Genomic DNA, 72,089 nt, shown 5'->3' with positions numbered 1-72,089 from the left:
AATGTGGATGGGCCTTATCCAATCAATTGAAGGCCTTAAGAGAACAAAGGCTGAACTCTTCCCAGCAAGAAGGAATTCTCTCAGAAGACTGCCTTTGGACTTCAACTGAACTTTTTCCCTGAGTCTGAAGACTGCCAGCCTACTCCATTAGATTTTGGACTCACCAAAACACACAATAGTGGGAACCAATTCCTTAAAATAAATCTCTCTCTCTTACACACACACACACACACATCCTGTTGCTTCTATTTCTGGAGAAGCCTGACTAATACAGCTTATTTTGTAAGAGGTAGCTGAAACCTCCAAGGATTTCCACAAAATGACAGATTATTCAAATAAATTTGGATTACTAATAGGAAGGGATAGGCTCAATAAGGAGCAGTCAAAAATCAAGAAATGTCCATTACACATAATAATATATGAAAGTAGTGTCTAAGTTGAGGGAAAGGACCTCAGAGATATAGAATTAATCTGGAAATAAGTCACAGGAGAATGTTTTCCAAAGGAAGAGAGAGACATGAATTGGAGAAGCAGAAGGAGGAAGGTGTTCTAAGACATGATCTCCCATTGAGGTGGCAATATGAAAGCATATTGAGGAAGTGATGCTGTGCCAGACCTTTGAATAGCCTGGAAGCCTCTACGTTCTGCTTCTTGGAAGCCAGCTGCCATGTAAGCACAACTACCTGGACACCACCGTGCTCTGAGAAGTCCAAGCTACAGGGGAGGCCCTGAAGAGAAGGAGAGAGAGAGAGAATACACACAAGGGGCACCTGGGTGCAAAGCACGTGAACAAAGCTTTTTAGGAAGTGTATTCTCCACCTACCCTAGCTGTCCAAGCTGATGTCAAAAAGATCAAAGATGAAACATCAAGCTGAGCCCTTCTCGGCCACCTTAGCTCCAAACCATAAGCCCTATAAAATGTTTTTTTTATGCCATTTTGTAGTTGTGGGGTGGTTTGTCAGTGAAGTACTAGATTCCTGTCACATGTATTTGATGTGATCGTCTAAAAGATTGGAGGCATAGAGTCAGGTGAACAAATGAGGTTCCTGAGGGTGAAGTTTAGACATTACAAAGGGCAAGGACTGAGGTTGAGAGGTACCAGTAGTAATGGTCAGGGGAAAATACTGAAGATGTTAGTGAAGGAAACAGAATATCAGAGATCAGAATCAAGCTAACACATTGCCACTGAAGTCCAAGATATGGAAAGGAGCAGTGGGGAGCAATATATGCAGCAGAGAGAACAAGGACTCAGTGAAGACAATGCATTTTGTTAAGGTCAATATTGATCTTGTATAGAGCAATTTTATTAGAGTGAATAGTGAAACTAAAATGGAGCATGAAGGAGATTTGGTCTTGGTAAATGTTTAATAGGATTATTGTACTTTAGGCTATGAACAACTATAAGCAAGTTCTCTTAAAAGCAAAAGAAAAAAGAATCTAATGTGTGCTTAAATAGTATAAATTTATTTTATAAATGATAAAATTTGAAAATAAAACAAATTTATTTTATGTCATAAAATATGTGTATAAATTTAATTTATAAATTTAAATGTATAGAACTTATAAAGAACATATACAAAAAGAATAAGGCTATTTAAAAAAAATAAAAATTTGAAATTTGGACTTATGGTCCAAATTAATGGTTACTGTCTTGAATCAAGTCAGCAGCCCATTTGTTTGAATAATTTGTTTTGGTTGCACAGTATTGAGATGCTCTGTGGTGCTCCCTTCACTCGTCCAATGTTACAGAAGTGGACATGCATAGGTCTGAACACTTAAAAAGACCAGGGCAGAAAGTTGTAAGCTTCCTAGTGAGTATCATGTTTGCAAGAAGTTCAAAATATACATAGAGAGGGCAGAAGAAGCTTTATACTCAAATCTGCATAAAAGCAATTTAACCTAGGCGTTGAGATGAGTATCACGGGGTTCTCCAGTGTGTTGAAATATACAATATATTGTGTTATGCATTTTTCTAGTTGTTAAAATAGTCAAAATATGTTTCAAAATTATGTTTCTGTCAACATTTGTGTGACTATTGAATCTTCTCCATAGACTTCAATGAAAACTATTGGTTTAGATTAAACAAAGGGAAATCTTCAAGGCACTTTGCTTTCAGCAAAACTTTTTTGGCTATAAAGCAATTTCCTTTGAGTATAAAAATTATATTCTCCATGATGTAGTCTGTGCTTATTTTATCTTTAATTACTTGTAGTTTCCCCAAATTTCAAATAAATGTGTTTAATTTTTTATAAAACTTATCATGAAAACTGGGTAATTTCTTTCTGTATTATCTGCTTTCCAGAATTTTTTGTCCTTTTTTGGAAAAAGACCTTGATGGTCAGCTGTATGGCTCACTAAATTCTGCTCAATACCATGCAAGGACAATAGGATAGTCTTTCAGTTGGCTTATATTATTAGCTATTATGTCAGTATTAAAGATATCAGAAGGCATTTTAGCCTCATAGATGAAGCAGACAGTAACTAAATAAGTGCTGTGACACCTGTTAGTCTCAATCAAGACTTTGGGTATCATTAGCAAAGAAGCATGTTGGGGCTTCTGTGGAGGTGCGGTCATTTCTACTTCAAGGTTGGAATTGTCCTAACTCTGCTAATAGCTGTGTAATATGGACACCTCTGTTTTGGATACAAGAGGAAGAGAACTGTTCTGATGTGACAGTTTGTGAAATGTAACACCATTGTCTGATTCTGTTATTAAGTGCAGTTGTTCACACCTAACCACATATTTATCATCTTGCATTATTATCTCAAGATATTTATTCTCTAATGGGACGGTAATAGCTTTATGCGGGAGTCCTGATCTCCCCTATTTAACTGTAAACTCTTTGAAGAGAATGGGCAATATCTCATAATTTTAGCTACCGCTCTGTACAGTGTAGTTTCAGGCACAGACTAGGAAGGCAATAGAATTTAATTAACTAATTAATATCATGTTTATTGAGCTCCTGTGTCATGCCAGTGGCTATCCTAAGTGCTATGGGCACAATAGTGATATGCACAGGTTCTACCTACTTAATGAATTGCAAAAGTAAAAAGTGTGTACACACACACACTCCTCTTTCTCTCTCTATTACTACTGTTATTCATCTTTCTTTTTCTGTCTCTGAATAAAAATAGTGAGCTTTAGAACTTACTTGAATTTCAAAATTGTAATAGTATTGATTTTATTGTAGATAACCCAGTGTTTTTTGTTAATTTACCAAAGAACATTCAGCATTAATAATATGTTCCATTAATAATAATCCTCCATAAAAATATGGAGTCCTTTTTATTAAGAAGAAGATTTTTATTTATCTCTATTTTTATTATTATTTTTTAATATAGGAGTAATAACTTAGCCAGACATTTGTGAAAACTCTTTGTGTCTTGGTTCTTACCTATATTCTCAGTGTATGGAAGCCCGAAGTTTTGTGCTTTCTAAGAAAACCAGTTAGGAAATGGTTCATTTTGGGGATCTCTCTTCATTATGCTTTTTAAGTGGAAAGTAATTTAAAGTAAACCTTAATGCTACTGAAGGCTCCTGTTCCAAGTTGAAACTTACTTTAAAATCTGGAAGATCTCGAATCCCTTTAACTCTGAGCCTTCTCTTAGGCCTCCACATCAGGAGTATCCCTTCTTAGCCCAAGCACTAGATTTCCCATTAGTCACATGGACCAAAGATCATTGGTTAAGGCTGGATGGAAAATAAAGGAAGAGAAAATTAAAACCTGGGAGGTATGGGGCGAGCCCTGTGGCACAGCAGTTAAGTTTGGCATGCTCCACTTCAGCTGCCAGAGTTCAGTTCCCAGGCATGGACCTACACCACTCATCAAACCATGCTGTGGCGGTGACCCACATACAAAATAGAGGAAGATTGGCACAGATGTTAGCTCAGGGCTAATCTTCCTCAAGCAAAACTAAAAACAAAAACAAAATAAAAAAACCTGGGCAGTACGGTAAAATAAAGTTAGAGTATGTGGTGAACCTTATGTTTCATCCTTCCCTTTATCTCCCAGGACCTCTCAGCTTCTTGCACGAAGCAGAGGGTTTTCCAGGGTTTAAGCTCTGAACTTCTAATAAATGATATATCCCCTTTAGGATGAAACCAACTGGAGAATTCTTGATGGAGTTCTCAAAATATCTGAAACACAGACTATTTGGAAAGAAAGGCAATTTAATCTCTCATAGTGATACACTTGAAGATACTGTATGGTCAAACACATAGATAAATGCCTTACTGTTGGCAACTGCTATTTCCCAGGCAGGACTTAGACCTGTCCTGGAAGTCCTCCAACTATTCAGAAGGTGCCATAAGCTTCAGAGAGCTATGGTAAGGTGCAGGGTGGCTTACTGTGAATTCTAGCTGCTGGCATCTGAATTGCTGCAGCTCTTGGTTCTTTGCTCTAGAACCCTGAAATAAACCCAGAATCTGAAGGATATGTGAATGTCAAGATAAAGAAAAGAAGGAAAGGAGATAATTATTACATGCATTTTCACTAGTGAATATTAACTTACTGAAGAATATTGATATTTTATGGAAATTTTTGCTTATAGTGAAATATATATGAATTAGCTGTGATTTAGATATGTAAGAAGTTGTGTGAGGTTTCTAGTGGAACTTAAACTTCATGATACAAAAGAGATAGCATTTTATAAAAGCTGACATAAATAATTAGTCTTATAAGGGATACTGAATAAAGAGAAAACATTGAGAAAAATTTATTTTAAACAGAGAATCAGAAACAATTGGGGAATGCCAACTTAATAAACTAATTTTTTTCTATCCTCAAATTCCTGGACAGCTGCAAATACAGCTCTTGGCTTGGGTTAATTGAACTATGATATCCTAGTGAAAAGTGATTCAACATTTAGCATCTATATTTTTTGTGAACTTACTGATTGATTTTTTTCTTTTCTTCTCGATTTTTTACAATAATATACATATAGTCATTGTATTTACAAAAAAGGGAAATACAATAAAATTGACCCTAACTATTCTACCTGGATCCAAACTTGTAAGTCAATAGGACAAATGACAAAAATATTCCTTTTTCTATAAGAAAGATCAAGATTAAGTTTACAAACAGACAAACGTTTCACTGTTTTGGAGTTGTCTTTCCCTGGTCAAAAGATCTTTTTCATGCTTAGAAATGCTGGCTCCATTTTTAAGATGAGGATTTTGTGCTTCAAACTTTAAGTCAATAAATTCTCACATAAGGTAAGAGTCTTTGTATGGAAAATTGAAGAGAAGTTGGTGATTATGCCATCGTTATTAGTAATACATATTTAGTCATGAGGAAATGTGATGTTTTCAAAATTTTGATACCCAAATGGAACTTATCAAATGCTGTTTCTTTCACACCATCTCTCTAAAATGTCTGTTTTAAAGATAATCTCCATCTGAATCAGAGACCAACAAAACTTGCAGACATTGTCCTAGAAAAGGCAGTTTGGTGAAGAAAGTTACATTTCCAGAATGTTTTAATCATTGCTTCTTCCTTCCTCATGTCTTTTATTTTCTTCCTTTCATCCTGAATAGGGAGCAGTTGAGTTTCTCCTTAAACACAATATGGCACAGATGGTCATCATCACTTTTGTCTTTTCCTCTGCCTTTACCCTATTTCTGTAGTAACTTGAACTTAAATATACCACTAACGATTGACAGTAAAAGGCTAATCAGATCTCAGAATTCGGTGTGGTGGTTTGCAAGGATCAATTCAAACACTTAACAATACGTAGAGCTCACAGAGAAGCTTGGTGTCACTTACGTGAGTGTCTAAGAAGACGTGTCCATCCTGCCCTCCATTCCAAGTTTTGGTTATTGTTGTCAAGGAATTAGCCCTGTTCCCAGTCCAGCAGGACTGATGAGAAAAATCTCTTCTTAGCATCAAAGTCTGCCTTGCTTCTCCTCACCCTTAAGAAGCCTTAAGAGCATGATGGATAAATTGGATAGGCCACTGGGCAATGGTGCGTGAGACACCTCTGCCCCACCCAATGCAGGGGCGTGCTTACGTAGCGGCGGTTGACAGTCCTTGAACTACCTTCTGTGTGTCTAGCTATTGTTTGTTCAGTGGGATATTCAAACTGAGGTGATTCTCTTGCTTGGGGGCTAGTGAGGAAGGAGAGAGAGATGAAACGCCTGGTTTTGGGGAAGGGACTTTTAGAGAAAGAAAAGCCTAAGGAGGATTTTATGCAATTTCACAAGGTAAATATTCTTCTGTATCATTCCCTGAATTCTTCAAAAAAAAATCTCTCTCTGTGCTGACTCATTATAAGTGAGGTAGGTTTCTGGGGTGGGCAGGGTGCCAGCACTGACTTACATTGAAGCAAGGGCAAAGGCTGCTCCACAGGAGGCCACCACATCTGGGCAAAGAGCTACAGCCCACAATGGACATGGCTGCTTCTCTCTTCTCAGTCTCGTTGCTAAGACTCCCAATCTTCCTGAAAATGTGTTGCTTTTAAGCAACACATTTAAATTTGGAGGAAGAATCATTTTGAAAACCGAACCTCTCTAAGCCTCATTTTCCTCATCTGTGAAGTGGGGATAGTAAAAACACTTGTCTCATAAGATGATTGTGCGTATGAATGCAAATATCCTTATAGAAAACCACTTAGTGTCTGTTAGACATTTCTCTGTTATTATCATTTTATTAAAGGCTAACGTTGCCTCAACAGAGAAGTGAAGTCAGCAGATCTGGATGCCTTCCTCCCAATTTGATAAAACAACTGGCTTAAATTAGTCCAGGGATACCAGTTATAATGAGACCACATAAACGATCAGAATGTTCCTGAAAAGGGAAAAAGCCTGGGCTAAAGCACCATATATGTCCCTACATATAAATGGATGATATTGAAAACTACAGGGAATAAAAGAGGAAGATTAATAGTAAAGTCAATTTTCAGACACCTAGAAAAGAAAGGAGTTTATATTTATGAAGAATAAATCCATTCAGATTACTCTCATCCAAGTTACTGAAACACTGAGGAGCTAATAGATTCATAGTTCAGTTAAAAAAAGAGAACTACATCATGATTCTATAACATCTTTAAAATTTTTCTAGCTTGATATTCAAATTCCAGATTCTTCGAGTTCTTATTGTAGGCCAGGTATAGCTAATACTCAACATTTTTTATTTCGTTTAATTTTCACAACATCTCCATGTTAGTAGATATTATTAGCTCCACTTTGCAGATTAGAAAACTAAGCAAGTGAAACAAATATCCTTTTGTTAATGTATATTTTGAATTTTTTCTTCTCTATGTCCATTTAAACAGAATTTTGAACCCACATAGTTCTCTCTCACTTTCCATCAAAACAAAATAAAATTTAAAAATACTACTTAAACTCTATACCTTTCTTTAGCTACTATCCTATTTCCTATCCTTTTCATTATAAAGGTAATTAGAGTTGGATTTTGCCTAGACAAAACAACAGATGTCGAATTTCAGAGGAGATAGTGGATCATATGTAAAATTTCAAAGAATGTAACTTAAAGTGCCTTGCTTGAATTTGTATGTGTGTGTGTGTGTGGGTGTGTGTGAGGAAGATTGGCCCTGAGCTAACATCTGTTCCCATCTTCCTCTATTTTATGTGGGATGCTGCCACAGCATGGCTTGACAAGCGGTGTTAGGTCCACGCCAGGGATCTGAACCTGCAAACCTTGTGCTGCTGAAGCGGAGCGCATGAACTTAACCACTACGCCACTGGGCCATCCTCTCATTTAGTGATTTTTGAACCTCTCACATATTAAGAACATAAAATTATTCAAGGTTAGAAATAAAGGAGAATTTTTTTGAGACAAGTATTTGAGGAGAACTTTGGGTGTGCTGTGAGTCTATCATCTCCTTCTCCCCTCTGCCCACGGAAATAAGTGCAACTTCTTAACTCTGCATCTTGTAAGAGGGGCTTCAAGGGGGCTCTTAAAGAAGACGATATATATATATGTATATATGAATGTATATATATGTGTATAAATCAATGATACACATACACACACATATGTAATATAAATGCATGTTTTTGCGTATATACATTAATATTCTCTGCAGTTGGAGGAAATTGTGGGCTTGTGCTTGATTCACACCAGAGAAAGAGTACGGTCTGATAGTGGTGGTGTCCAGGAACTAGAGACTGTGAATTGTATCACTGGAGACAGTAGTAGGGAAATTGAATAAGCAGCCAAAGGAGACGCACTGCTGGGTCGAGGGAGCTGTTGTCAGAGAGGCCACCCAAGAGTCCCCACAAAGTGCCCAGGAAAAGAACAGGGAATAGAGCATGCTATAACAGTGCTAGTCAAGTCCTGCTCTCAAGAGGTTAGAGAAAATTGCTGTCTAGCGGGAAGAAAGAGAAAAGGAGACAACCACCTCTGTCTTGGCCTGGGTTCCCTAAGAAAGAAAACCCTACTAAAAATTTATATGCTAAGACTATAATGGGAGGTACACTATATATATAGCAACTTCAAGGAAAAAGGGAAGTGAGGCAGGGAAAGAGGGCGTGCATATACCAGGCGGTACATTACTGAACATGCTACAGCTTCACACGAACACATAGCCGGTTGCTTGTTCCCCAGACATGATTTCCAGACAGGCTTTGTGGAACCACGGTGCCATAGAATATTCCCTCAATGGAAGTAGCAGAGAGGCACTCACCTGCCAGCTTTTTCTCATTTCTAGTGTGTCTTTGGTCCAAGTTCAACTCATGAGGCATTAACTTCTCTACCCTTGACCCATCCAGGTTGTGTTCCCAGACCCCTCCAGGCAGCCGCCAAGAAAGCCAGACCTTGTGCCTTGCAGTGCATGGCTTCCTCATGAATGTGGAAACGGGTTAAGAGCCAGAGTCTCCACAGGTCCGGTTAGATGGGATTAAATGCAGAGCCTCTGTGATTGCACCATGGCGGACATGGGGAGGCTGAAAGAGCACACAGTGTCAGATGAAGCAACAACAAGGGTTGCTGAGCTGCCCTTGAGTAAATGGCTGAGGTCTGCAAGGCAGATGGGCGAGATGAGGTGCCTGCCTGAAATTCCTCTCCTCACTGAGGGAGGAGGAACAAATGTTTATCTTTGAACAAACATTGCAAACTTGTTTATTATAATGTCTGGACAATTTTACTTATTGAAATGAAACTGGAATTGTGACTTGAAGCGCGTACAAGAATTTTTACTAACTGAAAGAAGAGTCATGGAATCTGCTGAGTTTATACCCTGGGGCAGGGAAGAATTATCCCCACTAAGGATGTTTAAAGAGATAGTAAGATTACTTTTCATGAATGTATCTTAAGATTTCTGCATATTCAATTCATTGATGATGCTCCAAGCTCTTAAAATGCACCTACTTCTATTGTCTCTGCTTCTTCACTTCCTGGTAAGTCCTCCGTGCACCACCGTTATTCTTCAGCCTAAAGCACTTCACTCGAGCTGTTCTGGCCAACATTACCTCTATTGCTATAATTGTTCAAGCCAGCAGACTCTTAAAAGTCCCAATATCACTTGTTTTCCCTGCAGCATTTGTCTGTGCTCACCGTTGTTTATTCCTTAGTATTCTCCAGCCGCAGATTCTGAGATGCCATACATGCTGGTTGACTTTCCACCTCTTGGATCAGTCCTCTGAATCTCTTTCCTCTTCTATACCCACTTCCTCTTCTATAACCAACGTTTTAAAAAGTCGATGACCCTGGGAGTTTACCCTTTGGCCCATGCTCTCCTGATTGTGTGTCCTTCCCTGGGATGATTTTTCTCTTCTCTGCCAACCCTCAGCTACCGTGAACTCCAATTCCAGAAAGTTTCTTACTTACGGGACATTTCTGTTTCAAAATCAACATGTCCCCCAAACTGAACTCTTCATCTTTTACTTCCAAACTGGCTACCTCTTCTGGCATTTACTATCTTGATTTATGGGACCCTTATTTGCCACACCCCATCCTCTATGGAAGTCAGTAACCTGGGAGTGATCCCAGACTCCTCACCGACCTTCATTCCCACGTCAAAGCAGTCACCAGGCCCTGGAGATAAAACCTTCAGAAGAGCTCGTGAATCTCTCTGTTCCGTGTCATCCTCACAGCTCCTGCCTTAGCTTAAGTCTTCATTGGGTGTGAACTGGCCTATTACTTTAGCCTCCTACAGCATGTTCCTGAAGCCATTTCTATTATTTTAAATATCTGATTCACACTACCTTGAGTCATTTTCATAATTTTTTCTAAAAATAAAATTATAAAAATTATTCCAACACTCTTTGATCTATAAAAGAAATTACAAATTCCTTAGAAGTGTAGTCAAGGTGCTCAGGATCTGACCACTGTCTGTCTGTCTGCCAGTTTTGGAATAAGAGAGTAATATGATGAAGACAGGGCATGTGCCGTTACCATCCACTGGGACTGGGTTCTCATCCTGGCTCTGTAACTCACTATCTGTCTGACCATAGGCAAAACATTAATCCATCAAAACTTTGGGTTTTTATGGATAAACTGTGGGTCGGCATATATAGCCATGGTGAAGATTAGGTGAAATGGTGGAGATTTAAAGAAATGGTGGAGATTAAATGAAATGTATTTGTTGCATCCAGCACACAGACAATGCTTAATACATTTTACTTTTCTCCTTCCCTCATTTTATCCCCTTTACCCCACGTGCATGCAATACCTTGAATCTATTTTTTGGCTCCATTCATTTATACCTTTTCATATAATATTCCCTCCAAAAGTAACTCCCTCTTTCCTACTGGAAATCTTCTCATTCTAGAATACGTGGCTACTAGAGAAGGGTCACTTCTTTTGTAAAGTACCCTCTAACACCCAAGGCAAAGGTAACCACTCCACTTTCTTTCTTCTTTTTTTTTTACCGCTTTCATATCTTGTGCATTTGCCCAGTCAGCTTTGATGTATTGTGCCATAATAATCAGGCAGTTGGACATGGAAGGCACAGCATTAGTCGCATGATGCTCTTCTTAAAAGCTGGCATGCTAGGGGCCGGCCCTGTGGGTGCAGCGGTTAAGTTCGCAAGTTCCGCTTCTTGGCGGCCTGTGGTTCGCCGGTTCGGATCCCGGGTGCGGACATGGCACCGCTTGGCACACCATGCTTGTGGTAGGCGTCCCACATATAAAAGTAGAGGAAGATGGGCACGATGTTAGCTGAGGGCCAGGCTTCCTCAGCAAAAAGAGGAGGACTGGCAGTAGTTAGCTCAGGGCTAATCTTCCTCAAAAACAAAAACAAAAAAGCTGGCATGCTACCAACACAAATAAAGAAAAATGGATAAATCTTTGCATTATCTTGCAATCCTGCACTGGCCAGTCTTACTACAGGATTGTCTATCATTAAAAATGAGTATGGGAAATTTTATGGGATTCACTGAAAATTATTAAGTTTTATAAAACAAGCCCTATGAGGAAAGGCTAATTGCACTGATATTACTCAGTCTGACGAGGAGATAGAAATCAATGAATCACAACTCTCAGTCATGATGCGTTTTAACAAAGAGGAGGCAACTAGGCATTTTCCAGCATCAGTGAGTATCGAATGGTTGTGAAGAGTTTAAACTGCTGCAGGAAATGTAGGTACAGTAATAGAAACATTTCCTGAGGGTGAAAGATACTGAAGAATGAAATACTTCTTCAGGTGGCTCTGGTGCTTCCTCAACACCATCTTTCAGGGTTTGTAAAAGTGACTGTTCTCGAATGGCAGAGAATGGACCAGTTTGCTGACCAAGGTCCCCTCCACCCACAGGAGACTGTGAATGCCATCAAATAATGAAGATTTTACTCTCGTGCTAGTGTAGGCATAATACATTTTTTTCTTAAAGCTACTAAACCCTTTTTATTGTAAGCAGTACTTGCACCAGGGGAGACTAAGTTTCGCAGATGGATAGCATAAACTCATGTAATTATACACATATCTGCAAATAATTAATTTGGCTTTGTGCATGTAATTTGTGTGTCATTGCTCAAACATCTTCTTTCAAAAATGTAACTCAAAATGTGCTGAAGGGGCATCAAGCTTTTTAGTCTTCATAGTGACATATTTCAAGAGTAAGTTACAGCAGACATGAAAGTAGACAGTGGGCCTGTCTTCCGTGGGGCCTAAGAGTAGTTACTAGGTGATTGAGGAGTGATTGTAAAGACACAATGTACTGTTGGGTTCCAGACAGGCAATTGCCATGTCATGAGCCAATAGCATCTGGGAAGTTGGCAAGCAGCCAGATGGAGCCCAAACTGGATTTTACTGCTGCTCTTTTCTTCCAGAGAACTGGAGACATGCACCTCCTAATGTGTTTTCTCTTTCCTTTCCTTCCACTGATGATTATGACTCAGTATGGCAACTGACCATCTTTCCACTTCCACACATTCTGATCTGACTCCCTAGCCCTCCTCCCTTGATCTAATATAGTTTTGTCCCAGAGCAATGGCTTAGTCCAAATCTGCCTATGGCAGCACGTTATCTGCTCCTAACATTCTTGGATTAGGATCAAAATGATGTAACACTACAGGGAAAGTCCAGGACTGTTTTTTGGAGCTATAGCAACTGCCTACTGACTATAGAACATTGTAAGAATGAGCTCAGTGGTTCTTAACTCGGGAAAGTACCCCCCTGGAGGGGTTTGTATTTGTGTGGGGGCCTTTTGGCACCGTTGATATTTATTGGATAATGGCCAGGAATGCAAATGTCCTGCAGTGATTGGGATGGCTCAGCACTACAAAGTTTCATTTCACCCCAAATGCCAATAGTGACCCCGCTGAGAAGCAGGTTAGATTTAGAATTGCCCCAATGTTGGCCTGAGTGGTCAGGAAGCAACCTGAAGGCATCCGGACTCTTTGCTCAAGGAGAGTCCGTGAGGAGGAGAAATGGTTCTACATTGTTTGACTGAGACACCAGACCCTTACTATAAAAGGTAACAATTTCATCTAAGAATTTGAGATCCCAAGAAGGAATCCAGAGCAAGAGTTTGTTTAGGATTTTGAGCATTTCTAAAATTTAGGTCAAAAAGGGGGAAAAAAGAGTATGTTTAAGAGGTAACACCCATTTAGTGAAAACTGCTTGTATTATACTAGATTCAGAAAGCCCTGGTCAGCACTTATTGTCTGTGTGACCTTAGCAAGGGTACTTACTCCTGAGCCTCTGTTTACGTGTGTAGACTCCATGTATATCTGTATCTGTACATTCCTCTCTGTAGAGGGAGTAATAATGGTACTGCATGGTACTATTATTTCTCAACAACAACAACAGTTGTTGAGAAAATTAGTTTCATGCTTAGGTCCTACCATAATATCTTGGCACTTGAAAAATGCTAGCTAATAATAGTAAATAATTATTAACATTGGTAATAGTGTATTTATTCAGAGTAAGAAAAAAGAATTCTGTTACCTGAATCCAGTAGATATTCCACTCAATGTCTTCTGTAAAATAAATATAATACTTATGTCTTGGTGAGATGGTAAACAAAACCATACTCTTTGGTAATAAATGTATGCAATGTATGTGGAGAAGGAGGAAATGTGGTAAAGAGGAAATTATTTCGGTTTCTGGTACTATTTCTTCTCCTTATTAGTTGTATGGCTCCTTCCCATGCCAGCTCTGGTTGCCTTTAACTTTAAAAGCTGAGGACCTCTTCAGGGCTAAAGATTCAATTATTGAATATTATAATACTATCCATTAAAACCCCCTACTGTGAGTTTTGTTGCTGCAAGCTTTCATTTAGAAGAACTATGGTGTAATTAGCAGCATCTTGGTATAATTCAGTTCTGGAGGGTGAGAACATTGAAACCATGGGCCCTCGCTCTATTCATCCATCATGTACATCTGTGCACAAGAAAGAGCTATACTATGTTGAAATACAAATATCCTTAGGAAAAAAAATACAGTGCTCAACAAGATGACTTTTTGAATTCATATAAGACAAATAATAGTCCTATGCCATTTCTTCCTATCAATTCCAGATGCATGCAAAGATTTACCAGACTTTCCAGTAGTTGCTTTGTTGCTCATGTCTCCAGTGAATCTATGAGAAGATCTATTGTTCTCTTAAAACAATGCTCTGTTGCCCAATCTACCCTGTGCAGCTGAAATTTTCAGGTGCAGTGGTTGTTGGTGTGTTGGGAGGGGGTTGTGTTAGCCCCATTAAATGGTAATATATTTTTAAATTCTCTTTCAGAAACTTAGCAGATGCAGATTTAGTTTTTAGTTGTATCTAAAGAGATTAGCTAGAAACTTCTTTAAATAAATAAGAAGAATGCCTGAGAAAGGGCAACTTTCAATTTACATGTCTAAGAGCCTTTTCTCACTGGGGCCCTGGACTTGAGAGTTTGGCCCCTTCCACCACTGCACCATTTATAGCTTGTGTTGATTCATAGGAATAGAACATATGTCCTTTTCTCCATAAATGTGAAGTGTAGGAGCCTAATTGGTTTAATAAACCATTTATAAAGCCATGAAAAATTGAAAAATTGGAAAAAGCCTTTAGGAGAATATTGGCTGATTAAATGAATTATCCCAAAAGGTAAAATAGTACTGAAAAATATGGGATTCAATTTTATGTATATAACGTAAGTTATTAGCGTTTTAGAGTAGTTAATTGTGCATAATGTTAAACTTTATTATTATAATCATCACTTTGTGATAATGTATCTTATAATTATATATTTAAATTTAATTAATAATTAATTTTGTATAATTAATCATTTAATAATTTTAAATGAAGGGAAAAAGTTATCAGTCGACAAATGCAAGTGATCAGAAAGTAAAACTATTGTCTACATGAACATGATTCCTCTAGAAGGAGAAACATGTATTGAGACAATATTCTCAATACACTTCACTTCTGTCCCCAAAGTCGTATTTGCCTTCTGAAACATTGGGGCAGGTAGAGCCAAGGCATTGGGGGAGAGGGGTCAGCAGTCTGGTCCTTACTGTTTGTCTTTTTATGCAAGCATGAGCCCACTGTTTCATCTGGGACTCAGTGCTTGCAGACATCTCTGAGCTGTCTTCATTTCTGTCTTTTGGGTCCCTTCAGATGCAGGCACAACTGAGATGTGAGCAGGGCTGGTTAAATTGCTAAAACTCTTAACAAGTTCATTATAAGAGACTTTGTGATCGTGGTAGTATAGCTACCACTTTTGATGTTGAAGATGACTAATGACACTGTGACAGTGAGCAATAATGAAAAGGACTGATAATATTAGGTGCCAGAGCATAACATACCACCTAAGAAAACTAGAACCATTTGGGAAGAAGATTTTGAAGGCTGGATTGGGCAGAAATAGAGCCGGGACATATTAATGATTATTGTTATTACTTTATCTTACTCAGAGGCTAGTAGTCTGGGAAATATGAGTCTCACTCATCTTTCTAAAAATTCATAAGATAATAAAAATGATACATGTACAATGGGTAAGAGGAGGTTTTCATCAAACTTCCAGATCTCTACTCAATTCCTTTTTTTAAAAAAATTTAACTTAAGCAATTCTCTGCGATCCTTGTGTTTTCAATCTCCATGGACAGCTCTTCAGAAACTCATAAAGATGTAAAATGTTTCAAAAGAGAAGGAGAGCATTCAGAACATGAGCAGGGAAATTATCACTTGATAGGTGACAAGCATTGCAAGAAACAGCAGTTTGTCTTTCTTCATTCGCTTCCTGGTTATCTTTCTTGTCACACGAGGAAGAAATAAAAAACCGGAAAGAATCAGGTTATCATCATCTACACCAGTGACTGTCATTGGTAAGTATTAATTTAATAGTCCATCCTGCATATGAGAGGATGGAGCCAGACTCACCACGCACGGTGCATGCAGGTTGAGTGTTTCCCATGCATGCCACACTGCAGAAGTTTCTTAGTCACTATGGGGCCCCACTCCTCTAAAGCAGGAGTTTTCAATCTTCATTGTTCTTGTCGCAGAACCCGTTGTTTAAAAGCCCAAGATGTAAACCAGATGAAAGCAGAGCCTCTCTGTTTGAAGCAGGGGCATGAGGGGGCTCATCGTGTTGCTCTCTTGCTTCTCCAAGGGCTCTGAAGACCCTTGCTCTGTAGCAATTCTAACTTCTTTGTTAAAAGAAAATTCAGGAACACCATGGGTTTTCCCTGGAAGGAGATTCTCCTAATGGAGAGGCACAGCTAACTGAGTAGCTCTGTCTCTGCTTCCTTTAGTTTCAAAATTCATCTTAGGACTTGCACACTCTAGACGCATTCCCATCTTGGTGATGTCCTCCTACGAAGCCATTGGCCCTGGGCTCCTCATCACAGACACGATAAGGTAGTGATTTCCTACTACTAAACACCAAAGAGTTACCCTCCCGAACTGTAAGCCTGAGAAGGATAGAAACTGTGTCTGTTTGTTGAGAGTTGCAGACCCGGGGCATAATGCTGTGCCTGGCACATACTGGACATTCAATAAATATTTGTGGACTGAGTGAAGGAGGGCATGAATGAATAACCAAGGGGGAAAAGCACAAAGAGTTCAGGAAATGTAAAAAGAGTGTAATCAAAGAAGTGTATGGTTTTCTAAAGCTGTGTTAGCAGGCTTGCCCCCAGGCTCATGAACTTGTCTCATCTCATTCTCCATTTTGAATAAGATCGTGCCAAGGGGCCCTCACAACTTTCCCTTGGCTCTTACGAGTTATCTCTTAGCCTGTTTCACTTAGCCATCCACACACTTATGGGTATCCTTTGTATGCTCTTCTTCATGGTGTACCTTCGTATGCCTATGATTAAGTCAAAGGGAGACTGATGTTTTCACTCAGCTAATGGAGGGCTTTCCTTTGGCTTCTGGGTATTTTTATTTGCTTGTTTATTCTGTCTGAGAATTACTAGAAATGACCTCATCTATCATATTAGCTCCTCCCCCATATATAGTGAATGAATTTTACTCTTGCAGTCTTTGGTATATAACCATATCTCTAAATACGATTCATTTACTAAGAATGGTACATATGGAGTAATAGGAGCAAAATGATCCCCTGACATCCACAGAAAGCACTTAGAGTGGGGGGAGGGTAGTTGGAGGGTGGAGGAAGCTGAATAACAGCCCCCCAAAGAAATCATGTCCTAACCCCTGAAACCTGTAAATGTTACCTTATAAGGAAAGAAGGTCTTTGTGGCTGTGATTAAGTTGAGGATTTTGAGATAGGGAGAATACCCTTACTAGTCAGGGTGCACTCTAAATGTAATCACACATGTCCTTATAAGAGAGAGGCAGAGGGAGATCTGACACAGGCAGAAGAGAAGAAGATGCACACACAGAAAAGAAGATGATGTGAAGATAGGGGCAGAGACTGGAGTGATGAGGCTACGAGCCAAGGGATGCTGGCAGCTGCCAGAAATTGGAAGAGGCAAGGAACTGATTCTCCCCCAGAGCCTTCAGAGGGAGTGTGACCCTGGTGACACCTTGATCTTGTCCCAACGACACTGATGTGGGAGTTTTGACCCCCAGAACTGTGACAAAATAAGTTTTTTATTGCTTAAAGCCCCCAAGTTTGTGGTAATTTGTTACAGCAGCCATAGGAAACAAATAAAGAGAGAAATGCACTCTTTTAAGATTTAGTGTATGTTCTTGAAGCTGCTCATTGCCAAGTGTTTCTGGGTTTAGGAAAATTTGATATATATACAGAGAGAGAGAGGGAGAAAGAGAGAGAGTATGTGTCAGTATTGCCAGCTATTTCCTGTGGTTGAAATACACAGGGTTTTTCTAAACTTTAGAGGATGAGAGAAATTTTTGAGATGCCAGATCATAACGAGCAATTTTAGTCTGTAAATGTTGAGAGAAGAGAGAAGGAGAGTGAACTAAGGAGATCACTCTGAGGGCAAACAGTTGGGTTGAGGGCAAACAATTGGGATTGTTCAGTGGACAGACTTCTCAATAGGTTGGGCAGTTATGTGCTACTAGGGTGATAGAGAAATGGACTTGGGGATTTAGATACTAATTGAAATATGATATTCATAAATTTATGCCAGGGTCAGTGTTCCCTTGCTATGCAAGGCCTCTAGCCTTCACATGCAATGAGCCCTGATTGCCCTCACCTGGGTAAATACATGGTGAACACCTGTGAGCACTGTGACCCAGTGCACTACAGGAGGCACTTGTTAACAGAGGGGAGTAAGTAAAAGACTGCAAAGCTGGTTAACCTTGAGGCATCAGAACTTAAGGGTTCTCAGTTCGACTCAGGCCAGCTTTCTCCTCTGATGGAAGGATGAGCAATTTCCGCTGCTGGCTAAATGTGCCCAGTCAGTTTGTGAGCAGGAGCAGGTAACCCCTCTGCATCAAATCTACCCTTTTACTTGCACAAAGGCCTTTGTGGCCTCTTTATCTCGAGCTATTCCAGAAGTGTGTTCACGAAAGCATTTACTTTCTTTTCTCTTGAGTCTTTTCATGACTGGGAGCCTTCTTTCCAAGAGGCCAGGCTGAAGTAAAGCACCTGGCCATAGCCTTAAGGCAGAACAAAGATGCTGGGCTTTCTTTTAGAATTGTGTTCTAGCCAGGCTGTATAAATTATAGATGTGAGATTTCACATCTACCCTCTAAAAGTTCTGGTAGTAGAAAGTACAGAATGGCTATCTTGACATCTTAAAGCCATCTGTGCACAGGCTTTAAATTCTCATCATGTCATGTAGGAATGAGACTTTCACACATAGGCACTTATGATTTCTAACTACTCCATAGTTCTGGAATTCTGAAAAACGTGTGTAAGTTTTTGTGGTGAAAACTCATCATTGCCGTAGACTTCCTGAAAAGCTTACGTTAGTTGGTCATTCCATAGGGCGCCTCTGCGAGTGTGGTAAGATAGGGTTCTGTAGTAACTTGCTAATTTTCTCACTCAGTTGACCATAAGCTTTTCATATTTTTATAACCCAGAAAAATGACTGTGTTGTCATCACTGCTGTGCTGATGAGTGGGGCTTAGTCTTGCCATGATCGTGTAGAGTGTTTGATTTCCTCTAGCTTTTGAAGTTCATAAAATTATAGCTTCCGGCAATGTTTTAATACTTCTCTAAAGAAACAACAAAGACATAAACCTCATGTTTGTTTGATTCTGTTCTGCATTACTTCAAAGTTCAGCGTCCCCAGAACTCCAGAATCCTCACTCTAGACGATGAACGGCTAATTGGATCCTAGTACGTAAGGAAACACTTGCAAAATAGCAGTAGATACCAAATATTTCTCTTGATGATTCTACAAGCAGTCGAAATATAGATGTGCTGCTGAAACAGCTGTGGAGACAATGCATTAGATTAACAAACAGAGTCTTTCATTTGTAAATAATTGTGTTATATGCTTCTTGGAAGAGATTAAAACTGTATTTCTGGAGAAGAGAGTCAGAGACAGAATAGCACACTAGTGAAACACACTAAAGCTTTTTTATTTCCTCATTCATTCATTAAAAAAATATTTTCTTAGTGGCTACTTCGTGTTTGGCAATATGATACATTTTTGCAGAAGAATGCAGTGAAACAATATATCTGCATCAACCTCTGCTGTTAAGGAATTTATAGGATTTAAGATACTAGTATAAGTACCACAAAGATATAATTATTAATGTTTATTGGGCTCTATGTATTAGGAGGAAGATAGTAACACTAATGTATCTATTTCTTACAATAATTATCTAAGGAAGATAGTAGTTATCTGGTTTTATAGGTGAGAAAAGACTCAAGCCCAAGACTATGGTGAGTAACTTGTGGATCTGGGGTTATAACTAGATGTTTTATCTGTAGAGCCTGGCCTATGCTATATTACTATGTTAGAATGCTCCTTGTTACAGTCTATAATTAAGTACAAGTGAAAAGTATCAAGTTAATTAAGCTTAATTTTAAGAGGGAGATATCCGTTTAGATGGAATTAGTCATCAAAAGTTTTGTGGAAGAGGTCAGCCTATAGCTTGGATAAGATTGGGTTTTGAGTATGAAAGAAGGTGAGGGGGTGTTCATAGGTTAAAGGTACAGAGGTGAGAAGGAATGAGGGTGGTCAAGTAGAAGTCAACCACACTGGCTAGAGCAGAGTGTGTATCTTGGGAAGCAATGGAAAGCCAGCTCTCCTTTCCTTGCCATTTTATTGTAAAACTTTTCAAACACACAGAAATTTAAAGAGTTATACAGTGAATGGTCATATACTACTATCTAAATTCTACACTTAGTATTTTGTATATTTGCTTTATCACACGTCTGTCCATCTATGTATCCCTCTTTCTGTAAGTCACTCCATCTTATTTATTAATTCATTTCAAAGTTTCAGACATCAGTACACTTCACTCCTAAATACTTCATCATGTGTTATCAGTAAGTGGGTTCAATATCTGTTTACTTATTTTTTGCAAGTAAAATTTACATATAATGAATGCATACATCTTAAGTGTACCATTCAATGAGTTTGACAACTGCATATTCAGTCACGCGTTGCTTAACGATGTGGATATGTTCTGAGAGACGCATCATTAGGCAATTTCGTCATTGTTGGAACATCATAGAGTACATTTATATGTACCTAGATGGTATAGCCTACTACACAGCTAGGCTATATGGTACTAATCTTATGGGTCCACTGCCGTATATTGACTGACACATCATTACATGGCGTATGACTCTACCTTTATAAAACAAACCTCTATCAAGTTACAGAACATTACCATCACTCAAGAAAGTTATCTTTTTCCATTGTTGGTTAGTTTTTGTAACTATTGCCTCAGAGGCAACCAGTGTTCTGATATTTCTTGACCACAGATTAGTTTTGTCCTTTCTTTCAATTAGCATATTGTTTTTGAGATTCATTCATTTGTTGTATCAGTAGTTCATTTCTTTCTTTTTGCTGCTCAGTAGTAGTCCATTGTATGAAAACACTGTAATTTGCGTATTCTTTTGTCTATCGGTGAACACCTGGGCTGTATTGAGTTTGGGGCTCTTATGAATAAAAGATGCTATGCATAGTCTTGTATACATTTTTCCTTTCTTAGAAAAATACTGATAGTGGAATTGATGATCATAAGGTAGATGTGTTTTTAGTTTTATGAAAAATTTCCAAATCTCTTCTCAATTTCCATTAAAAATGTATGAGAGCTCTGCTTACTCCATATTTTTGCTGACATTTAGTTTGGCAGGCAGAAGCTAAGTGCCAAAAGTAAATACTGACCAGGTTGTGAAGAAACCAGGCTTTGCGGCCAAAGGCTTCATCTTACGTAGATGGGAGTCCCTGAGGAGTCTGATCTGGAAGATAACCTGGGGCATGTGGGTTTGCTAAGATTAATCTAGCAGTGGGGTACAAGATGGTTTTGAAAAGTGAGAATCTATAGGTAGAAGCTAAGAAGGTTATTGTAATGGTTTAGGCATAATGTCATGATGACTTAGACTAAATACCAGTTAGTGGGCACAGGAACTAAGAAAAAGTAAAAATTTATGAAGAAGTAATTTAAAATATTTGGTGCCAATAGAGGGGTGAGTGAAGAGGCAAAAAAAATTCTGAAGTAGGTATAGGGAAAATGGTATTATCATTAATATGTGAAGGCAAATAAAAAGAATTAGTTTTGTGATTATTTGGTTATTGTACCCCCAGAATGGTAAAATAGCAGTCTTTACTGGGAGGTTGAAGAAATAACACTGAAATTAGGTAAAGTTTAACTTTGGAGGTGATCTCTACTGCTCACATAAATTGGCTTGGAAGAAAACATTCCTGTCAATTAATGTAGAAGCCAGCAAACAAGAATTTACCTACAAAGGACCATCTGATATGAGTTTTTTAGAATTTACAACGTACTAGGATTTGCACATTCTGTCTCTTCTGTCTGAAATGCCTTTCCTTGACTGCTCCACCTCCTCATATTAACTTGAAAGACATAGTTGAAATATTGCCTTATCTGTGGACTCTCCCCTGATTCTTTGGTATTTCATATTCACCGCTATCACAGAATTTACTGTGCGGTCCTGGAATTGTATGCCTCATATGCTCTGTTCTTGCTCTACCACTCCCTAGCCCAGTGTTTGATACTTAGATGCACAAAAATATTTGCTACATGAATGGAGTGCTTCAACGTCTATCCTCTCTACTTCAAAATTTCTCTGTTTCTTCAGTTATTCGCTCCTCTTTCCCTCCGTCTTCCTTTCCTTCAAAACCAATCATTTCTCCCTATCCCGTTCTGAAATCTACTCGCCATATGTGCTTTGATTGCATATCCTCTATCGATTCTTTCTTTTGCTTCTTTAGTATCATTGAAAAGTTCTATACTTATATGTATGTTCTGGTCTTCTCCCATCAAAATAAAGTTCTCTTAATTTTGCTACTCCTTTGAGTTATTCTCCTAGGTCTCTCCTTCCTTGCACAACTGAACTTCTAGCAAGAGTTGTTTCCACTGCTTTTTCCAGTTCATTACTATGCACTCCTTAAAAAACCATGCCTTTTTCTATTGCTGCAAATGGTCTCATTATGAAAACAGTCTTCTCAAAAGTCACCCACGATTGGCTAGTTGACAGATTCAATGGCTTTGATTCTTCCTTAAATTCGTCAACGTCTCTCGATATTTGACAGTGTTGAAAATCTTCACCCATCAGAATTCTTTCCTTTGTAGGTTTCCTTAACATTCTGCCATCTTCAACATCTACTATGTGACAGACACAGTACCAGAGGCGTTACAAATGTTATAACATTTGACCAGAGCAGGTTCTTCTCCAATCTCTTCCTTAGAAATAGAATATTGTCCAAAGCCTTTTGCTTCCATGCAAATGTTCTAGGAGTTGTTCTCACCAAAAGTTATCAATCCTTTTCTCCTACTGTCCTTTCAAGCCCTCTACATTCACTCTACAATCACAGTATCCATTACAACTATACCCATTGAATGCATTCCTACTAATAATAGGAATAGTCATGATACTATTTCTTTTCAGGTCTACTACATGCTCATGCTATATTGTGGGCTTGTGTATATCGTATAATTTAATCGTAAGAACACCTTTATGATGTATAATTACCTCTACTTTACTAATAAAGAAACTGAGGCTCACTCAGATTAAATAGTAAAGATCACTGGTGTATAATGCCCAGAGGAGCCACAGATGAATTGATTTGCACACTTGCTTAACTGTCATGTTTAGAATATTACCTCTGTCTTTACTCATTTTCTTTCTTCTGTGGGAATGTCCTTACCCTACAGAAGGATATCACATTATCTAAATCCTAACCATCTGTCAAAGTCTATTTGGAATGCCATCTCTTCCAAGTAGTTTTATCTTCCTCGAATCTTCTGACTGGAAGCAATTTTTTCCCTCTGAACTCCCACAGTATTTAAAAAAATTATTAATAGGCTTTATTTGTCAGAGGAGTTTTAAGTTTACAGAAAAATGTAGCAAAAAATTCAGTTTCCATATACTCCCTCTGTCCACATAGTTTTCCTCTATTATTAACACCTTGCATTAATGTGGTAAATTCGTTACAACGGATGAACTAATATTAATACAGTTTTATTAACTAAAGTGTACAGTTTACATTGTTCATTAGTTTACATTAGTTCACATTAGTTCATTCTTTGTGTGCTACATTCCATGGGTTTTGACAAATGCATAAGGTCATGTATATACCAAAGCTATGCAAATAATTATTTTGAAAAAAAAATCACATTTTATTAAGATAGTTTTATATTTCATTTAATCATAGAGCAGAAGTAAAATAACCTATTCCCCACCTAACATCCCCTGATACATGTAACAAATCCAAAGAACATCTTATTTATATACATGTTGGCAAAATACTTGTTTTATATATGCAATGAAGCAAAGAAGTAAACATGTATAGGGCAGCTACCAGCACCACATCTTGTGCCACTGCTGGAAGCTCCAGGTCCTTATGGTCTAGTGGAGATGGCCAGATATGGCTAATGTAGATTCTTTGTGTTCTGCTATGCTCTTTAAAAAATTAAATTTTGATATCCCACTAACGTAGTGTGGAGCAATGCTTTTCAAACATTTTTAAAAAGGTCTCCAGGACATTCATAAATGTTTGTGTTTACGGATCTCCCAGGGATCTTGTTAAAAATGCCCATTCTATTGAGAGTGGAGTCCAAGATTCTATGTATCTACCAAGTTCTCAGATGGTGCCATTTGACTGGGGACCACAGACTAGCAAGAGTCTAGGATCGTCTGTCAGTCTGGCATTTGAATGCGAGCTCTGCACTCATCAGTTGTGTCATCTTAGGCAAATCACTCACCCTCTCGAAAACTCTCCATTTGAAATAGAGAAAATACCTACCTCACACAATTTTGGCAAATATTAATGTAAATAACATATAAGTCCCTTACTATGAGCTTACACATAGAGACTATAAATGTGAGCACCTCTCCCCCTCAGTCTTTGATAGATAGATTTTCCAGATTCTTAAAAAGTATTTAGAAAAAAGTACTGGACTTGTAGTGAGAATATCTGGGTTCAAAGATTAGCTCTGCCATTTATTGGTTATGCAACATCAGGCACGTTAAAACACTCTTCAGAACTTCAATTTTGTCATCCACAAACAAGGTTAATAAAATCTTAATATAGGGATGTAGAAAGGATTAAATGAGCCAAAGAATAAAATTAATTTATAAAGTGTATCTGTAAGATAGTCTATTTGGAGAATTTCTTGCTAGTTAAAAATTATCCTTTTTTCTTTTTAAATTCTGGCAACATGGACTGAGAAAAATGAAAAGAATTGAGCAATATTCTAGTGACATGATTCAGTGGGGAAAGCCACGGTGTTTGATTATGACAAAATCCCCTGATATTTTCCTCAATAGCAAATATATTTTAGTTTGAAATATCTGCATGATTTCCTCTGTCTTGTACTCTGTAGTGTAGACATAGGCTCAAAATGCAATGAAAGCCTTAGACGATTCCAGCCTAATGTGAAGTGACAACTTGTTAATTAACACCAATATTGGGAACACCATGTTTACAGGCCAAACTTCATAAATATCAAAACATTGAGTGTACTTTTAATCTGATTTCACAGCTGTGCAGTATTTTAAAATTGACGAGGTAGATGAAGACTCTTTCTAACTTTATATTTAATTGAGTAGCAGAGTTAATTTAATTTATCAAAAATTGATAGAGCCGCCTCATTAGGAATATGGGAAATAATTTAATTAAATTGTATTTTAAAGGGCATGCAACTGAATACTCACAGGCATATTTATTTTTAAAAATTAGAGTGATGACATTAACTCAAAGTATAACAAAACAAAGGCTTGCTTTAAGAAAATTGTTGAATTGGTGTTAGTTTGGATGAAAAAATATTTTCAAACTACTTTGATTAAAAACTCATGCATATAAGTTGTGTAAGAAAACTGTGTTTAAGGTATTTTGGGTTAAAATTCGTATGAGCTGCTGTAATCCATTATTTTAAAATAATGAATTAGTATTTGGAACTTCACAGTAAACACATAACATACAGATCTGCTCTTCAATGACATTGGCGATCTCTTTGATACATATTGTGTTCTGCTTTTGCCCTGCTATGCCTGGAGCAGGTGCTGCTAATGTAAATACTTCAGAAGAGAAAACTGTCTTTATTGATTACATGTGGCTAGAAATGGGCTCTGGGAAGCTTTGTCACTCAAGGGGTGCCTTTCTCCACCCTAATCTTTGTCTTGATTATGCGGTTCCCTTTCTAGCAGCATCCTTCCTGGGCTGGTCTGTTACACACTGCACAGATGTTTCCCCTATTGCTGCTACATGGTGATTTCTCAAGCAGCTTCATAGACAGACACTTCCAGATGTATTCCGCCATTTCTCTGAATAGACCTCTTCTCCTTACAAAAAGCAGATTGCACTGCTGCTCAGGCTTTTGATCTGTTGACTACAGAAAAAACAAACAGCACACCATTGATGTTGTGTTTTGTGGGACTTTGGCAATAGCACACAGAGTAAGTGTCCTCTTCATTCTTTGAAACACTGCTGGCAGATGTTTTCCATGGACTTCTCCACCCAACAGTTTTTATTCTCACTCGAGCTCCTCATTCCAGGGGAGGAGGGATTAATGTGGTTCAGTCTCTGTATTCCATTTATATTTATTTTATGGCTATCTTTATCTGCACTTTGAGGTTAATAGAAAAATTTAGTGCTTACCAAATTAAGATCTGGTTAATATCTTATATCAGTAATAAGGTAAGTAATTTTAGGAAATATATTCTTATTGACAAAAGAGAAAGTTTAATTTCAATTGTTTGCTTAACAATTTTATTTCCTCATATTTAGAGGGAAAATTATAATCTCAGAACTTGAATATTTGTTTCTTCATTCATCCATCCATCTATCCATCCATTCATCCATTCATGCATGACTATTCAGTATCTGATAATTGAAGTCTTGCCAGGTAAGAGACACTGGGGATACAGAGACAGAAAAAGTAGAATCCTTGAGCTCAGGAAGCTCATGAACCAGTTGTGGAGGCCAATATGAGAAATGTAGTGTCAGTTCTTTGATAGCAGTCTATATAGAGTTCTGAAAGGGTGAAAGGAAAGAGCAGTCGGTGAGGCATGTAAAGACACTTTAATCACCTTGAAAACTTCAACCAAATTTGCGAATGAACTGTTGGTGATTCAGAAGAGCTCTTCTGTGTCATTTGAATAATAAACACTTTTCAAAACAATAGTAGGCAAAGGCATGTTTTCATTAGCACATTGAAATAGGGAGTTAAGAAACATTTGGGATCATAACGTTTTACAGAGACAGTAAAAATAAAATAGGTTATTATCCACAGAGATTCTCTGATTCTAAATAGTAGGTAAGCAGAAACACTACCTGCTGTTGCAAATTCCATGACACACTATCAGTTAATAAAAATAGGACAAGCAATATAAAGTAATATACTTTTGGGAAAATGGTGCTCCACTTCCACAAGGAAATTACATTTGCCTTTTTTTATTGTCTTTCTAAGATATTTTGATACAATAAAGCTATGCCAATAAAATTCTGCTGATCACTTTCTATGATGATTAATAGTACTGCATTAACTACAGAGAAAGGACCAACTCAGCAAAATGGTAGGATCTTGTAACTCAAGCAGGGAAAAATTTGAACTTTAACTGGATTTGGTGTTTTAATCTGCTCTCCAAATGAATTTATAACTAGAAGGTGTTCTCAGACAGGAAGCAGGCAATTAATGAGATGTCCAAGAGGGGGAAGTTTTGTTGGGTGTTTGGAAAGAACTGGGATGGTCCTGAAATTATGACAGTCACCTCTGGGGCTCCACCAGTGATCCTGCATTCAGACAAAACGTTGGAATAATAAGTAAAGATGCTGAGCTTTGATCCAGGATAGGACAAAATTTAGCAACTGAGTATTAATTAGGATACAAGCCAGTTGCTGTTACAAAGTCACACCAACGACATTGGCCTAAATAAGTAGTTTGTCTCTCTCATAGAATCAAAGGTAGGACGGTGATTGAGCTAGGAGTGAGGTGGGCCATTTTCAACTTGCAGGTTCTTGGCTTCCAACATACGCCTCTAGCGGCTCCTCAGCTTGTCCCTATCCGGGAGAAATGATTTCGTCTTTAAGGAGATTACTCAAAAGTTGCACACGTTAGGGGCTGGCCCCGTGGCCGAGTGGTTAAGTTCGCGCGCTCCGCTGCAGGCGGCCCGGTGTTTCGTCGGTTCGAATCCTGGGCGCGGACATGGCACTGCTCGTCAGACCACGCTGAGCAGCGTCCCACATGCCACAACTAGAAGAACCCACAACGAAGAATACACAACTATGTACCGGGGGGCTTTGGGGAGAAAAAAGGAAAAAATAAAATCTTAAAAAAAAAAAAGTTGCACACGTTATGTCCACTTACAACCTACTGGCATGCAGTTTGGTTATACGGCCACATCTAGCTGCAAAGGAGACTGGAAATTAAGGCTACAGCAGGGCCTGAAAGACTGAAATAATTTAGAGCATTGCTCTCACTCAGTGTATGTATATATCATAAAATATTTGCCCTATCTAATTGTTATAGTTTTAGGTTATTTTTATATTTTTTTAAAAGCAGTTTTTGCAGAATATCCCTGTACATCTCAATTATCTTGTAATTTTCAGCTAACTTGTGTTGCCCAAATTTGAGACTATTAAGGCAAAAAAGAATGCTTAATATGTAATACTTTACTATACTACAATATAATGCTATTTGTATAGTATTCATACAGTATATATATATATATATATAGTATTGATAATATTATATATAATATAAGATTTCTGTGGTTAATTGCATTTTGTTATACTATAGTATAATATACGTGTATATTATCTGTATGTAGTGTATATAGCATGTGTATGTGTAAATATTATATGTACACATATTTACACTATGTATAAAATAATGTTATATATTCTATTGAGATTTCTGGGGTTATTTGTTATCAATAACCTGGTCATGAACTAGCTTCTCCTGATGGACAGAGCTAGTATTCCAACTTTTGTTAATCTCTAGAAGAATTTGCATAATGCTGACATTATTCTCTGAGAGAATTTTGCGTATATGGGTCCAGAGTTCTCTTTGTGGGAATGTTTTAATTTAAAGATTCAATTACTTCACTAAAGGCTTACTAAAAATTACTTAAGATTGCTTTAGGCCTTTTCGGTTTTTTTATTTCTTCTATCAGTTTTGATAGGTTGTATTATCTAGAAATTTGTCCATTTCCTCCAAATTTTCAAAATTGTTGGCCTAAAGGTATTTATAATGTCTGAAGAATGTCATATTAGTTATTTGCTCCTTGTTTCTCCCTCGTTTTTTTTAAAAAAATTAATCTCAATAGAAGTTTATCAATTTATTTTTATTTTCAAATAGCCAATTTTGGCTTTGCTGATGCGTTTTATTGAGCTTTTATTATTTCCTTCTACTATTTTTACAGTTATTCGGCTGTTATTTTTCTAATCTCTTGAGAGAAATGATTTGCTTATGAATTTCCAGTACTTATTTTTTTTTATTTTTTATTTTTTTCCTTTTTCTCCCCAAAGCCCCCCGGTACATAGTTGTATATTCTTAGTTGTGGGTCCTTCTAGTTGTGGCATGTGGGGCACTGCCTCAGCTTGGCTTGATGAGTGGTACCATGTCCGCACCCAGGATTTGAACCAACGAAACACTGGGCCGCCTGCAGTGGAGCAAGTGAACTTAACCACTTGGCCACAGGGCTGGCCCCAAATTTCCAGTACTTCTTATTCTTTAACAGACACACTGGGGCTATGTAGTTCCCCTGAAGAACTGTTTTGGCTGCATTTCATAAGTTGCATGAGATTTTACTGAAAGATAAAAACTAACCATAATACAACCCTGGCCCTGATAGTGTTGGGTCACTGAGCAAACACCAGCAATTACAGCCTTCCACCGAATCAGTTTTTTAAAGTTATAATTGTGTACAATAAAACTCAACCTTTTTAGATGTATAGTTCTACAATTTTTCCAAATGTGTATGATCATGTAAGCTTCATTACAATAAAGATTTCAAACACTTCCATCACACCGAAAGTTTTTTGAGCCATCTTCTCTGGCTCAATCCTTGCCCTGAGTCATATTTTGTCTTGATATTCAGATTTCTTTCACAATCTTGCTCCTCTTATTAGGTCACAGTTTGAGTATGTCAATTAGATATAAATCCTTCTGGTTTTTCTTATATCGTTCATTTAAAATTGTAGATCTTCCTATAAGGCAATGGGTTATTTCACTCATCTATTTTTGGCAGATTTTTCTATTAAGATGCTGACACCAAGAGAATTGAGACCTTTATGTCAATGTTAAGGACAGAACTAATAATATTGTCTTTTCCAAATAAAAGGGCAAATTTTCTTTCCTAAAATTAAAATATGGTAAATTGCATTACTGTGGGCTTCTATCTCCTCTAAGTCAATATTGGTTCCCTTAAATATTTCAACGTGTGCTGGGAAATCATAAGGTAGGCTACAGATTTTATTTCCCTTTCAAATACTTTTGAAAAAAAGGGCACTTGTGGGAAGAAATAAACATTCATATTTAAAGTAAATTTTAATATAGTCAGTTGTTTACCTTGGACAATTTGATTTGAGGAAAATTGCAGCCCTTTGGGATTTCCATTGCTGTTCTAAAAAGTTGTCAATAGACGGATTTATAAGCTTCTAATGTCAGAACTGATTACAATAAACTGTAATTAAGCCAATATTAATAGGCAACTGTTACTCTTCAGGGACTTTTCTTTAATAACCGTGTACAATTAATTGTAACGTCTGTATTTAAGTCCTTTTATTTTAAATTAATGAGATTTTAATCTGAGACATAAGCAGCCCTTGAAATGCTCCAAAGGAATTTATGTTAGAAACTGTCTCCGAGTGATATTTCATTGATCTTCTCAAGAAGTAAACAAATACAAACTACATCTTTATGTTTATTGCTATTCACATTTATTTGGCAGGAGAAAGGGATGTTTGGTGTCTTGCCTTGAGTGGGGCAATCCCACACAATAGAGAATCAGCTCCCATCCTGCGTGGCTTTGGAACATTCTATCAGACAAAGACATAAATGAAAAACCAATTTGTAAATATCTGAGCCTTAATACAATCATTTAATACCTGAATACAAGCATTTTGGAACATTTATACATATATATATATATATATATATATATATATATACACACTTAATTTTCCAGGAATCACAAGATTTAAGTTGAATAAGGTTTTTAAAAATTTATCATTTGGGAAAAATCACATCACCATTTGCAATGCCACTTTAGTATTTGAGTTGCCAATACAACATATCCTGTATCTATCTTTTTTTGTTCCTCTCACATTCATGGTAATTGTAACATATATATATATGTTACATATATATAATAAATTATATATATATAAAAAATTATATATATATATATATAAATAATGACAAGTAATGAAACCAACAAAAACCAAGTGATCATTTTATTATAAAACACAATAGTAAGTTAACAAAGATATGTTGCACTTTTTTTTCTCCTTTTTGACAAGATGTAATTTTGTCTTACCTGTTTGATATTTCCTCCTTGCTCTCATCATAAATAAACAAGTCTGGTTTGTTAACTTCTCCTAGCTCTAATTTTTGTTGTCATATCACCAATACCGTTAACATTTCATTTTCCTTTACTTCTTTTATAGAGTGACTTCTGATCTTCCTAGTTCTTTTAAATATGAACTTATTCATCTGATTTTGTCTCATTTTGTCTTGAAGTGTAGACACATCTGAGCATTTGCATGTTGAATTCTATATTAGTTTGCTAAAATTCCTTTTATTTTTTCTATTATGTTAAAGATAACATTTCATAGTACATTTTCCTGAATAGATATATTTAGTTAACTTATGTTATCCATGAATTACTTTTCAGGATAGAAAGGGGGACATCATTAAATATTTACTTCTTAAAGGGGTGCTGGGTCTGATAGGTTTGAGGACCACCACTCCAAGCCTCTCCAGAGAGTAGAGCCCTCAGCACACCTCTCAAACTATAACCATCTAAGCTTCCTTTTCTTCTTCCCGTCTCCCTTGCCTTCCCTTCCTTTCCCTTCCCTCCTCTGCCCTTCCTCCCCTTACTTCCCTTCCCTCCTCTCCCTCTTTCCCTCCTTCCTTTCTTCTTCTTTTATTTAACACATACTGTGAAACTGTTGTGTATTAAATTCTACTATAGCTGATTCAAATGCAACAGAAATGAATAGTGCATACTCCTGTCAACAGAGAACCATAAATCTAATGGAAATGATATACGTATACTCACAGTTCAAGGATCTAAACAAATTTCAAGGGAAGAGAGGAAGGAAAGAATGGAATATGTGTCTAATATTTGATGTTTAATGTTAGATATTAATGTTTAATATTAGATGTCTAATATTTAATAACTATGGATGTAGTTAGCCTTAAGTTTCTAAAATACAGGCACTGTTTTGTGTCCCATGGTGAAATCACTTACACATAGTGGAGTTTCTTACCCTGACCAGAGACTTTAGCAGGCTAGATGGAGGAGCACATTTTCAAACTGCTTAGAATGCTGTACCTGTGGCAGTTTCTTAATGCATAGTCAGTAGTTTATTTATTAAGTAACTGGTCCCTCAATATTCCCCAGTTATCACTTAATCATTTATATAGAGTAAAATTGTACGCACAATCAGAGGTAAAAGTACAGTCAGTGGGTTGTGCTTCTAGGACCACAAGCACACCTTGGAGATATTGCCAGTTCGGTTCCAGACCACTGCAACAAAGTGGATATGGCAATAAAGCAAGTCATATGAATTTTTTGGTTTCCCAGGACATATAAAAGTTACGTTTACAATATACTGTAATCTATTATGTGCAAAGGCATTATGTCTAAAAAGACAATATACATTAATTTAAAAATACATTATTGCAAAATAATGCTAACCATTTCTGAACCTTCCGCAAGTTGTAATCTTTTTGCTGGTGGAGAGTCTTGGCTTGATGTTGATGGCTGCTGACTGATAAGAGTGGTGGTTGCTGAAGGTTGGGGTAGCTTTCCAACAGTGTATTTCCAGTAGTGGAAATTTCCTAAAATAAGACAACGATGAAGTTTGCTGCATTGACTGACTCTTCGCTTCATGAATGATTTCTCTGTGGCATGCGATGCTGTTTGATAGCCCCTTACTCACGTAGAATTTCTTTCAAAATTGAGTCAATCCTCTTAATCCCTGTCATTGCTTTATCAACTAAGTTTATGTAATATTCTAAGTCCTTTGTTGTCATTTCAACAATCTTCACCAGGATCAGATTCCATCTCAAGAAACTACTTTCTTTGTTTATCTATGAGAAGCAACTCCTCATCTGCTAAAGTTTTATCATGAGATTGCAGCAATTCACTCACATCTTTGGGCTCCGCTCCTCTTACTATTTCCACCACCTCTACAGTTACTTCCACTGAAGTCTTGAACTCCTCAAAGTCGTCTATGAGGGTTGGAATCAACTTCTTCCAAACTCCTGTTAATGCCAATATTTTGACCTTTTCCCATGAATCACAAATGTTCTTTTTTTTGTTTTTTGAGGAAGATTAGCCCTGAGCTAACTGCTGCCAATCCTCCTCTTTTTGCTGAGGAAGCCTGGCCCTGCGCTGACATCAATGCCCATCTTCCTCTATGTTATGCACGGGACGCCTGCCACAGCATGGCTTGCCAAGCGGTGCCATGTCCGCCCCCGAGATCCAAACTGGTGAACCCGGGCTGCCGAAGCAGAACGTGTGCACTTAACCGCTGTGCCACCCAGCCTGCCCCACAAATGTTCTTAATTGCATCTAGAATGGTGAATCCTTCCCAGAAAGTTTTCAATTTACTTTGCCCAGATCTGTCAGAGGAATCCCTATCTATGGCAGCTATAGCCTTACGAAACATATTTCTTAAATATTAAGACTTGAAAGTCGAAATTACTCCCTGATCCCTGGGCTGCAGAATGAATGTTATGTTAGCAGACGTGAAGACAACATTCACCTCCTTGGAGATCTCCATCAGAGGTCTTGAGTGGTCGGGTGCATTGTCAATGAGAATTTTGAAAGGACTCTTTTTTTTTTTTTCTGAGCAGTAGGTCTCAACAGTGGGCTTAAAATATTCAGTAAACTGTATTGTAAACAGATATGCTGTCATCTAGGCTTTGTTCTGCCATTTATAGAGCACAAGCAGAGTAGATTTAGCATAATTCATAAGGGACCTAGGATTTTCAGAATGGTAAGTGAGCATTGGCTTCAACTTAAAGTCACCAGCTGCAGGAGACTCTAACAATAGAGTCAGCCTTTGAAGCTTTTAAGCCAGGCATTGACTTCTCCTCTCTGGCTGTGAAAGTCCTTGATGGCATCTTCTTCCAAGAGAAGGCTGTTTTATCTGCGCTGAAAATCTGTTGTTCCGTGTAGACACCTTCATTGATTGTCTTAGATCTTCTAGATAACATGCTGCAGCCTCTGCATCATTACTTGCTGCTTCTCCTTTCACTTTTATGTTATGGAGACGGCTTCTGTCCTTAAATCTCATGAACCAGCCTCTGCTGGCTTCAAACTTTTCTTCTGCAGCTTCCTCAGCTCTCTCAGCCTTCATAGAATTGAAGAGAGTCAGGGCCTTGCTCTGGATCAGGCTTTGGCTTAAGGGAATGTTGCGGCTGGTTTGATCTTCTATCAACATCACTAAAACTCTCTCCATATCAGCAATAAGGCTGTTTTGCTTTCTTATCATTTGCGTGTTCACTGGAGTAGTAGTTTAATTTTCTTCAAGAACTTTTCCTTTGCGTTCACAACTTGGCTAATTGTTTGGCACAAGAGACCTAGCTTTTGGCCTATCTCAGCGTTGGACATGCCTTCCTTGCTAGGCTTAATCATTTCTAGGTTTTGATTTAAAGTGAGAGACCTGAGACTCTTCCTTTCACTTGAACACTTAGAGGCCATTGTAGGGCTGTTCGTTGGCCTAATTTCAAGATTGTTATGTCTCAGGGAAAAGAGAGGCCTGAGGAGAGGGAGAGAGATGGGGCAATGGCCACTTGGAGGAGCAGTCAGAACACACACATTTATCAATTAAGTTCTTTGTCTTACACAGGTGCAGTTTGTGGTAAAACAATTACAGTAGTAACATCAAAGATCACTCACCACAGATTACCACAACAAGTATAACGATAATGAAAAAAAATTACAATATTGTGAGAATTACCAAAATGTTACACAGAGACATGAAGTGAGCAAATGGCATTGGAAAAATGGTACCAATAGTCTTGCTTGATGCAGGGTTGACACAAACCTTCAATTTGTAAAAAAATTCAGTATCTGCAAAGTGCAATAAAGGGAAGTGCAACAAAATGAGGTTGCCTATATCTGGATTTCAGAAAAAGACAGCTATTCATGCCTCACATTTTGCTAATACTCAAACACATGCAAATGGATACCCTAGCAATTGTATTCTGTAAGTAGAGAAAATGCACTGAAAATACAGTGGACTTTATTTTTCTATTGGCTTGATTGTGTTACCTCATTATCATCTGTGATCTCTTTTCCTTAAGAAAATATATTATTTCATGAATTTCTTTTCCTATTTCTCTATTTCCACACAGTCTTCCACTTTTTCCTTCCTCTTTTCAATTAGTTATGTACTTCTTATGTGTTTGTCAATATATTGCAGGCCCAATTTTTCAAAATCGAGATATAATTCACATACCACAGAATTCGCTGCTTTAAAGTATACAACTCATTTATTTTTTTGTCTGTTTGTTTCTTTATTTTTGTCTTTTTTGTTAAGGAAGATTTGCCCTGAGCTATCATCTGTGTCAGTCTTCCTCTGTTTTTTTTTTTTTAAAGATTTTTTATTTTTTCCTTTTTCTCCCCAAAGCCCCCCGGTACATAGTTGTATATTCTTTGTTGTGGGTCCTTCTAGCTGCGGCATGCGGGACGCCGCCCCAGCGTGGCCCGATGAGCAGTGCCATGTCCGCGCCCAGGACCCGAACCAACGAAACACCGGGCCGCCTGCAGCGGAGCGCGCGCACCCAACCACTCGGCCACGGAGCCAGCCCAGTCTTCCTCTGTTTTGTATGTGGGTTGCTGCCACAGCACAGCCACTGGCAAGTGGTATAGGTCCGTGCCTGGGAACTGAACCTGGGCCACCAAAACAGAATGCACTGAACTTAACCATTAGGCCACAAGGCCTACACTTCATTTGTTTTTTAACATATTTACAAAGTTTTGTGACAACCACTATCCAATTCCAGAACAGAAGAAACCCTGTATCCATTGGCAGTTGCTGCCCATACGCTATCACCCCATGCCCTGGCAACTACTAATCTGCTCTCTGACTCTATCAATTTGCTTATTTTAACACTTCATGTAAATATAATTATACAATACGTGACTTTTTGTGTCTGGCTTCTTTCAATTAGCATAATGCTTTCAAGGTTCATCCACGTTATATGCTATAGCATATATCAGTACTTCATTCCTTTTAATGAGTGAATAATATTCCATTATATGGATATGCCACATTTTGTTTATCCCTTCGTTAGTTGATGAACATATGAGCTGTTCTACTTTTTGGCTATTGTGAGTAATGTTGCTATGAACATTCGTGTACAAGCTTTTGTGTGAACATAAATTTTCAGTTCTCTTGTATGGATCATATGCTAATTCTACATTTAATTTTTTGAAGAAATGCCAGATTTGTTTTCCACAGCAATTGCAAAATTTTTCATTTCTAACTAGCAGTGTATGAGAGTTCCAGTTTCCCCTCATTCTTACCAAAGCTAATTTTTCCTCCCTCTCTCCTTTTTTTCCTTTTCTTTCCTTTTTTCTTTCTTTCTTTCTTTCTTTCTTTCTTTCTCTCTCTCTCTCTCTCTCTCTTTCTTTGTCTCTCTCTCTCTCTCCCTCCCTCCCTCTCTCCCTCCCTCCCTCTCTCCCTCCCTTCCTCTCTCCTCTCTCTCCCTCCCTCCCTCTCTTCCTCTCTCCTCTCTCTCCCCTTCCTTTCTCCCTCCCTCCCTCCCTTCCTTCCTTCTTTCTTTCTCTCTTTCTCTTTTCTTTTTTATTTTTTTAATGTTTTATCATCCTAGTGGGTATGAAGCGGTAATTCTTGTAGTTTTGATTTGTGTTTTCCTAATGAATAATGATACTGAACATTTTTTCATGTGCTTGTTGGCTATTTGTATATCTTTGAAGAAATGTCTATGTAAATCCTTTGCCTATTTTTTAATGTCTTCTCAAATTCTACATTTTATTATTGAGTTCTAAAAGTTCTTTATATATTCTGGTTTGTAAGTCTTTATGAGATATATGATTGGCAATTATAGTTTCCCAATTTATGGGTTGCTTTTTCCTTTTCTTATAGTATCCTTTAATGCAAAGAGTTTTTAATTTTGATAAAGTCAATAATTCTATTTTCTCTTTGGTTACTTGAGCTTTTGGTGTTATACCTAAGAAACCATTGCCTAATACAAGGTTGTAAAGACTTACACCTGTTTCCTTCTAGGAGTTTTATAGTTTTAGCTCTTACATTTAGATCTTTGATTCATTTTGAGTTAATTTTTGCATATGGTATGAGGTAGGGGTGCAAATTCATTCTTTTGCATGAGGACATGCAGTTGTCAGAATACCATTTGTTGAAAGGACTATTTCCCCCCATTGAATGATCTTAGCATCCTCATTGAAAATCAGTTGGCCTTAGATACCAGAGTTTATTTTGGGGCCCTCAATTCTACTCTCTCAATCTATTATCTAACCTTATGCCAGTACCACACTTTCTTTCTTATTTTTTTTTTTTTTAATGATTGGCTCCTCAGTTAACATCTGTTGCCAAATCTCTTTTTCTTCTTCCTCTTCCTCTTCCTCTTCCTCTTCCTTTTCTTCTTCCTCTTCCTCTTCTCCTTCTCCTTCTTCTTCTTCTCCTTCATCTCCTCCTCCTCCTCCTTCTTCTTCTTCCCCTTCCTCTTTTCTTCTTCTTCTTCTCCCCAAAGCCCCCCAGGACATAGTTGTATATTCTAGTTTTATGTCCTTCTGGTTGTGTTATGTGGGACACTGTCTTGGCATGGCCTGATGACCAGTGTTAGGTCCATGCCCAGAATCCAAACTGGTGAAACCCTGGGCTGCTGAAGTGGAGCACACGAACTTAACCACTTGGCTACAGGGCCAGCCCCTCAGTACCACTCTTTCTTGATTGCTGTAACTTTGCAGCAAGTTTTGGAATTAGGAACTGTGAGTCCTTCAACTTTGTTTGCTTTTCAAGATTATTTTGGCTATTCTGGGTTGTTTGCATTTCCATTTGAATTTGGGGATCATCTTGTCCATTTCTGTAAGAAAAGCAATTGGAATCATTAAACGAGTTACGGTGAATCTGAAGACCAATTTGGAAAGTTAATTAACAATATTAAGTCTTCCAATTTAAGAGCATAGGATGTTTCCTCATCTATTTAGATCTTCTTTAATTTCTTTCAACAATTTCTTTTTAGTTTTCAGTGTACAAGCTTTGAATTTCTTTTGTTAAATTTATTCCTAAATTTTTATTCTTTTGATGCTATTGCAAATGAAATTATTTTTTAATTGTATTTTTGGAATGTTCATTGATGGTGTATAGAAATACAACTGAGTTTTGCAGTCTTGTATTGCAACCAACCTTGCTGAACTCTTTCATTAACTTAACACTTTTTGTATTTGTAATTCTTTAGTGTTTTCTACATATAAGATCATGTCACTAACAAATAGAGGTAGTTTTACTTCCTTTTTTCCAAACTGAATGCTTTTATTTCTTTTTCTTGCCTAATTGTCCTGTCTAGAATCTACTGTACAATGTTGAATAAAAGTGGGGCGAGTGGATGTCCTTGTCTTATTCTTGATCTTACAGGGAAAACTTTTAGTGTTTCGTAGGGAAGATTTCAGTCTTTCACCGTTAATTTTGATGTTACTGTAGGTTTTCATTGGCTGCCTTTTATCAGGGTGGGGAAGTTCCCTTCTATTTGTAACTTGCCGAATGTTTTTATCATGAAAACGTGCTGGATTTTTTAAAGTGCTTTTTATACATCTATTGAGATGATAATGTGTTTTCTACTCTTATTCTATTAACATAATGTGTTACATTGATTTTACTTATGTGAACCAACTTAGCATAAATCCAACTTGGTCACAATGCATGAATCCAACTAGGAGAAATCCAACTTGGTCATGATGCAAAATTCTTTTTAGATGCTGCTGGATTCAGTTTTCTAGTGTTTTGCTGCATCCATATTTGTAGGGTATATTAGTCTGTAATTCTCTTTCCTTGTGGTATCTTTGATTTTTTATCAGGGTAATACTGACTTCATAGAATGAGTTAACAAGTATTTCTTCCTCTTCTATTTTCAGGAAGATTTTGTGAAGGATTGGTATTAATTCTTTAAATATTTAGTAGAATTCATCAGCGAGGCCATCGAGTCTTGGGCTTTTCTTTGTAGGAAGTTTCTTATTACTGACTTAATTTCCTTACTAGTTATAGGTCTATTCAAATTTTCTAAACCTTATTCAATCAGTTTTGGTAGTTTGTGTCTTTCTAGGAATTTTCCCATTTCATCCAGATTACGTAATTTATTGGCATACGATAGTTTATAATATTATCGTATAATCCTTTTTATTTCTATAAGGTTAGTAGAAATGTTCCTCTTTTAGTCCTCATTTTAGTAATTTTAGTCTTCTCTCTTTTTGTCTTGGTTAGTTTAGTTAAAGTTATCTCAATTTTGTTGATCTCTTCAAAGAATCAAACTTGGTTTCATTGATTTTTGCTATTGTTTTTCTATTTACCATTTTGTGTGTTTCTACTCTTTATTATTTTCTTCTATCTGCTTGCTTTAGGTTTAGTTTGATCTTCTTTTTCTAATTTTTTAAGGTGAAGAATTAGGTTATTGATTTGAATCCTTCTTCTTCTTCTTCTTCTTCTTCTTCCTCTTCTTCCTCTTCCTCTTCCTCTTCTTCCTCTTCTTCTTCTTCTTCTAGGAAGATTGTCCCTGAGCTAACATCTGTGCCAATCTTCCTCTACTTTTTATGTGGGATGCTGCCACAGCATGGTTTGATGAGTGGTGTGTAGGTCTATGCCCAGGATCTGAACCTGCAAACCCTGGCTGCAGAAGTGGAGTGCACAAACTTAACCACTACACCACTGGGCCAGCCCCAGGATCTTTCCTCTTTTTTAGCATAGACATTTACAGCTATAAATTTCCCTCTAAGCATTATTTTCCTGTACCCCATAAGTTTCAGTACCTCAAGGTTCTGTTATTGATCTCTAACTTCATTCCATTATGATCAAACACACATTGTATGATTTCAATCCTTTAAAGTTTGTTGAAGTCTGTTCTGTGGCCTAGCATGTGGTCTACCCTGGAGAATATTTCATGTGCACTTGAGAAGAATGTGTATTCTGTTGTTTTGGGTGATGCATTTTACAGATGTGTCTTAGATCTCGTTGGTTTATAGTCTTGTTCAGGTCTTCTTTTCTTTTTTTTTTTTTTTTTTTTTTTTTAAAGATTTTATTTTTTCCTTTTTCTCCCCAAAGCCCCCCGCTACATAGTTGTGTATTCTTCGTTGTGGGTTCTTCTAGTTGTGGCATGTGGGACGCTGCCTCAGCGTGGTCTGATAAGCAGTGCCATGTCCGCACCCAGGATTCGAACTAACGAAACACTGGGTCGCCTGCAGCGGAGCGCGCGAACTTAACCACTCGGCCACGGGGCCAGCCCCATCAGGTCTTCTATTTCTTTGCTGATTCTAGTCATTGCATCCTTATTGAAAGTAGCATATTTAAGTCAACTATTATTGTTGAATTGCTTATTTCTCCTTTCAGTTCAGTCAGTCTTTGCTTCATGTAACTTGGAGATCTGTTATTGGGTGAATCTATGCTTGTAATTGTTATATATATCTTCTTGATGGATTGACCCTTTTATCCTTATAAAGTGTCTTTCTTCAACCCTGAAAATAGTTCTTGCTTAAAATCTATTTGTCTGCTAATAGTATAGTCACTCCAACTTTCTTTTACTTATCGTTTGTATGGTATATTTTTTTCTATCCTTTTACTTTCAACCTGTTTGTGTCTTTGAATCTGTATTGACAGCATAGTGTTGGATCATATTTTTATCCCTTTTCCCATTCTCCATTTTTGATTAGAGAGTTCAATCTATTTACTTTTAATCTAATTACAGATAAGGTGAAATTTAGGTCTTCCATTTTACTATTCATTTTCTATGTTTTATGTCTTTTTTATTTTCAATTCTTCTATTACTCATTTTGTGTTAAATAGATTTTTTTTCTAGTTTACCATTTTAATTCCCTTGTTGCTTCTTTTATGTATACCTTTTAGTTTGTTTCTTAGTGGCTACTTTGGAAATTACCATAAAATATTAACTTATAACTATCTAGATCAGATTAATACCAACTTAATTTTGACAGTACACAAAAACTTTGCTCCCCTATAGCTCTGTTTACTCACTTCTTTATGCTGTTATAGTCACATATTTATACATGTGTACATTATACATTTATACATATAGACATTATGTGCCATAATCTTAGATTTATAATTATTCCACTTTTCAGTTATCTTTTAAACAAGGGGGAAAGAAAAGTACATTTACCCTGTCTTTCACGTTTATCTACATAGTTAGCTTTATTTGTGCTCTTTATTTCTTCATGTGAATTTGAATTGTGGTCTAGTGTCCTTTCACAACTTGGAGTAGAATTAAAAACAGAAATCATTTGGTTATTATATATGACTTCATAAAACTCAAATTTAATCACACGGGAAATATTAGTAATATGTTAATAACCAAAAAAATTAGTTATAAATCAACATGCATATCATGATCTTATTTATGTAAAAAGTGAATACATTTTATACACACACACACAATTTAAAACAAACAGGAAATCTGTATTTCAGATTGCTAACAATGTTTTTCTCTGTGTGGTGGAATTAATGGTTATTTTTAAATTTTAAATGGTGATTTTCCTTTTTTCTAGATTTTTCCTATGAATATATATAACATAAAAAGAAAAACACTAGTATTGACTCTTCCTTAATAATATTTTATTCCTCAATTAGACATTCATAGAGAGTGTAAGAGAACATAGTGTTGGAAAGAATTTATTCTGGTGATTCAGAGTAGGATCTGAAACAATTGATTTCCTAAGCCACAATACAAGCAGGGTGTAAGCTCTTTAATACTTCTGACATAGCCTCAAATCTACATAGTGTTAAACACATATAAACATGATATAAATGTTTGTTAAGGGTATGAATCAATAACTCAGTGAATGAATGTATGAATGAACAAATGAAAATGATTGTAGTCTCTCTCTATATACCTTTCTTCTTCTGGAGCTACCTGGGAGAAATTACTTAGAACAGCACTTGAGGCTCAGTAGTTGCAATTCTGGAATCAATGATTTATTGCTTATAAAATGGTATGAGACACTAGGTGAAAAGCCCTACGTAAATGTGAAATATTATTTTATTTATTGTGACCTCTAGAATGATCCAAAAAACTCATAACATACTATGATTGCCAAAAGCAGCTGACAAACCTGGTTAACTTGGTGTGTTTGCTTTTAACAAATGAAAGTGAAATTGAGAGAAAAAAAATCATATTCAAAGTTAGTCCATATAAGCTGAGACTTACCAGACTTACCAAGCCAAATGAATAATATTTACTTTCATTTAAAAATTATATAATCCAACCATAGAATGTTTAGATAGGAGAATTAAATATAGTTATTATTAATTTATATCATAGGGCTATGATTAATGTTTTTCTGCCCCAAGACTTTATTTTTTTTCCTCCTTTTCTCAAACACGTTTGGCATTTAGAAGTTTTAAAGTAATTTCCCCCTTTGGCTTCACCTGGGGTCTCTGCTGTCCCAGAACCTCCTCCTGACCTCAGTGTTGTGTTTTCATTTAAAATAGGGCATGTCTATAAATGTCAGCAATACAGGGCAATTAGAAGTTTGAAAAGGGCTGTAACATAAACCAGCATTATAGTGAAATGGATATTGCCTTAAGCTGCCTGCAATTCACTTGCTGTTGGAAAGACAATATCCTGCCATTCTCCCATGGTGGCCTTCAATTGAACACATTTGGCTGAGGATTGACCCATTATTAAGATAAGTCTCTGCCTGGCTTGAAACAATGAAGAAACACAGAGCGAGTGAAGCCAGCAAATTGGGCTGGTAGTTAGCCAGCACTGGGCAGAAATGCGACACGGGATTAGACCTTAATAGCTGTCTATGGTGCTATCTGTGAAATCCAATGCTGTCCTGATTCCCTCAAATTGGATGGCTGGTGCGTGCTATTTGGGCTTGCCCGAAGTTTTCAGGTTTCTGAAGGAATTGCTGTCTATGTATTTAGGCATGTGTTTGTGTTATTTTTATTTTTAACACGACCACTACCAACAAGAGCAACGAAAAGTCCAGCGCTTCTGACGTTAACTTACTTTTATTCATTTCTTCTGCTGCTAAGAATCCACACCACAAACTGTTTTTGCAAGGTTAGAAAATGAGATATGTTTTTAGACAAGACATATCGTATTGTTCCAATTTACCCACTTCCAAAGATGCGTGACCTTTCTGCACTCACGGTGCTTTCTTTCACTAGCTTGAGGCCTTTTGACACACTGTCAGCTGGGCTCTCGCTCGCCCCATGTGACCTCAGAGAAAACTTTCAAATAATATAAAGTTGCTGTTGAAAGTCTCTGCTGGGCTTGCAGACTTGGTCCTGCCTGTTCTGGAGGGATAGCAAAACGGTACCAAGCAAATGTATTCATTCCCAGGTTCTGTCTACTCGGGGTCAAGAGTTTTTAAGATCGCATGAGGTTTGGTGGTTAAGGTAAGGAGAAAGTTTGGGGGACTATCTACAAAATTACCTGTTCTTTTGCTGTTAGGGTGAGTCATTTTGATTAAATGTATCTCTGGTGAGGTGCTTCCAGGATCCTGCCTGTTAGTTCCTAACAGCATTTCATCTCGTCAAACTCAGATTTGTAAAACTCATATGCAAAGCTGGACTGAAATGAGGGAATGTAATTGAGTGTAGGAGGGAAGTCTATATCACTGGTCTGCTTGTAAAAATCAAGGTTTCCACGCAGGCTGTGAGCTATAGTTTTGGCTGTCTTAGGAAAGACTTTTAAAAATCCTTGCTGTCAACAGGCTTTTGAGGTTTTCCAGACTTCGGGGAAAGTTAAATAGACCATGAAACATATAAGAAAGCGTGCCCGAGCAATGAGAATTGGGAGAAACTAGAGTGGTCTACAAAGAAAGTTGGCTGAATCTCTCTTGCTGGAAGTTTAGTGACATTTGAGGGCCTGTACCATTTTGCTTGAGATGGCTTAAAGGACACAGATGGTAAGTAGGTGGATTAACAGCTTTCCATGGTCAAGCTCACCACTCTATTCCAGATTCAACGTAAGTGCTTTGTTTTCACTTTTTTTGCATGTCTTTCTATATAACTGAGAATACTTGTTTCCAAAAAGATATATAATGCCCTTTTATAGTGAGTACAGTGTAGAAACACTTCTCCCTAACTGAAGTAATTGGACCTCAGAGACAACTGGAATGATACCTATAATATACTTCATAAACCAAGATGGTTACTGCATCACCGAGACCAGAGACATCACTGAAACAGTAAGATAGGAGTCACCTAAATTACATTGTTTTCATTATCAGCCTGGCTCTCAATATTCTCAGTCATCCTTCTGCATATGCCGAGTCAACTCCCATTCCATTCTTCATAAAAGATATTCCGAAATTTTCTTCAGCATTCGCAAACTCTCTACACGTCTGCCTTCCTCTGTTTCATCAATAGCCTCACTCTCATGGACAAAGAGCATAGCGCATGTTCAGAACTTCTTCACGTAAAACTTTCTCAAAATTTTGGCCCCACACCAATCTCTCTCTCTCTCTATCATTCCTTCCTCTCAAAGGAAGGATAGGTTTCACCTCTCCAAAGCTGAAGTTCTACTTGTATGCTTGTTTCTTTCCCATTCCTGGACCTTGTTCATCAATGGCTCCCTCTCTTCCCTACATGTCTAGAAGCGTATGTGAATCCCCACTGCTTCACATCCTCGCCAAACTTAGCACTTTCAGTCTCCTTAAATTTTAGTATTTTCGTATGTAGTGGTATCTCATTGTGTTTTCAATTTGCATTTCCCTGAATATTAGTGAAGTTAAACACATTTTTACAGTGTTGATTGGCCACTTGGATATTTTCTTTTAGAAGTACCTGTTTGAGTATCTTTCCTTGTTTTCCCTCTTTCTCTGTCTGACATTCTAAAACCTTATATGTGGTCCTGCTTGCTGAGTCCTCTGTACTGTTTCGTGTTTTAAACACCTTATGCTGTTTTTTCCCCGATCTTTCTTTCAGGTTAATTGTCTCTTTAATTGTATTAATATGCTGTTAAATGCACCCATTGAATTCTTAATCTTATTTTTGTATTTTTGTGTTATAGAATTTCTACTTGGATATTTTCTAGTATTTTCCAGTTCTTTCATCAATTTTTATTTTGTATTTTATCTCCATGCATAGCATTAGCAGTTATTTAAAATGTCTATCAGTGAAAACCAATATCTGAAGCCCCTGTGGGTCTTTTCTATTGTCTGATTTTCCTTTTTTATTGCTATTTTGCTTTTCCTCATGTTGCCTTATCTTCTAGTATGCCTGGTTATTTTTGATTCTGTGCAAGATCTACATTTAAATATTTCATAGAAATAACCCGAAGTCTAGAATGATGTTATCATATCACAAAAAGGACTTAAATTTACATATGTTTCTGCCAGTAGCTTGTACGCTGTGGGGTGCCTGGTGATACTAGGATCTTAGAAAAGCTCCTTAATCTAATTTAGTAGACAGGTGATTCAAAGAGAAGCTGCAGTGCTCTGGAAAAGTATATTTTTGGTTTACTCTTATACCTAGTTAGCAGCTTTGTAAGGTCCCAAACTATAGTCATCCCCTTGGTAGGCCCTAAACTCAACTTTAGTCTTCCTAGACTCTTGAGGCTGCCAAAAGCACAACTCAGACTCAGAAGCTCCCTCTATAGTTGTCAACTCTTCCAGGATAAAGTAACCCTATGTGCTGTGCTTACCTTCCTGGGCCTCTGTCTTCATTTTAGATCTTGTACTATCTTGTTGGTTCTTTGATTCATTTAAGATTTCATTCATTCATGTTTTGTTTTATTTTTTAATATTTTATCCAGATCTTTCAGTAGTCTTCAATTGCAAACAAATTAATTTTCCATTAGTGGGAGCAGACATTGGCCTGACTTTTCTTGATGTTGTTGTTTTTTCATTTTAATAATCTGAAAAGTTCCTTGGAAGGCTCTTTTCCTCTGTACTACTTCTATACCTCTCTGGATTTTGTTCTGGGCTTTCTTCTTTAAACTTTTTCTGGGTCTTTTCATCAGCCTCATGCTTTCAATTACCAGACCAACTATGTGGAGCTCAGATCTGTGTCTCAATCCAGATCTCTTTCTTTTGAGTAAAACATTCCATTTCCAGTAGCCCAATAGACATATCCACCTGAAAACCTAAAGGCAGCTCAATCTTGAATGTTTAAATCAACATTTTTATTAAGCCAATTCCTATCCTTGGTCAAGACTTAATTATGTTCCTGTAGTACTTAATTTATGGATAGTGTAATCAATAAGTGCTGTTACATCTTACATTTTCCAAATTTGAACCCTCTCTTATGGGAGTTCTCTGACTCTCTGCTCACAAATCTAATCAATCATTAAATCATATTGATATTTCTTGATTGATATTTTGATACTGATATTTCTTGCTAATACCTCTCTAATTATTCTTCCTTTCTAAAAACCTTAGAGACATATAGGTAAATTCCTTTGACAACAAACACTGAAGCTGCACTTTTGGGCGAATGACTTAAGGTAAATTATTTAACAACTTCTGTTTCCCTGTTTGCAAAATTGGCATGATAAAAATATTTACCAAAAGTGGACTGCAAATATCACACAATCTTTTCCTCCTCTCTCGACATTTCCCCTTTGCCATGTGACTCTGCAGCTCTTATCATTAAGAGATGAAGTTGATTTCCCCACCTCCAAATCAGAGCTGAACTGTGAACTGCTTTGGTCAATAGAATGAAGAAGATACGATAGCGTGAAGATTCTGCATCTAGGTCTTGAGAGGCCTTGAATGCTTCTGTTTGCTCAAAACTTGAGCCAGCTTTCTGGGGAAGGAGAAACCGTGTGGGGCAGAGACAAACCTTCTCAACTGAGGCCATCTTAGACCAGCCAGCCCCCAGCCAACCAGGTAACTCAACAAAGGGCGGGTGTGATGCTAGCCAAAACCAGAAGAACTGACAACCTATAGACTTACATGTTAAATAAATGGTTGTTATTTTAAGGCACTATGTTTTGGGTTATTACCCAGAAAAAGCCAACTGATAAGGCTACTTCTTGGTAGTAGTGAAGATTAAATGAGTTAATAAGTGTGAAGGGCTTAGAATGACATCTGGCATACAGTGAGCATTATTTAAATGTTACTTTTATTCTTTGCCTCTCTATCCCCACTGCTGTGGCTTTTAACTCTCATCAACCATTACTTCTTAACTGTTCCTTTCCTGCTAATCTCTTCCCCCTCAACTCCATCCTCCACAATGGCTTCTTGAGTGCTTTGCTAAAACACAAGTTCAATCATGTCAGTTCCCTGTTTAAAATATTGCAATGAATCTTTACTAGTTACATTTTAGTCTAAACTTCTTTGTTTAGTTATTTAAGGCCTGTCCAATTTTATCTCTTTATATATTACCTTGACTCATTTATGTTTTTATCCATGCCTGTTACTCTGCATTGATTACTAGCAAAATAGCTAAAAATAAGACAGAAGATATCTTTTACAGTGTAGAGATAATTACTTTGTAGTTGAATCAACGCGGTGTTTGTGGTCAATTCTGTTAATACTGAGTGGAAGATCAGTAATGTAATAATAATCCCAATATTTATCATATCAAAATAAGATTTGATTTATGGCACCTTTTCCATAAACTAATCCACCATAAAATGCTATCTGTAAACTGTTCATGTTAGATTTATTTGCACTATAAATATAACACCTAGTGCATCAGCATGGTTGGGGAATGAAACATTCTACCTCAGGAGTTTCCAGATGCAGGGCCCCTCGTGGATGCTAGATTGTTGTGTAAGAGGAGAACTGGGGATCTGAATACTCCAGTGTCACCTCAAAGCTACTGAATAAGAATTTCTACTGGTACAACTAAGGAATCTGTGTGGTTTCAAAGAACTTTTGGCTCATAGACCTCTGTTACAGCTAAGCGAACTTTTTACTTAGTTTGGAGTTAATTGAAACTCTCTAGGGCACAATAAGCTTTCATTTAGAAAACGTGGAAACTGGGACTAGAATTCTTTTTCAGGTGTGAGCAATTGTACATTGATCGTTTTCTTATTTTATTGCTACGGATCTGATAATCAGTTAATTAACTAGAAGCGGAACATTTTCTATAGTGAATTTCATTTTGATTGAACTGAGCAGGATTTTTTTCTTCTTTTCTTTTTGTGAGGAAGATTCACCTTGATCTAACATCTGTGACCGTCTTCCTCTACTTTGTATGTGGGATGCCTCCACAGCATGGCTGATGAGTGGAGTAGGTCTGCACCCGGGATCTGAACCCATGAACCTGGGCCGCTGAAGCAGAGTGTGCGATCTTCAGCAACTCGGCCACAGGGCCAGCCCTTAAACTGAGCAGGATTTTGAAAATGGTTTTATTTATTTAAAAAATTTGGATTCATTTTAGAAATTCATAGTTGATGAACTCAGAAAGAATTCTCCGACAGTCGTAAAGTTATTTGATACTTGGAGCCTTATATTGTTTTTTCTTATTAAACATCAGTCTAGCTTTGCTTCACTTAACTTAGAGGGTGAAAAATACCTGTGAACTCTGTGCATAACTGAAGTCCCTATTTTCTAAAGCTTTTCCAATATTTTACATGAATGTGATTTCTTTTATTGTGAGGTTAAATGATAAAGTGATTACAGGCTAACTTCAGATGTGTGGTAAGCCATCAAATTATACAACATGATTATGATATGTATAGGTTCAAACTGAATTTAATACACAGCTGCCAAAGAACAACTTTTTACTATGAAAAGCCTCTGCCTATTAATATAAGCCAACATGCCCAGAACAGGCAATGGTGATCACGAAGGAAGCTTCTGGACCCTACTATATAGGCCAGGATTGGAATTTTGACTCTAACTCAGTTTTTGCATATGTTAAATGGGGATATTAAAAGTGCCCAACACAGAGAATTACTGTAAGGATTTAATGAAGAGGTTTGTGTAAATATTCCTAGCTCTAACTTAGTGCCCTGTAAATCCTAGATATTATAATTCAGCAATTATATGGTCAGCTCTTAATTATCATTAAGCTTAAAATGTCATTGATTCTTATATAAATGTTGTTTGCTTTATGATAATTTTCATAATTCTGTAGTGGAATTGACATTCTTCTACTAATCAAAAGATAAAGGCTGAGTCAAAACTGCCACGAATGAATGTAAATTTAGGTAGTCCCTAAAGCTTCTCCCTGCCTTAGTCTTCATCTCTCAAGTAAAGATGCTTGGTGCTTTATAGAGATAAGATACAAAAAAGTAGGTAAAAATTACTCTGTAAACTTCATTGTTTTTTAAGTGTAAGCTATTACTATTATCAACATCATCTCTATTGACTCAAGTTCTTATTACATGTGTAAATATTTGTAGAGTCATTATTGAATTGTTTAGGGCACTTTTCACATCGACTGCATCTATCAAATAGTTTGAAGAGTTCTATGCAAGTAGTAGAATCAACAGTATTTCATAGAGAAATTCAGCTCGCTGTGGTTTACAATAATCTGCCATTTCAACAATTATTGTCTAAACTTCTTTTGTGATGTCTCTGCAGTGTTGGCTATTACATCTAAGATATATTATTATTTAGCTCATCAAGTATTTAAGCTTGTTGTCTCCCAAATAGATAGGAAGCAACTCAGGGGTGGGGACCAAAAGTTAAACTTCTTGTTTTCTTCACTTTTCCAGTTCAGTTCTTGGTAAATAAAACATAATAGGAGTGAGGGTAAATGTATTTAAAATCAAAATGGTTGGTTATCTCCCTTTCTCTTCAAAAGAAAACATGACCTTAGATGCAATGAAAATAAGAGAAATGAGGCTGGGGGGGCCTAAGCTGTACTTAGTTTTGATGTTTGTATTAGCCATCTGAGTTAAAGTTTGAAGAGTGGGGAATAGTTTGTTGAAGATAGTCTGGTTGGATTTCCTTCTTTTTTATAAGTGATGTGAATTCTCAGATTATCAGGCATACAGTCTTGTGTCACTTAAAGATGGGGATATGTTCTGAGAAATGCTTCATTAGGTGATTTCCTTGTTATGTGAACATCATAGAGTGTACTGAGAGGAACAAAATTTGCTGCCCCCAAATGTGTCTCTTTAACATGAAGATTATTTTAGGTTGTTTATTTTTAAGAAATAAAAGACTCAGAAAGTTTTTCTTGTTACCTCCCCTTTAACTGACTAAAAGAATTCAGATTAAAGAAACCTGCCTCAGGAAGCAGCTACCCTTAGCATAACATGAACAAAGTGGTAGACAGGGAGGAACCTAGGAAAGCCAGTTTGTTGGGCTCCCTTCTGTGTTCTTCTGTTTCTGTGTGGCCAAACACTTGTTTTCCAAATGTTTGCTCCTTTTCACTTACCTGTGAATTGCCTGCATTCCCTTTGAATGAAGGGAATGACTCTCCCTACCACCAACATCTTCTTTTGTCTTTAGCTGAGGATGGTATTTAAGGTGAAGATTTTGGCCATTTTCGTGAGTCACTCAGTTTTTCTGGATTTCTCCCATGTATACATGTTATTTAACTTTTGTTTGTTTTTCTCCTGTTAATCTGTCTCATGTTAATTTAATTCTTAGGTCTGCCAGAAGAACCTAGAATGGTAGAATAAAATATCTTCCTCCCCTTACAGTACTTACACAAACCTAGATGGTATAGCCTGCTACACACCTAGGCTATATGATACTAATCTTATGGAACCACTGTCATATACACGGTCCCTTGTTGACTGAAATGTTGTGCAGCAATAGCTGCACTCCTTATTATCTGTAGGAGAATAAATTCCAAGATAGCATATGCATTATTCTTGGTTTAGGTGTTATTTAAACTAATTACGCCCAGATCACTCTTATTAGGAGCAACAATTGAGTTCCTTTAGCTTGTTTTTCTCATTACTATAATGATTGTCATGGAACTCTCTAGCAAGCATCCCTTTAATTGAATAACTTTGGAAAACACGTAGGATATTTTTCAGTCAAAGACCAGAAGATCTATTTCCATATAGCAATTTCTATATAAAGAATTGAGCCTGAGAATACTAATAATGAGAAAATTATGCATATTTAATTTCCAATATTAAAATATCATGTAAAATAAAAATGAGAGGAAAGCAACTTATGATCATAAAGCCTATCTTTTTTTAGAGATATCATTTTAAAGTTTACAAAGCCCTTCTCTTTACATTATCACGATGAACCTAAAAATAATGTACAGATAGCGTAGTATGTCAAACTGTGAGTATGGAGCTTAATTCTACGCTAAGTGCTAGAGAAGTAGATGGCGCTGAATATTGCTTGGTGAAAGCTCATAATTTCTTGGAAATTTCTGGTCCTCATTGGAGAAAACAATAGTAATAAAAAAATCTTGGGTACAGTTGCTTGTTGGAGTAGTAATCTGAGAAGTTGTGCTTTGAATATTTTTCTTTCTTTGGATACATAAAGTAGCAGAGTATGACTCCATGTGGGTTGGTTCCACTTTGTGTTTTGGCTTTTGTATTCCAAAATGGAATAGTTTTCCTTGGCAGACTCCACAGTAGAGTAAGTCTAGAGTAGGTGGAGTACATGTGTTTTATTTTTTTAAAGGAGAGTGGAGATTTGCACAGTGACCCAGATGTGTACTTTCTGAACTCTAACTGTCTGTGTTCAAATATGCAATGTGAAATGAACAGGGTTTAAAGAGACCCCTTTGGATACCTTGGGGGTATTTCTTCACAGTGTTTTGGCAGCATGCTCTTCTAGCTGAATTAGATTTATTGCTGAAGCACTAAATCTTCATTATACATGACAACCTTACTCCCCTGCTGTCCTGGTCCCTTTCCATTCACAGCCCTTATTTTTAATTCCAACATCTTGTTTCTTCCCGTTCTTTAGCCCCCAAGATCCCAAAATATTCTACATTCCAGTCTATCTCCGAGTTGAAATTGCATTAAATTTGTGAATGTGTCATTCACAGATGTCAGAAAGTAGAAAGCACAGTAAAGGTTAAAGATGTCTCATCTAATCCATCAGTATTCAGCCAGGAGTGCACTGGAGCTTTTAAAAGTGATCTATATGGCTGGATGCCTGACATAACTATCAGTGAGAAGCAGTCACAAATATTCTGGCTAGGTATTGTTACAGGTGAGTACTGAAAAAGAATACTATTGCAGGTGTGTGGTCCTGAAGTTGTCATATTTCTATCCAGCACTATAGGACAGGGTAAGGAGTCAGCACGAATGCTTTGGACTTAATCTCCTGTTGAACTGCTCTGGAATGTTTAATAACTTAAGAAAGACTAGACCAGATGGACTCTAGAAGAACTGGGTAAATTCAGAAATATCAAGAAAGTTAATTTTCTTAATCCTGGCTGTATTGGAAATTCCACTTATGCCCAAATTGCTTAGATGTACTGTCTAGCTTGTCTAAACTTGTAATATTATTATATATAGTCTTTCTCCATTTGCTTGCTGAAATAACAGTAGATTTGAGGAATAATATCAATCATTATGTATGAAGTCAGCAAGTATTACTCTGGCATACCTCATACAAGTACTGCATAAAAGTCACTCATTCATTCACTCATTTATTCATTCATGTAATAAATATTTATTGAATGCATAACATGTGCCTGTCACTGTGAAATGTGTAGTTGTGGACAAGACCAACAATGTATGCCCCTCTCAGGGAGCTTACAGCAAGGGGTGAGGCTCAGAGAAGTAGGCAGGCAATTGCAATGAAGGTGCTCTACAAGAATAGTGTGTGAGCTACAGTGATACAAAGGGCTTCCACCTGAGCCCTGTCATGTGGGTTGGGGGAAAGAGTAGTAGAGAAGAGGAGGACAATGGTTAGCCTGAAATCTGAATGGTGAGAAGGGTTGGCCATTTGAAACAGGTCGTGTCTAAGTAAAGGCACATCAAAAAGGTTAAAGGTGAGCAAGCACGTGACTGATGGGAACTGAAGGCAGTTCTGTCTGTCTGGAGAATCAAGAGTGAGGAAAGAAGAGCAAGAGCGGCAGCAGGATGCTCGTCCATGTGAACTTGACCAGGAACTCTCGTTGCACGCCTAACTTTCATAGACCTGCCTGTGGAGCTTCCTGATTCCTACAGGAACACACTTCACCTGCCCTGTGTGCTTCCAAACATTAAATGCCGCTTGTATTTGCCATTGTGTTCAGCGTCTAGCATATGTGAAAGTGACGGAAATAGACAAAGAAACAGCAAGTAAGTAAATGTTTTCCTATTCCACTGAAAAACTGGACATCTTTTGCAGTTGAGAAAGAGGCAGTGTCGTTGTAACAGCAACGAAAAAGATATTTATAAAAACAGGTCATACACGAGGAACATAAATGACAAAGCTAAAGAAAAACAAAGCTACTCTGAGAAAAAGTTAAAATATAGTTTAGCCTAAATGTAAGGCAGATAAGAAATTATGACTGTAAAAAAAAGTTAAATAGAAGAAATGGTTCTCTGTCAAGTAGACAGAATGATGCAGTAGAAGTGCCCCACCATGATGTACAATGGGCCCTGTCTTGAGAAGTAATCAAGCAGATGGCGCTACCTCCATTTATCCATGTTGTGGAGGGATTTCTACAGATGCAGGAAAATATCATTCATTCATGATGATGAAACACAACTTTTGAGACCTTACATGGGCTAAGCTAGCTTTAAATGAATTTAATAGCAGACCTGAAGGCAAGTGCTGCTCGGAATCATTCAAGGTCACCTTGCCCTGAAGTCTGATCCCTGTCCCTGATGTCAATAGTTGTGTGTAAGCATTTGGCTCATGGTCCTAAAGATCACCTGGTTTGTTGAGGTCTTTTGAGTCCAATCTTAACCTCGGAAGCTGAACACAGTTGAATTTTAGACGGCAGGAGCAATTTCCCAAGATCACATGTCAACAAGTTATCCAGGTGCTAAATCTATAGATCTTGTAATACACACCTCAGGACTTTAATTGGCATACCTTTATGCTAAATTCTTCTTCGTGGTTGGTGGTTTGTGGGAACTGTTTTTGGTGTGTTCATTTATACACAAGAATAGATTTATTCCTCTAAATTTGGCTAAGCTACAAACATGATAACTTAGATTTTTAGAAAAACGCCTTGAAATTTTTTCCCAGTCACTTTTCAGTGTAGATTTAATAAATCTTACCTGCTATAATCTCTCATCTGCCAAAGACTTAACTTCTTTCACAGAATACACCAGGTAAAATGGAAACTGTTTGCCATGTATCCATAAAAAGGAAAGTAAATAGCATATTTCATTTCATACAGTTTGTACGGTATGTTTAATGATGCAGCTCCACTTTATAAAATTCTTCCAATCTTTTAAAAACTATTTGAAATGCCATCTTTTTCATGAATCTTCTCTGAATTTTGTAAATCAGACTTGATATTGACTTTATTTCAATCTCTTACTATTACCTTAAACCTCTTCTCATTTTTTGTCTTGTATTTATTTGTGAACTCTAATCTCTTAACTTGTAAGATAGTGTTATAGACTCTGCATTGTCTACCCCACATTGCATAGATGGGTACCTCTTATATGATAGGCCCCAGAAGAAATAGTGTGGTGGACTGGAAAGAAAAAGGGCTTAGGAGTCAGATGCACCAGGGGTTGATTCCTGTGTTTGCAATTCCCTAGCTGAGTGGCTTTACAAAACACACTTAACGTCTCTGTTCCTCACTTTTCTCACCTGTGAAATAAGAACATTAACACATATTGTACAGGTTTGCTGTAAGGATGCAAAAAGAGAGCATATCCAAGTGCACTTAGAAGGCAATAAATAATTGCTATCTTCTTTCTACCTTTTAGTAGAATTTCAATTTTTGATTCAATAGAAGCATCTCATGCCTTTTAAGGTGTATGCTTTTCTTGTACACATGCTAATTTACAAGATACAATAGCTTTTCTAGTCATTATAGCCAGTTAGTTTAATTTACCCCTAAACCTATAGTGTGTTACTCTTCACTGAAAGAACAGCCTTGCCTTACATGTAAGGTACATTGACGTGGGCTGTTAAAGATACTTACAGCCTTTTTCTTTATGCCTGCGGAGGTCCCCTGTGTCGTGAAGTGGAGTGTTGTTTGAAACAGTGAGAAGTGAGTGAATCACAACAGCCCAGGGAGCTGTTATTTGCAGTAACATTACAGCGATGATTTCCGTTACGCCGTGAGGTTCCTAGGTGATGAGGAACTAAGACTGTAAATGAATGTAGATTTAGATTGTTGCGCAGGAGGTGCCGGTGTCCTTTGTTTTCTATTTTGAGGCACAACAAAGGACAGAGGGATGACGTACTAGCTGAGACACCAGCTCAGCTCACATGACATTTCACACTCTGACCCCTCTTCTGATTTCTTTTCGGTTTGAAGAAAGTTTGCTATTTTATTTTCATGTTGCAATATATGCAGCCTCCTCATGCAGCCCCATGACTCATTCTAAATGGCTGAGGACCTCCCACCTGGTTACTTCTTAGGTTCAAAGCCACCTGCTGCCATTGCATAATAGACACAAAGACGTGTTCTCATTGTGGTGATCATTAGGTACCTTCTGTCACTTGTACTTAAAAGTCACTAGAAGCATTTATGTAGATTATACGCACAGTCAGAGTGACTTCTGAATGGGCAAATGTCAAAATCATTGCAGAAGGTTATTGATCAGATAAAATTTAATGAGGTTATACAGTTTTTATGTTTCTGAATTTGTGGACATGAAAATTTCCATGTCAGATTTGCTTGTAATGTCAAAGTCAAGGGTTGACTTTTCATTTTGTTGTTTTGGGTGATCATTTGAGAAATTTAAAAAATACAGAGAGAGCTGTTATTTCTAAGAATACATTTTAAAATATTTTATCTTTTAAAGAATTTTCACCATAAGAAAAATATTACCGTAATATTATGGAGAGCTTAATGACATCTCCAAAGTATTCTGGCTAGTGCATTTTGGGACCAGAGCAAGAATCCAGGTCTTTTGAATCTTATTCAAATCCATCGTAGAATTGCCTCTCTGACCATTTGTGACATGAGCAATGAAAAAACTTTTGTTTAACAGAGAAATTTATAAATGGATACATGTACATATATATATATATATATATATATATATATATATTTTCCTGTATGCACACACCTATCCACATAGTATCTATTTTCCTACATCTTGTACTAATATATTTGAAGCCCTATTTGGCAATGCCTCGAATAAAGTACAAATAAATAAAATACCAGAGCCAAGAAAAATACCGTTTGGTCAGAATGATAAAACATTAAGAAGGTTAAAATATACTATCAAACAGAAAACACAATATAAAGTATGATGACACAGCTAATAAACATACAAGTCATATTAATAAATGTAGATAAACTCAACTCACTTATTTAGAGAAAAGCATTCTCAAATTGGATCACAGAGCAAAACAATCAAAAACAAGAGATTTACTTAACACAAAGTGAGTCAGAAAGACTAAAAAATTAAATGATAGATAAGAACATACCAGAGGAATGAAAATAAAATGAAGGGACACGTATCATCACACCAGAAATGGTTGAAATCAGAGCACAAATACTAAATGAGACCCAGACGGGTCCTTAATGATGCTGAAGAATGCCCTCTGCAACAGAAGTATGACATCCGTGAATTTCTCATTTGCCAAAAATGTAGCATTGACATTCTGAAAGCAAAACCACACTCAAACACAAACAAAAATACACAGACAACATTTGTACCTGATTTTTACCGACTTCTTTTAGCCCTTGATAGACTTAGTAGAGAAAGATTTTTCAGGGTCCCGAAGGCCTAAATAAAACAAAACAAAAGATAAGATACTACGAACCGACATGACAGACTCGGTGTGGAAACAAATTATGTGCCTTTTTTACAAGCACAATGACCATTCACAAGATTTAATTATGTATAGGACATTAAAAATATCTCAATACACATAAAACAGGAGAAATAAAACAGACAACATTCTCCGGTCACAATTTAATACAAGCAGAAATAATAATCAAATTGGAAAGTAACAAAAGTTCTGTTTAGAAATTAAAAGCAAATGAAAACTTCTCTCTAATACAACAAAAGAAAATCAGAACCAAAATGAAAAAATACCTAGAAAATGACGTGAAAACACCCATATCTGTACCTATGAAATATAGCTAAACAACTACTTAGGAAAATTCTCAGCCTTGATATTTATATTAACAAAAAAGAAACAGTAAAAAGAAATAGAACTACTGAGTAAATCCAAGAGCAAGTTCCTTAACAATTAGGTAAGGACATAACCCAATCAAGGAAAAAAAAGGAAGAAAAAGCAAAAACACATGAATAAGAGTTGACAGGGAGGAAATAACTATAGATTGGGAGGACTCTAAAAGGGCCACATCATGTTATTTACTCTTATTCAAATAACTTTGCACATCTTGATAAAGTGAGATTTTCTAGGAAAAGATAAATTTCCAAGGCAATCCCCTCCTCAGTAAAAGAAATAATTCAATTATCATAAAAGCAAAGAAAGGATTTGCATTGTGTTAACTTCTTCCTTCTCCACTCTAAAGCATTTAGCCCAAGATGATTTCTTAGTGGATGGAATAGAAAACTCTAATTTATTTAGGTGCTCTAGAACACAGAAAAACAAAATAAATTTATAAACCGTTTTAATCAACCTAGCATAACTTTTATAACCAAAACTGACAACAAATGCTCTAAAAATAAATCAAAATCTATTGAATATAAATTAAATAAATTCTACCATAAACAAGGAAAAAATGATACTTCAAAGGAGAAATGCTAAGAGGGGAACTCTTAGAAACATTGCCAGTAATTTGGGGACAAGAAAAATATGCTATCATAGCTATTATTTAAGATTGTCCTAGAAGTACGAGCTAACTCAATTAAATGAGAGAAATAAAGAAAAAATTTGATAAGGTCATAATAAAATTATTAATGTCAGAATAAAATCATAATTACATAGAAGATTTGATGGCACAGTAGACATGTAAAACCTATGAGGTTCAGCTGAAAACCTAGAAGCATGCACACATCATATAATAAACAATTAGAATACGTAATAGAAGAAAGGCCCTATGATCCCATTTACAACAGCAACAGAAAGATAAAATAATTAGGAATAAAGTTAACATACATGTGTAAGATACATGTATACAGATAGCAGAAACATTTTAGGAAAATGAAAGAAAAATGCATACGCTTACATATGCATGGAATAGCTCTGGAAGTGTACTAAAGAAAAGCATTCTTTTTTTTTTTTTATTTTTTTCCTTTTTCTCCCCAAAGCCCCCAGGTACATAGTTGTATATTCTTCGTTGTGGGTCCACCTAGTTGTGGCATGTGGGACGCTGTCTCAGCGTGGTTTGATGAGCAGTGTCATGTCCGCACCCAGGATTCGAACCAACAAAACACTGGGCCGCCTGCAGCAGAGCATGCGAACTTAACCACTCAGCCACGGGGCCAGCCCCAAGAAAAGCATTCTTATAAGAGTTGTTGACTCTGGGAAGAGGTGTCAAAATGTTGACATCATTTTGTCCTTTGAGCACTTTACCATGTTCATGTATTACCTCTAAAACAGATACATAGACTTTATTTTTGTTTTATGCAAGTCTTAAAATTCTGTGCAGTTATTAAACTGCAATCACAATTTGATTTAAGCTTCCTTTTAGTCAAAGCAAAATAGAAAAATTAATTTAAAAAATAATAATTAAACAACCAACCAACCAAGACATGATCATTTACATGATTTACATTGTTCTAAAGGAAAGGTATGCCAGTTGCTTAAGGAAAGAGAAGCTTACTCTGGCTTATTTTTGAAAGAAATTTTACACATTTATCTTTCCAAAGACGTAATCAATGTTCTCTATACATTCCTACAATTAGAACGAGTAGCAGTGTGGCAGAGGGTGTACACTTGTCCACCAAATTCTGTTCTACTTTTTCACAATATAAAATCACCAATGGGAAGATGCTGCCTAGCTAAGGACCACATATGGCACCACTCCTTACAATGAGATGTGGCCATTCATCTAATTCCTACCAATGAAAAGTGAGCACGATATGAGTGCCATTTTCTGGCTGAGACTTTTAAGAAGGAATGTGCCCTCCAGGCTCTCCATCATCTTCTAACACTGGCTGCACATGGTGATGAAGACACATGATGCTGAAGGCATGGCAGAGACACAAAGTATTCCCAAATCATCACATGGATGAGAATTGTGCACCTACAAGAGCACTCATTTTAGACTGTTGTGTAAGTGAGAAATAAGTTTCTATTGTGTTTTAGATGCGTATAGATGTTTGGGCTCTGTTAAAGCAGTTTAGCCTATCCTAACCAAAGAGTTTTTGTTTTGTTTTTCTTATAGCAGCCCTCAGTAGAAGTCCAGGATGCAACACTAAAGTACAATTGAGTAAAATTAGGGGCTTTTTTTTGAGGAAGATTGGCCATGAACTAACACCTGTGCCCATCTTCCTCTCTTTCATGTGTGGGGTGCCTGTCACAGCATGAGCTTGATAAGGGGTGCATAAGTCCACACTAGGATCCTAACCGGTGAACCCCAGGCTGCCGGAGCAGAGTGTGTGAACCCAACCACTATTCCACTGGGCTGGCTCCCTAAAATTAGGTTTTTAAGGAGCTACAGTAATATACTCTGGTGTTTACAGCTGTTTGATGGTGCAAGTTGAACTACGGATATAAACCAGTTAGATTAGAGGATTATTTATCTTTGATGTTTCCTTCTGTAAATATATTTTCTCTCCATTGGGTATTTTGATAGACAGGAGACAGCAAATAGTTGAAGATTTAGTCTCTGACATAGACTTCCAATCCAGATGTTCTGTGTTGCTGGTCAATAGATATTCTATTTATTTATTAAAATGAAGTAAATGGTAGAGTGGATACACTTATTGTGAAAATTGAGCATCCTAATCAGTACTCTTGTGTAGATAGCCAAGTCTCCCTGTACAGAGGCTGGCGGTACTAGTATCCACAGGCAGTTCTAGGATTGCCTGAAGGCATAAAGAAATAAAGAAATAAAGAATCATCCTCTACAGAATATGAATAAATAAACAAGTGCTCAAGGATGGATAACTTAAAGCAGAGCTGAGTTGATTTTCCCTTGCATATTTATCAAAGCAGAAGCCATGATATGCCATCCATGGCTGCTAAAGATCTAAAACAGATATTTAGACAACATTTGGTTTGGTAAAATATGTAGAGAGATTGCAGATTCCACCAATATGAGTTGGTTCCTTTCAGAGTCCTAATTAATTGACCTTCTGTAAGGTAAAAGTGGAAGAAAACTTCAGAGTATGCTAAATTTGTCTGGATCTACCCAATGGATTAGAATTGAACACAGTCCCTACATTTATTTTACCATACGTGTTCAAAACTTCTGAAATTTCAAGATTTTGGGGAGATGTGGTATATGATATCTATTGTTGCTACTGACTGTTATTTTTTATAACCATCAGTTCTAGTTTTGCAATCCTGTTCTTTTACCATAATTTTCTCTTTTTAATTGATCTTATTTTTATTTATCTCTTTAATGATCTTAACTTTATAATTTTTATAGTAGTTCTTTTGATATTGTTCTATTTTTTTTCCATTTTATCTGTAGTGGATTAGCTTTCTGAATTTGCAGGAACCCTTTCTTAAAGTTATTCCGTTCTAATAGGTTGAAATTTCAGTTTTGATGTTCATCTGGATAAGCCTGTTTGTCTCTGTCTCCGTCTCTCTCCCTCTCTCGCTCTGTTTATCCTCTCCTAACTTATGGTTTCCTCCACCTGGTCCCTCTTCTATCCTGGGGCCTCTACTGCAGTACCATGTTTTATATTGTTGGTTTTGAGTTCCCATATCACGATTAATTCCGGATTTCGCTAATGTTGTCCCCAAGTCAGCTTCCTACAGAGCCCCTTCAATCTCCCCACTGAATGTGGAGTATTTTTATCTGTGTAGTTTGTAGGACTTAAATTTTCTGTGTTTCCTGAACTCATAAACCAATGTACACATGGCTTTAGCTTTTATTCTTCCCACCACCCTCAATTACCTGAGACTACATCAATCAGAGTCCAGAAAACAGAATTATTTCAGTTATTTCAGAGAGGGCACTTAGTTCAGACAATTGTTCATGTGGTGAGTTGAGAAGACAAATGAGGGAGAGTAAGTCATCCCAGAGATTATCAACAGCGAGAAGACGATGCTGTCCCTGTGACTGGAGAGACTTGAAGACAAGCTGCTTTTATCAGAGACTAGCCACCAATGCCTCTGGACAGAAACCGGGACCAGCCTGGGGGAAGCTGGGACCAGGAAGGGAGTGTCTGGGGGGTAGTGTAAAATCCCGGAGGGACATAGTCACTGCCAGATGCCAGTGAGGCAGAGAAGGGGGCAAGATACCCTAGCTTTTCCTTCTCCTGCTCTCCAGTTTCTTGCCTTTGCTTCTCATTGGCCCAACCTTGCCACAGCCAGTGATCCAGGGATCCTGGAAAATGTGGCTACCTGTGACATAGACAGAACAAAGGCAGGGAATGGATTTGAGTGCAAACAAAAGACATCAGGCTTCCCTACATACACACCATCCATGGTGGTTTCTCTTCCGCTTCAGGTCCACAGAGATCTCTGTCTCAATTTTCTTTAAGTTGGCTCTATCATTTAATTGTTTTCCCTGAAATTTCATTTTTATAACTGCTGTGTTTGGAGTGGGGTGGGGATGGGGGATCATGACCTCAAAGCATGAAAGCACAACATAAGCTTGACCAGAGATATCATATTCTCTCTTTAGCCTGGTCTTTTACTTTATTATTATTTTTTTAGGCAGGGCTGCTGAGTGAAAAGAGCACAGACTTTCAGAACAGTCAGATCTGAATCTGAGCTTCAGCTTCACATTAACTAACAATCTGATTACTTTTGAACAGGGTACTAACAAGTTTCCTTCTCTGTAAAATGGGAATGAGAATACTGACCTTAAGATGTGTTTAATGACTAAATAAAACAGAAGATCCAAATTGCCATATTGTGAGCCAGATATTTGGTGGGTTCTCAATATATGGTTATTATTATTACTATTATTATCATATTCATGTTCCTTCTTGTTCCTAGTTGAGTGAAAACACTCTTAGCTCTGACTTGCATTTTCTGATATATGACTTTCATTGTGTTTTATCAGGAGCATAAAACACATAGGAGAATGAACTATAACCAGTCAGGTATCAAGCACCATGTGTTTTTTTGCATGTTTGTTTTGAATAAAAGGGATATACTTAGGAATTAGCAGGATGCCTATATGTGTCATGGTTTTATCAACTGAATTTATGCATCTTGTAACGTTAGCAGTTATGACCCAGAGAAAGTTTTAGGAGAAAAAGAAGTTTCACTCAAAATATATTTTGATGCAAAGCCCACAATCAAAGATTTGAATCTCAGTGCATAACACTTCACAACTACAAGGACCCTCATTATTGAAATAAAACCTTATTAATGTTTTAATATTTCAAAGGCCTTTTGCAAGTATTCAGCTAATATATTCACATTTGACACACTTTAAGCATCAAAATCTGGTTAGGAAAATTTTTCTTACTCTAAAAATGTTCACCAATGCTGACATACACAATCTGAAGGCAAGCATAGGTTTTATATGCTTCTCTCCATCTCATTTTGAAACCTCATCAAAAGGTTTCAGCCTCTTTTTGTTACTCCTAACGAAGAATGGCTCAGTTGATACTTTGACCTCTATTGCTCAACTGTTCTCCTTCAGAGGGTGTCTTCTTTAATGGGTTGGTTTTACATAAAAAGAATTTGACTATATTCAATATTAAGACAAACATCAATTAACATTTTTGTTGGGTTTTTATGCTGCCAAATCATTGGTTAGACTGACTGTTTCCCTTTCCAAGCTTGTTTTGGCATTGTCAAAACTATGTCTGAGCTGCCCAGACTCTTTCCTAACTTCAGAACCTAAGTGCTTGGATCCAGTATCAAGAGCCAATGAATCATTAGGATTCATCAGACTTCATAGGGCTACATAAGTGGTGTGTAAGTTAGAAAGCTGTTTCATTGCCTAATATTTATCCTGTCTCATTTGATTCACATTTTCAATTTGATTACAACCAACTTATACCATTTTCTACATTGCTAATGAACAAAGGCTGAAATTAGACTATGTGGTAACTGTCTTTCTACTGTTTCCAACACGAGAGATCCTTTATTACTAAATGTTCTGGAGGGCTGAAGTTTTTACCAACGCAAATATAAATAATTGTGATGGTTACAAGTGTATTCCTGGGCAAAGAGAAATTTTATTTGTCCTTGTGAAAAGGAAAAAAAAAGAACAAAACATCAGTTGGTTAGAACCTTTGTGCTGGTGGAAAGCATTCATCACAGATTAATTAGAGAGGCAGCTAATTAGAAAATGGTTTAACTGCATCAGTTTTCCATTGATCTGACTGTAATAAATGTCTTTTTGTGTAGCTATGAGAATGGTGGCAGTTGTCTTAAGGTCAAAATATCCACAGGGAGTTTGTTAAAAGTGGTAAGAAGGGACATCACAGGAAAGTGAAACAAAGGAAAATGATTGATGATATGTTGAGGGCTTCATTTTGTGAGAATAATCTAAGCGTTTTAGTATTGTTTTCAACAGTGTTTTAAAATGTTTTTCTTATAAAGTAGAACTATAGTACAGCACAGTTAAACTTTGTATGGATCCAAATGTACGGACTCACAATATTTGGTTCATTGTTTGAAATGAAACAAGAGTCTTAGTTGCTATGTGAAGAGCCACATAAATACTTATTCTCAAGTTATATTCTTGAAATAGTGAGAAATTGATCCATATGAGAAATGGAGAGCATTAAGACATATCAACATATCAGAAAAGTCACATTATTTCAAGATACAAATTTCATCTTAGATTATCAATCACAAAGAATAACTGAAAATATAGCATGACTGTAGTGACAGCACTGGAAAACTATGGAGTATATTTCGCATTTATTACACCAGAAAAACAAATTAAAATATGTGAGTATGACAGCCTATTAATAACCACAAGCTACTGAGCATATCATATGTGCCACACACTGTGTTTTCCATGTTACGTTATGTTGTTATCTAATGCAACCAAATTAAGAAGAAATTAGTGGGAAAAAAAATAAAAGAAAAAACCTCACGGATAAAATCGCCTGCTTGTAAATGATGACTTATTATGTTAGAAAGCCATATAAGTGATAAATGTAATTGTTAGGTAGGCCTAGAAAGTAACGAGAATGATTCTGCAGGACAAATATATCAACTGGTCTTATTACTTTTCCATCATTTCTCAGAATAAGTAATCACCTTATTCTTTTAAATTCAATAGCAGACAAAAATGTACAATTAGGAAATGAGAAGAACTAAAGGGAAAAGGAAGTCACATCATTCCTTGGTATTTGCCACACAGGGCTGTTGTGGAAATGTGAAGTAAGGGTCTTTTATTATTGTTTTTATTTTGACTGGGCTCAGATTTTTGCTCACTCAAATGATCCAACTGTGAGAATTTTCTCTAAAGTCTTAGCTTGTTGATGGACAGGCATTCTCTCCCAAGGTAATAGGGAAGCTGTTTTAGCAACTCATATTTTTGGAAAAGTCAGTGTTTGTTGTAATTTGATCCTAACTGCAACCTATATCTCACCTGCATTTATCACCGCCAAGCCACAGAAATGCCTGGAAGGGCCAGAATGTTTGAAACTCGTGTTATGCATTTGCCGTATTTTGGCTGCTTCACTATAAAAATGTTATGCCACAGAGAATACATTCTGATTCCACGTAGCCACTCAACCCACGAACACAAAGCTGAGTGTTGGTTTTATTATCCTTAACTAATTTGTGTTTCCTTGTGAGTAGAAAGCAACAGCAAATTCACGGATTTGTGTAATTGTGCTTGGGAAAAAAAGAAGCTTCAATATAATCTTAACATTTTTCTTTTCCTTTTCTGTAATACCAGTGCTTTCTTTCTATCATGTCCTAATTATCTAAAATAATTTTAAGCAGTTATATTTTATTATATCAATTACTTATGCTATTTCCATTCATAAATAATGGTAGCAACTTTTCTATATATTAGATAAAAGAATAAGAAACTCCAAAAACTATTCAGAAATGCCCAATAATTTTTACCAAAGGAAGGAGAAAAAATACTTCGTAGAAATGCAGGTATTCCTTCATTTATTCATTTAGTACATTTTTGTGGTTAAAAATTTGAGGGCAAACAATTTGTTGGAAATTGAGGAGTCAAACATAAATCAGCCACAATCCAAGCCATTAAAAAGGTCCATGGAGGAAGACGCACTGATGCAAAGGCAATTGCAATAAAGGGAGATAAGTGCTTTAAAATAGTATGTATTTTAAAGTTGTCTGTTCTTTTTAAGTCAAATATTCTTATACTAGACCATAGTTTTGGTGCTATTGACTTGTCTTCCTTCTATAGTTTCTAGCTCAATTGATATTCTCATATCATTTTCAATATCAACATCCATGTAATACCAATTGTTAGAGAATATCTAGTGCTGTGTAAAGCAAGCACTTTTGAGTAAGGAATCATACTTGTCCCAGTGGTGACTTTATTATTTTGGCAACAGGCAAAGGATTGATTCTCAACGCCTCTTCTCTGCCCTGTGTTGTGAACTGACTCTGTTTTCATGGTAAGAGGAACGAGTTAAATGAAACACTTAGCAACAAAAGGAGGCTTCGTTTTATGTGTTTATCTTTTTTTTTTTTAACTGTCCATGAGAAACATTGCTTATGGGGCCTGTTTCTCCTTTACAGCTCAATAGGAAATTACCAGGCTCTCAAAATACTTTGGATCTTTGACCTCATTTAGGAACTGTTTTAATGTGATGTTTTAGACATGGATATAGATATATAGATATAGACATGGACATAGATGTATGTTTATTCAAATTACTTTTTATGAAATAAGGTAATTTGCCCTTTATTATGGAATTTAATAATGTATTCAACACCTTTCTTTGTATCCCCTGAATGAATATGTTGATAAATCTTATAGTTGGGTGGGGTCCAATGTTGGTTGTATTTATGAATCTAGAAATATGTGAATAATGTGCCTGAAGCACAAGACACTTAAACTTACCTCTGTGCTCCCTAATTCATCTTTCACCTATCAATAGGAGATGAACTCTGTTAGGAAGCAATGAAGAAAGGTCTATTTCTAAGCTCATTTTCATGGAGGAGACAAAAATATTAATATTCAGGTTTTGAGACTTATTATAGTGTACATCAGGTGATCTGAGGGTGACCTAGGATGGTTACTAAATTTTCCTATACCCCAGTTCCCTCATCCGTAATATGGGGAGAACAAATAGCCTGTGCTTATGTTCAATAAATCTCTCACTTAAACCAGTGATAAATGCTATGTAAATATCAATCAGGATGTTTTGTAAGTCCACTGCTCATATATATTATTACAGAATTTAAACTTTTAGAAGATCCTCTGTGCGTCCAGTATTTCTACAGCTGGAGTTAAATACCAGCTCAGTCCAATCCTTTAAATGCTTTTATTTATTTTCAATGATTAATAATGTTTTTCCACTACAAGCCTTTCCCCCACTTTGTAAGTTGTACAAAGAACTTAAAGGAAATTCAGATTTGGAAAAAACCACCCACACACACCCAACAAAGGGGGACTTCCAGTTTCCAGTGCAGCATGTAAGGAGCATAGAAATTGCCACTCATGTTAAAAAGTAAAAAGCTGAACAAACTGAAAAATCAGCAACTCTTCTTAGATCTGTCAGAGAATTGAGATCACAGGCTAAAGTGCCGTCCTCCAAATTGGAGAGACAGACAAGCGGATACGGAGAATCTCAATTTACTGGAGTAGAAACCCACGAGCAGAAACCTCCATGGGAACCAGTGTCAGGATAGGAAAACTTGAACTGTAATTGACAAATTGCTGGAGATTCAGTGTGGACAAACCTGAGAATTAAACATGCCAGGAGGACCCAATCTACAAAAGGCGCCCCCACTTTTGCTAATTTTACCTCTGGAGTTCCACCAGGTCCTCACAAAGAACATTGGAGAAAAATCCCTTTGAGCTTCCAACAGGAAGAAGGGAAAAGAAACCATTTTGAAAGGTGCCAGAGCACTGTGTTCTTCTTAACAGGGCCTTCCCTCAGGAGAAACTATTTTAACAGACCCCAACCTGCTGCATTTTTATCAGAGCCTAACCTCCCTGGGGAAGAGAAATACACAACTCAGCCTTCCACACAGGAGAAGGGAAATACCCAACTCCAGCTCCCTTCAGCCATCCGTGTAGGGTAGGGAAATCCACAAACCTAGCCCCCTTTAGTCATCTTCTCTCACTTAAGGGGAGAAAAGAAAAACTGAGAAGCACGAGTGAAGTTCAGTCTGGGAGCACAAGCTCACCAAGAGACTGAGACCTAATTATAGGACAATAGAATGCTTTCTCTCCCCATCACCGTGTGTCTTCCAAGGCAGGAACCAGCTGGGTGTGTTTGAAGACACCCACTGGCCGGAAGACCCTGTGCATGGAGCGGGCAGGACCTGATAGGGAATGAGGTCAGGGTGACAGAGGGCCAGTACACGTAGGTCTTTTAGGTGAGGATAAAGAGTTTGCATTTTATTCTAAGTATTATAGGAAGATCCAAGCAGTTTTTAGCAGGGAGATAATATGATCTCATTTGTCTTTTACAGAGGAGGTGCTGTGTAGAGAACAGTATGAAGTGGAAAGGAGTGGGACCGTAGAGACCGTTTAAGATCCATAGCAATAATCAAGGTAATAATGTTGTGGACTTGGACAGCAATGATGGAAGTAGTGACAGGCTGTCCAATTGCAAAGATATTGAAATTTAGAGAGGATAAGACTGATGAATTAGATGTGAGAGGTGAAGGAAAGAGAGGAATCAGTGACAGCTATTAGTTTTTTGGACTAAGTCACTTTGTGAAAACGTGGTATATTTTACTTGAAAGGAGACTACAGGAGAAGGAGCAGATTTGGGGGATCAATAGTAGATCAAAATTCTGTTTTGGACCTCTTAAGTTTGAGGTGCTTATAAACAACCAGTGGGTAAAGAAATAGCTAACACTTTCCAAATACTAGGCATTTTTAAGTGCTCTCTATATAGTAACTCATTTAATTTTCACAGAAACTTTGCAATAAAAGTACAGTCTCTGACTTACGATGGCTCAACTGAAGACTTTTTGACTTCATGCATTCCGTAGAAACTGCATTTCGAATTTTGAATTTTGATCTTTTCCCTGGCTAGCGATATGCAGTATTCTCTTGTGATGCTGGGCGGTGGCAGGGGGCTATGGCTCCCGGCAAGCCATGTAGTCAAGAAGGTAAACAACCAATACACTTACAACCATTCTGTTTTTCACTTTCAGTACAGTATTCAATAAGTTACACAAGATATTCAACACTTTATTATAAAATAGGCTTTGTGTTGGTTGATTTTGGCCAACGGTAGACTAACGTAAGTGTTCTGAGCATATTTAAGGTAGGCTAGGCTAAGCTACCATGTTTGTAGGTTAGAGGCATTAAATGCATTTTTGACTTACAATATTTTCAACTTGTGCTGGATTTATCAGGATGTAACCCTCTTGTAAGTTAAGGAAGATTTGTACTATTGTTATCGTCATCCCCATTTTAAAGTTTAATCCTGATCTAAAGTTTGATACTTACCGAGGAGACAATAATAAGTGGCAAGATGTCTTGTTTCGAGCGTCTGTGCTTTTAAACCCTGTAGCATATTACCTTTTAGGTGGATATGCCAACCAGGCATTGGAGAAAGAGAAATGCTGCTTTTTTAAATTAGGAAATAGGCTAATAAATGTGTCAACTTTATAGACAGAAGAGAGTCTCTAACAAGAATACAAAATTAGCAAAGTGATGCCTTAATAAAAAATTGAATTATTCCTAAAATTATTATCTAAAACGGATTCCCTAAAGACTTTTCTCCAAAAACTGTTACAGAATAGATGTTCCTTATATTCATTGACTTAAAAAACATAGAAAAGTAAAATATATGACTGTTCCATTCACAATATGAAACATATTTAGTTTAAGTACCAAAACTCAAAAAGGCCAAAAATGAATATAATTCAAATTCATTTATGAATATTTTAATGAGAACTTTATATAAGATTTTAAAACAGAATATATCACATTGAAAAAATTATCCACTGTGGCCATATGCAATTTATTCTAAAAAGCAAACTTGTATAACGTGAGGAAAACCTTTAGAGGAATCCAATTCATTAGCAGGAAAAATAATAGACATGTTATTAGACAACAATCATTGATTAAAAAGCAAAATGATCACATACTTGTGTATGATGTTATGTAAATAGAGAATTTCCTTAACATTTAAAGTCAGGAAGATAGAAGTCTGCATGGGTGGGAAATGTAGATAGTTCAATCCAATAACAACAGAGAATTCAAGATCATGGAGGTCCTCAAATGGTATGCCAAGGACTTTGGAGTTTGGTCTGGAAGGTAAAGGAGAGCCAATTATGGGCTGTATTATAAGTGAGGAGGCCTAGAGAAAGAATAAATAGTCCTCAATGATCAGCCAAATCAAACAGGTAGCAACTCATGAGACTGGAACCGGCGTGCTTAGCTGGGAAGGGGCAGGGTTTTTATCCCAAAGAATAGGTTAGGATAAGCCAACAGTCTTCCAGAGATTAAAGTCCAAGCAGTAAAAAAAAGGCCTAAAATAAGTAAATAACTTTGTATTCTACTTTGATGAAATTAAAAGTCTTGTACCTACTTTAAATTGGTTCAAAGGAATTGCTGAAATGGTGTGTCAGAAAGCAGAAGAGGTATTTAAGAAGGCACAAAATTCATTGGTTCTGATACCTCAATACTTTGATATACTTAAAAAAACATGCAACTAAATACGTATGCTGAAGCCCAATGTGCACTGAATTGACAGCCATGCAACTATTGATTAGCCAAGCAAATTTCCACACCAATGCCAGGGTCCTGGAGGCAGGGGTGTGTTTAATCATTGCTGACCATGAAAAACACTCCATGTTATCTAGTATCATATAAACGTGAAACATAGAGTGTGTCTTTTGGAATAGGAATGATTTCCGATACCCAAACTGGGATTTCATCTCTTATTTGCCAACCTCATTCTCCTTCAAGGAAGAGACAGACAACACATTGGTTCTTGCCTCTCTTCCTCTGACTTCACCGGGCATGCACACACAAAAACGCCACACCAGCAACAAGTTAATAGAAATAAGGGTATCCAAATTCTTATTCACTGAAATATTAACCTCTTGACAAATATCTTCCACATAAAATAAAGAAAGTTGGGAATCTTTTTCCTTCAAGTTGAGTAGAATTAATTAAATTATATCTTCAACTCAATGATAAAGATTTCCCAACAAACACCATCTGTTCTAAAATAGTGTAGAGATCTCTCAACTTCCCCTCCCTCCATCGGTCTATTTTTATCTAATATAGACCACTCTCTTCTCATAAAGGGAGATGAATATATGTGTATTGAGAAAACTCATAAATGAATTTGGAAAACTGTAAATAAATTTTGTGTTCTTTATAAACATTGGCTAACGTTGCCTAAGTTCAACATGTTAGTGGAAGAACCAGCCTTCTGCCCTGCCTGTCCCTCATTCCTTTACCTCAGGAATTTGAACAGGGAAATAAGTCCTATAATGTGTTCTCCTGCTTTTAGAGATATAGTAAGGTAGAGAGATGCCTGCCTAACAATTTGACCTTGAATTTCAAATATTTTAATTTCAATTCCAACTAAATGTTTGTGTAACTAAAGAAATATACAGTTTTGTTATTTGTCATGAAAATCTAATAGGGTTCATTTCTTTTACATCACTAAGATTTAAGATTACTGTGTAGAAATGAGATGGAAACTGAAACTTTTTACACGTTAATATAAAGTACTATAGTCATTGTTCACAAAACTGTGTAGAATGTACTATATTCACAGAAAAAGTGCTTCCCTCTCTTAGTGTGGATTTAGACCGCAATAATTCTGAGATTACTGTTTATCCTTGGGAGGTCTATGTGTGTGTGCATGTATTGTGTGTGTGTGTGTGTGTGTGTGTGCATGTGTATGTGTGTGTTTATTCTGGTATCCATGGGAAACTGGGTGCCATAGGAAAAATTCAAGAATACATTGTTCAAGAACCTTTGGGTTGTGATAGGAAATCAACCCAAATTGGCTTGAGTTAAAACAACAAATCTTGGTTCCCATACTGAAAATCCCAGTAGCATCAGCTTTAATCATGGCTGGGTCTAAGAGTCTCAGATGCCATCATCAGAGCCAGTCTCTCTTTACATCTCAGCCCTGCTTTCCTCATGGTTGGCCTTATTTTTATGCTTTTGTTGTGCCTGATGGAAGCTCAGATTTACTTCATCCTCTCTGCTAGCAGTCTTAGAAAAAACAACACCAAACAAAAAGCTTATCTTTCCTAGTCAATCCAGAAAAATTCCTGGGATTACTTTGATTAGAGGGAAGAGTGATTAACCAATCACCACAGCCAGAGCACAATACCAATTGATCAGATCTGGGTCCTGTGCTCACCTCTGATTCTAGGGGTTGGGCTAGGCCCCACTAAACCACATGGAATGAAAGTGGGTGGAGTCAATCCCCAAGGAAAGTCAAGACACTATTACAAGACTAAAGGGAATGATACTGAGTATGCAAAAACAACACATGTCCACCCAGCAGCCTAGGCTGGCTTCACTTCACACCAGAATTTAAGCTGTAGAAACTATTACAGACAATTTTCTGTAGGCTCTCCTCCTCTTATATCCAACTCCCACCTACTGTTATCATGGTCCTACTTCGTATGCACTATCTTAGTCTTAGGGAAATGACCTATGGGATGGTTATTGAAACCCAGGAGTGCCCAGATTGAGAAAAAACCATGGGTAAAACCAATCCACATAACTATCAGGCAATTTTTTCTGAGAGAAAACTAAAGGGTTTTACTTGGGACGATGCTCAAACCTGAAGCAAAATGTGCAACATCCATAAACTTTGTGTTTGGGTATTAATGGGAGTAAAGTGACAGGTTAGTGATGGAAAGTGTGGCCTTCTGGAATCAACACATACCACCAAGGAAGCCCCAAGTTCCAGGTGGTAAATAGCAGTGAGCAGAGCAGCGACCAAAGGCCATGCAGAAAGCAAGGCTAGCGGAGCACATGATATAGACAATAGCTGCCAAGTCAATGACTCAGGAGTTGACATGAGACAAACCCTCTTTTTCCTTTATTTTCCAAATAAACTAGAAGGTGACCCTTAGATGCAGGAGGTTGACATTTCAGTTACACAATAAT

This window comes from Equus przewalskii, chromosome 9 (genome assembly GCF_037783145.1).
Source record: "Equus przewalskii isolate Varuska chromosome 9, EquPr2, whole genome shotgun sequence".
NCBI classification, from domain to species: Eukaryota; Metazoa; Chordata; class Mammalia; order Perissodactyla; family Equidae; genus Equus; species Equus przewalskii.
The sequence above is the reverse complement of the archived record's forward strand: the minus strand, read 5'-3'. Positions refer to the sequence as shown.